This window comes from Silene latifolia, chromosome Y (assembly GCF_048544455.1).
Source record: "Silene latifolia isolate original U9 population chromosome Y, ASM4854445v1, whole genome shotgun sequence".
NCBI lineage: Eukaryota > Viridiplantae > Streptophyta > Magnoliopsida > Caryophyllales > Caryophyllaceae > Silene > Silene latifolia.
This window is the reverse complement of record NC_133538.1, coordinates 137053415-137125089: the sequence shown is the minus strand read 5'-3', so window position 1 is coordinate 137125089 and position 71675 is coordinate 137053415. Positions and strand designations below refer to the sequence as shown.

Here is a 71675-nt window from a genome sequence, read left to right as displayed (position 1 = left end):
AGGAGTTTAAGCTGAAGATTTGGGATGAGGTTTTGGTAAGATACTAATTAATTTTCCCGCTTATTATTAATGACAAATTTTGGACATTCGAAATCACATATGATGTTTTGGCATTTGTAGTCGGTTTTGACATTCCAAAGACAAAGTACCAAAGAAGTTATCAAAATTGCAAATACCACGTGGACAAACTTTAAGTCAAAATTGACTGCAGTGTATGTTTATCGAAAACCCCCTAAAGGTCGAAAGTTGCCTGTTGAGACTGATCCGGTAAAGAAGTATCCTTACATCAAATCTGAAGTATGGAAGGAGTTTAAAGAGTCTCGACTGTCAGAAGAATTTAAAGTAAGTACTTAGATTCAGATTCGTTTATATTTTAGTATCATGCTGGTAGTAATAAATAAGTTCGTATTCTGCTAATAAGTCGTTCTCTTTTATTTTTGCAGGCTATAAGTAAGGTTGCTGCAGAGAGGCAGAGTAAGAACAAGTACCCTCACAGAATGTCTCGTGGAGGATATCGAAAAGCCAAGCAGAAATTGGAAGAAAAATTGAAAGCAAAATTGAAGATCAAAGAACAAGAAAAAGAGAAAGGAACGGGGATAGACGACTCAGCAGAAGAAAGTAGTCAAACCCCAACTATCATAAAACGAGGTGACTTATGGATAGAGGGAAGAGTAGGCAATGACGGAGCATGTATAAATTCGAGACCGAAAAAATAGTTGAAGAGCTGGTGAGTACTCCATTTCTTTATCACTACTCAAGAAAAATCATATATAATACTCCATGCCATGTGCTACAATTTAATGAAAATAATTGCAAACAAGAAGTGTTGAAGGAAAAGGTCAAGAAAGGAGAATTTGTACCTAGCGGAAAAGTTGATGAATTGACAAAAGCGCTTGGAACTGCTGAGCATTATGGTCGTGTTAGAGGTGTTGGGGGTCGAGTCGGGCATAAGCGAAAGACTTTGGCGGATGCAAACGAACTCGAGATGAGAGTACTACTTGTCATTTCACCGAGTTTTTAGAGAAGCTTACAAAGCGAGATCACGAACAAGTGAGGTCGAGGGTTTATAAAGACTTTGAAAAAATGATGGGGGAGAAACAGACAAATGGGAATGTTAGTTATTCCGTTCACAATGAGAAAGACGCAACTGAGGTCGAGATGAATTGCAACAGTGGGAATGTTAGTGATCATATTTCTGATCCATTTGATGCCATACCTGAGAAGGTAATTAAATCTAGCAACAATTGACTATGTTAGTGATCATATATATATTTACGAATTGATAATAAACATTTTACTTATCTTGCTTTGGTTGCTTGCTTGTCCACGCTCCGCAGGATTTAAATGTGAGCTAGCTGTGCAAGATACTGATGACTTCACTAAGGTGGCACTTGGACGAGTATTCAAGACCACAAGTCAGGCATCAGTTTGTCACGGTAAAAAAATTGGAGCAGAAACGTTCAGGGTATGCATTTACGTTCTCATGGAAGGTAAGGATGACACACCATTACCTATACCAACTGAGGAATTTGCTACTGTTGGTGATGCCCTTGGTTCCTTTGTACTTTGGCCGAAAAATGGAATCACTTTACGCTACGTAAAGGTATGAAAGCCATACAGTTAACCATCTTTTTTTAGTTCTTGCCACTGAAAGCAAGCTCTAATAATTATAGGTGTAATTCTTTTTTCCCAAGAATGTCAGAAAAACCTGGAATCAGAGAGAGGGGAGAAGACAGGGGAGAAGATGGGGGAAAAGACTGGGGAAAGATTACGGAAAAGACTGCGACGACACCTAAACCCAAAAGACGGAAGACATCTGGAACTTCTAATTCCCAGAAAGTAGAAAGTGGTAAAAGTAAGATAAGTGGTGGTGGATCAGTGACAAGATCAAACAACCAGTTGAAAGCGCTTTTGGACCAAAATTACGATTGTAGACGATTAGTGGCAAGGGTAGTTAGTGTGATGCGCGATAATCAAGTGACCGATGTTAATTTGATCGAGAATGTCCTAGGATCCAAGAAAAGGTTGCGCCTCGCCAAGGAAGACATAGCTTCATTGTTGAACATGAATAAGATCTCCCTTGGAGTCATTGACACTTTTCTTGGGTATGTATACTACAATTATTGCCTCTCATTATTTAGTTTTGCATTGGTTATTCAATCAGCAACATCTACTGTATTGGTTATTCAAACTGCAACATCTACTGCCACCACGTCGAGTAGGTTTGCGAAGCTACTCGTTACGCTCGTTCCTTTAACTTTTAATCTGCTTCCATGGAAAAGGTTGATTATTTACCGTAAATGTTGGTTATACTTATACGTATATTGTTATAGGTACTTGGATAGCATCTGTGACCAGCAAATGTACGGGTTCTTATGTCCAGAAATTATTTCACAAATAGGCGATGCCTCAGATAAAGCAGTAACCATACTTTCTAAAAGGATGAAAGACTTGAAAAGGAAATTTTACATCGCTCCATATTACGATGAGTAAGTGCTGATCAACCTTGCCTTTTAAATAAACAAAACTGTCACCATTTATTATTGATTATCATGTAAATAAGTTACAAATTATTTACAGTGATCATTGGATGCTCGTTGTGACTGACGTTGCTGATCATAATCAAGTGCGTTGGTTCGACTCACTAGGAAAGTCAGTGCCGTCAAAGTTGAGATCTTTAATTAATGCGTAAGTTCATCTTAATAGTTCATTTATTGATATGCACATAAATAAATGTTCAACTGATTAGAACATTAAAAATGGCAACTATTATTGGCTGACAATCATTTATTTGAAACCATGTTTATATTTAGATCGGTAAGAGTATACGGCTACAATGGTGGGGAAAGAATGCGTTCTCAAGCACCGCAATGGCTGCAACATAATGTAAGTTGTTGCTTATTATGACGACAAATTCAATGTCTGATCATCAATCACTTTTAATTGACAAAGTCATGTTATTGGTTTAATTCTTGTCGAGTTGTTGTTTTAGTGTGCTCGTCAACAAGGTGTTGTAGAATGCGGGTACTACGTCATGAGGTACATGCTTTGAAATCGTCACGCGTTCTAATCCAACAAAAGCTATCAATGAGGTCAGTTTCGACATTATAGCAAAACTCGGTATTTTTTTCAAGTAATTATCCTACTTTGACTGCTTGCCTATACGCATTGTGGGCGAACTGCTTTGCCAATTCAATAAGCTAGCTGCTGCACCCTCTTCCTTTAATTATTAGCTTATATGAAGCTGCCCTTGTGAGGCCATGTCTGACTGCCCCATTGTCATTAATATGCATTACAGGTTTTTCAAGACACCACGCCATATTCACAAGAAGAATTAGATGAGGTTCGGGACTTGTGGGCGAACTATTTTCTCAATATCTAGCCGTAGATAGCTAGCTAGCGTAGTAATGTATTAGGTAGTTGCATTTTGAAAAACTGATTACATGATCTGCAAGACCATATGTTATGTTGGCTGGGATTTGTTATGCCCTTTGTTGTTGTTCGTTAGTTGTTGAATTCGGATGACGGAGACGGTTGCGTTGTATGTTGATTGGGATCGGTTTTTATTAATTGAAATCGATCATTTTGGTTGAATGGCAGTTGGCATGTTTTGTATTAATGTTTTGGCATTCAAATTGGTGTAATGCAATATGAATTGGCCTGCTGTTTTCAAATTTTAAAAAAAAAAAAACAATATAAAGGACAGCGGATTTATAAAAGTTCGATGTAATTCTAGCTTCAAAGGACATGGGCTTTCTATAAAAATCTGATGTACATTACACATATGGACATCGAATTAATGTTAAAATCTGATGTTTATTACTCATATGGACATCGGATATATTTAAAAATCCGATGTGCATATATTAATGGACATCGGTTTAAAGTCCCATGTCCATTACACCCCATATGGACGGGACTGAACTCTACATCGGCCTATAATCCGATGTCCATGTGTCTAGAAGTCTGATGTCCTTCATGATTTCTGTAGTAGTGTGAGCTGGGATTTTTGATTTGTTAAAGAATAAAGATGCTCCTTGCAAATTGAATGTTGCCTTTGGAAACCCTAGAAAATTGGGGCTTTTTGATTTTGTGGGGTAAAAGAGTGATTTGGATTTGCTTGGGAGTCATAAGGAGGTGGGTTTTATAATACAAGTGGAAGGAAGGGTGATGTGTCACTAAATGTGTGGTGGGATGTAATTTAATTAAGAAAAGACGGGTCAAATCACCACGGAAAGACGGGCGGATTCGAGCAGAAAACGCTCGGATTCAAGTTCCACGGGACGGGCGGATTCTGGGTAAGACGCCCGGATTCTGTCACAGCTAATTTTCCAAAAATATGACGCCACAAGGACGAGCGTCCCGAGCATAAGACGCTCGGATTCTTCAATGGCGGGACGGGCGTCTTCTGCTGAAGACGGGCGGATTCCTTTCCAGGGATTTTTCTTGAAATGCACAGGTAGAAAGACGGGCGACTTTCTGCAAAGCCGGCCGGATTCTTCAGGATGAGCGTCTTCCCTTCTGAGACGCTCGGATTCTTCTTCAGTCCCCAAAATCTTCAAATTCTCAGCTTAGCAGGACGGACGAATTCTTCCCATGCCGCCCGGATTCTAGCAAGACGGTCGGATTCCAGGGAACACGCACGTGTTCAAGCTGAGAATTCTTCCTTTGGCTTCCTTTCCTCTCGTAGATGCTTCCCCACACTTGAAAATTGGTTCCTTCCTTCATTCAAAATTCGTTAGTGACCCTTCCTCACTTACTCTCATGAAAAGAGCTTATGTTTATTATTAAAGAAATGCAATAAAATTATAAATACAAGTTAGAGGGTTAGTATATTTACAAGTGGTGGTTTAGGGAGGACTCCACCAAACTCTCCCTTTGATGGTTCTTTCAAGGCTGAGAAGGCCCGAGGTAGGTGACCTCGACCTCTCCAATAAACGCTCCTTCATAGTATGGCTTCAACCTTTGGCCATTGACCTTGAACTTGCTTCCATCTTCCGCTTTTAGTTCAAAATATCCATACTTTCCAACTTCGGTTATCACATAGGGACCCATCCATCTAGAGTTCAACTTTCCCGGAAAAAGTCGGTAGCGGGAATTGAATAGAAGGACTTTGTCCCCTTTGTGCAAGACTTTTCGTCTAATCCTTTTGTCATGGAGCAATTTCGTCTTTTCTTTGTAGATCTTGGCATTCTCATAGGATTGTAGTCGGAATTCCTCCAACTCTTGAATTTGAATCATCCTCTTTTGAACACTTAACTTGAGATCGAGATTAAGAGCTCGGATTACCCAAAAAGCTTTGTACTCCAATTCGATTGGCAAATGACATGCTTTTCCATAGACAAGCTTGTAAGGGGAGGCTCCTATGGGAGTCTTATAGGCCGTCCTATAAGCCCAAAGAGCATCATCAAGCTTTGTGCTCCAATCTTTTCGGGTCTTGTTCACAACTTTCTCAAGGATTTGTTTGATCTCTCTATTTGAAACTTCAACTTGACCGCTTGTTTGAGGATGATACCCCAAGCCGGTTCTATGTTGGACACCATACTTGGTCAAAAGAGATGCAAGTTTCTTTTCATGAAAATGCGTTCCTCTATCACTTATGATTGCTCTAGGAACTCCAAATCTTGGGAAGATTATCTTCTTGAAGAGCTTGGTGACCGTTTTTGCATCATCATTTGGAGTGGCAATTGCCTCTACCCATTTTGAGACATAGTCTACGGCCACAAGGATGTACTTATTTCCATTGGATGTCACAAAGGGCCCTTGGTAGTCGATTCCCCAAACATAGAAGATCTCTACCTCTAGAATGCCCCTTTGTGGCATTTCGTTCCTCCAAGAGATATTCCCCGTTCTTTGACAAGCATCACAATGAATGATGTATTCTCTTGTGTCTTGAAACATTGTGGGCCAATAGAAGCCCGATTGAAGAATTTTTGCAATGGTCCTCCTTGCTCCATGGTTCCCACCGTAGGGTGATGAGTGACATCCTTCCAAGATTCCTTGGACTTCCCATTGAGGGATGCATCTCCGGTAGAGCCCATCACTACACTCCTTGTAAAGGTTTGGGTCATCCCAAAAGTACCTCTTCACTTCGAATAGGAATCTCTTCCTTTGGTTGTGGTTCAAATTTGGAGGGAGTACTCTTCCAACAATATAGTTAGCATAATCGGCAAACCATGGGGTGATGTGCCTTTCAAGTTGTGTTTGAATGGCCATCAAAATATCGTCGGGAAATGAGTCATTGATCGGGGTTTCTCCATTTTCATCATGAAACCGGATCCTTGACAAGTGATCCGCCACTACATTCTCGGCTCCTTTCTTGTCTCTTATTTCCAAGTCAAATTCTTGAAGAAGCAAAATCCATCTTAACAACCTTGGTTTTGCCTCTTTCTTTATCAAGAGATGTCGGAGAGCACGGTGATCCGAAAAGACAATCACTTTGGATCCAAGCAAGTAGGAACGGAATTTGTCCAAAGCATAAACAATGGCAAGAAGCTCTTTCTCGATGGTATCATAGTTCACTTGGGAGGGATCAAGAGTCTTGCTTATATAATAGATGGCATGAAGAGCTCTTCCTACCCGTTGGCCAAGAACCGCTCCAACGGCGTAGTTACTAGCATCACACATAATCTCGAATGGTAGTTCCCAATTTGGAGGTTGAATGATCGGTGCCGAGATTAGTGCTTCCTTGATTCTATTAAAGGCTTCAACACACTCATCAGTGAAAAGGAATTGGGCATCTTTGAGCAAAAGTTGAGTGAGGGGTTTTGCTATTTTTGAAAAATCCTTTATGAAACGGCGATAAAAACCCGCGTGACCGAGAAAACTTCTCACCCCTCTAACATTCACGGGAGGTGGGAGTTTCTCTATCACCTCAACTTTAGCTTTATCGACCTCGATGCCCTTTTCCGAGATTAAATGACCCAAAACAATTCCTTCATTGACCATGAAGTGACACTTTTCCCAATTTAAAACAAGACTAACAGCTTCACATTTTTGCAATATAAGAGAAAGATTATGCAAGCATGAGTCAAAGTCCTTTCCATAAACGCTAAAATCATCCATAAAAACTTCCATTATGGTCTCTAGGTAATCGGAGAAGACACTCATCATGTATCTTTGGAAAGTGGCGGGGGCATTACATAAACCAAAAAGCATCCTCCTATATGCAAAAGTACCATAAGGGCATGTGAAGGTGGTCTTATGTTGGTCATCCGGGTGTATAGGGATTTGGAAGAATCCCGAATACCCGTCAAGGTAACAAAAGAATTTGTTGGAGGATAACCTCTCAAGCATTTGGTCAATGAATGGTAGGGGGAAATGATCCTTTCTTGTTGCGGAATTTAATTTTCGATAGTCAATGCACATACGCCAACCGGTGATCATCCTTGTGGGTATTAGTTCATTTTTTTCATTTGTCACTACCGTGGTACCTCCTTTCTTAGGTACCACTTGGACGGGGCTAACCCACAAAGAATCCGATATGGGATATATGATTCCCGCATCAAGTAATTTCATAACTTATCCTTTGACAACTTCTTGCATGTGGGGGTTCAATCTTCTTTGAGGTTGAATGGTAGGTCTATGGTCTTCCTCTAGATGAATTCTATGCATGCAAAAATTGGGACTTATCCCCTTAAAGTCATCTAGACTATAACCTATAGCCTTCTCATGTTGTTTCAACACATCAAGCAATTTTCCCAATTGATTCTCATCAAGACTATCATTAAGAATCACGGGTTTGGTCTTTGATTCATCAAGGTAAGCATATTTCAAATTTGGGGGAAGGGGTTTTAAAGTAGGAGTTTGTACCTCACTTTCCTCCTTTGGGGTTTCATTGAGAATTTGCTCCATCTCCATTAGACATTCCATTCTCATAGTATATTCAACTTGTTCTTCATTCTCATCAACCTCATCATATTCGAATTCCATGATGGATTCCTCTTACTCTTGAGCTTGTAAGATGTCTTCTAGGATGGATTGCTCATCTTCTATGGGTTGACATGCTTCCACTAGGATGTTGTGCACCAATACGGATTGTGCATGAGTGAGTTCTTTGTTAGCTATAGCGGCCTCAAAAAGATCTACCTCCAATTCCCAATACATATTTTTAGCCTCACTTGCTTCCAAGGCTTCCAATGCTTGCATGGGATCTTTGAAGAAAGGTATATTTAAGTGGTCCTCTACAAAACAATCTATAAGGTCCATCTTGCAAAATATCAAACAACTTGAAAATAATTAGAACAAACCTTGAGGAGTTTTACTTCCTCAAGGCAAAGAAAGACACAACTAATAACAATATAAGAAAATCTAAATCAAGATAACACCGTCCCCGGCAACGGCGCCATTTTTGGTCGGGACTAAATCTTTTCGGTAACTTGTCGTTAGGAGCACCTAGACCAAAACACAATTTATAGCTTCACAAACAACTCTAAAATTAGTAAAGAGGCAAGTAAAGGTCGGATCCCAAGGGACGGAAATTGAGATGAGATTTCTATTGAGACTAGTGGTGTCTTAGGGGTGTCACAATTTGGGTTGATGTAGAAGGTCACTAAACTAAATAGCAATGAAAGTAAATAAGCAAGATGAATTTAAAGGGTTGTAAACAATTGATAAAAAGCACTAGGGTGTCATGGGGTCATAGGGGATTCATGGGAATTGATCATACAAACATGTTCTCAAATTATAAGCAAGCAATTATTGTTGTGATGGATTGAGTTGGGTTATATCTTATAATCCTAGGAAAGTTTGGATCCCGGAGCCGAATCGATTAGATTGTACAACACCTACAAGTCGACTTAGTCTTCCCTACTCAACAACATGCATGGTCTAATGAGACTCGAGTTGGTTTATATCTTACAAGTCTCATTGAAAAGGTAGGTGATGGGTAAAAAATGCAAGGATTCATAGGCTCGCATTTCATCAAACATAACATGTGCATGAGTTGAGATCAAAACAAGCAAGCAAATAAACCATGAAAGCATATTAATTTAAGCATGAATCATTCCCCATGTTGGTTTCCCCTAATCACCCATTAATCCTAGCTATGGAACTACTCACTCATTATCATGTTGAACATGCTAGCAAGGTTGTCTATCATACCAACAAAGTGAAACATGATGAACAAATGAAAGTAATTAGCAATAATTAAAAAGGGATTAAGAGAATTATACCTACTAATGATTCCAATAATAAAGCAAAGAATAATAGAAGTACTTGATGCTTGATTGAGAGGTTGTCAATCTCCCAATAATAACCCAAATAATCTTCAATTACCCAAAATAAAGGATGAACAAAAGAGAGATTAAGGAAATAAAACTTGTATTAAAACTTGATTAATTGTTGATTACAAAACTAAAGAGAGATTTGATTGATATTAACTACTCTAAGAATTGATAAGAAGAACATGCTCTTCCAATTAGACTAATGGGGTATTTATAGTGGAAATTAGGTGGGTGCATTAGGGTTAACTAAGGGCTTAAATGACGATTAAGTCCCTACTTAAGGAAATGCCGGTATTTTCTGAAGGATGGGCATCTTTCTTGAAGCTTGAAGAAACGAATTTGCGCTGTCTTGGAATCCGTGCGTCTTAGGCTCGGGACAGCCGGATTCGTGAGTCTCTGCCCGGGCATCTTTGGGAGAAGACGGGCGTCTTCTGGGTGTTGCTACCCGGGCGTCTTTGATGGAAGACGCACGGATTGTGGTCCTGGGGACGGGCGTCTTCAGGACAATCCGCACGGATTGCTGCTCAGACTTGTTTCTTCTTCTTTTCTTCCCTTTTCTTCATAAAATCCTTGGGGATTTCCTCGGGGATGCAAGGATCTTTCCTCATCATTGCCTAACTACTATAATATGTACAAAGGCCTTCTAATCTTGTCTCTCCTCGATGCTTGGTCATTGAATTCAATCAATTTAGTCTCATTTTGCCATGAAAATGCAAGGTTTGCACTCCTTTCCTACCAAGGACACAAAACCTCAAAGAATATGCAAAACAAAGAGCTAAAGACAATAAATGACCCAAATATGCACTAAAAAGCATGGGAACAAGACTAATTCGGGGACTAAATATGCGCTAATTATGGTCACATCATTAAGCTTTAAGGAGCTTAAATCCACATATTTACTAGCACTAGGATACAAAGTTAAGTTGAAGAGAGGAATGGACCAACAATGAAGTAAAGCATGGACTTGCATGAGCAAATGTGGTGGATTAATGTGAGAAAATGAAAATCAAATGCAAATAAAAGTCAAAGCCCAAATTGAAAAGTCCACAAAAATGTCATAAGATGCTTGTCATAGGATGCTCATGGGATACCAAAAGAGTCTTAATCCGGAGATTAAAGGAGGCGTTAACAACAAACTTTGGATTCCACAAAGACTTTAATCAAGCACTAAATGGAAAATACCCGGGCAATGCTAACCCCGATCGGGGTTGGGTGTCCCCGATCGGGGACGTGTGTTTTTGGCTTGTTTCCGTTACACACTCAAATCCTATAAATAGGGGACTCGTCACAAGGCTTTTGGGGGAGACTATTCACATACACAATTTCTCATAATTCTCTCTAAGTTTAGTAGTTAGATTAGTTTAGTTATTAGCTTAGCTTAGTTTAGATTTACTTTATGTTATAAACATTTCAATACAATTTCCATTCAATTTATATTCCAAAGTTTCATTTCAAGTTATTTTATTAAAAGCATTGTTCTTCCATTTCTAGTTCATTTCCATAATGCAAGGTAATTTCTATTTACATTTCCATTATATTTATCATTTTAATTATCATTAGTGTAGTTTACATTTTAATCATGTTTGAGTAGTTACATTTGTCTAAGGAGTAAGGGAAACCATGCATGACTAAGTAAATTGTAAATGTTAAAATGAGGCTAAGTTAAATTGATAAATTGTTTCTATCACATGTTTGCATCGTCACGTTTAATCTATGTTTAAAGACCTTATTCATTGATTAAGTTTGTTCATTCATTCTAAAAGTCGAGAGGCACGAAATTGAATTAGACAAAGAAATTGAATTAGACAAAGCATATGTAGTAGGACGACCTAGTCATTGACGAGAGTTTCTATAGGACCCGGTGTATGGTTGACACTAATATCGTAAGATAGGTGTCTTTAAGCCTAAACATTTATTGTAAAATCAACTTCCTAACTTGACATGAGCATTTACATAATTAGCATGTGTGACCCAACCTCCCTAGATATTCTTTTTATTGTTGTTTTTAAATTACATCAAATTAATCAACCAAAGCAAACGTTAACCTACCAAGGTAAAATTCAATCCATAAGAACTAATTAATAAATCCCGTCTCTCTGTCGTTCGACCCCTACGTACTATATTCATTTGTTTTGCTAGGGTATAAATATTATCTTTGCATAGGTACACGATAAGCCTATCAGAACGGGTAATATTTCGCAAAGTCATGAGATGCCTCAAACTGGAATCTTGGAGGTGGAGATTTTTGATGTTTTGGGTATTGACTACCAAGGGTCGTTCCCTACATCTCATGGGAATCAGTATATTTTAGTAGTTGTTAATTATGTCTCTAAATGAGTGGTAGTCATTGCCACTCCTACTTGTGATGCTAAAGTAGTTGTGAAGCTGTTTCAGAAGATTATCTTCCCGCGGTTTGGAGTCCCTCGCGCAATCATTAATGATGGGGGGTAAGCACTTTGATGAGCGTCATCTTAATTCTTTTTTGAAGAAATATGCCGTTACACACCATAGAAGACTGGGCCATCATCCACAAACTAGTGGGCAAGTGGGGGTTTCTAATAGAGAGTTGAAGTCAATCTTGGAGAAGGTGATGAGCAAGAACAGAAAATATTGGAGTCGTAAGCTTGATGACACCTTATGGGCTTACCGTACTGCATTTAAAACCCCGATTGGTACATCATCTTACCGTTTTGTCTATGACAAAACTTGCCATCTACCTATGGAGCTCGAGTACAAGGCTATGTGGGCATAAAGGAGTCGAATATGGATCCCTCACTGGCGGATGAGAAAAGATTGATGCAGCTGAACGAGGTTGATGAGTTTCGACTGCAAGCCTATGATAGTGCTCGATTTTATAAGGAGCGAAACAAGAAGTGGCACGACAAGCACATATTGCAACGAGAATTCCATGTGGGTGATAAGGTACTATTATTTAACTCTCGTTTATGCTTGTTTCCAGGTAAGCTAAGGAGTAGATGGCCAGGACCATTCACTATTGTTGAAGTGAACAAATTTGGGTAAGTTACACTGCTGACACGGCTATCGCAACCCTATCAAAGATAAAACCTAACGGTCTCAACTAAAATGTAGTAGAGGCAGTCGAGTATCGAATCCACAGGGAGGTAATGTAATTATAGCTGTCTAATTCTAATCCTACGGTAACAATTGGGGGGTTGTTTGAATTTGGTTCTAAACTACGAAATTTGAAAGGAAGAGAAATAAAGTAAAGAGCAGTAAGGGCAATAAAATATGATTGAACTATCAAGAGGAGAGGGACATGTCAGGATTTCGGTTCACTACGGTAGTCCTGTGACTCAGCTATAAATGATTAAGACGAAATAATGTGAGACGGATGTTGAAAGGTCCTTTCGGTCCACTTCCTATCCTAAAATACCACTAACTTAACTTTCATCCTCATTAGGGTAGTCTACTGTTTATAGCAGGCCTATTTAGTCCAATCTTTCGATCCAGGATTAATTTTAGCCAGATTAAAGGGTGACATAGAAGCGTGCACTCAACTAGGTCGGATAAATACAATTAAATTGCTATAGTGACAGAGTCTCGTAATCAATTCGTCTAATTCATTCATTACATCATCACATTTCTACCGCAGATCCCCTAATCCCAACATGAAGGGGGTTTAGCTACTCATATCGGTGATTAAACTTCAGCAATTAAATTCCCAGCAGAAAACATTATAAATGAACAATAAATTGCAATAAAGAAAATTAGGGCAAAGGAAATAATGACACAAACAAGGGAAATTAAAGTAACCAAATGATTAATTATTATTAAAGGAAGATAAGGAATTACAATCAATGCGAATCCGGCGTAAAGAACACAAAATCCGAGTAAAAGCAATCCCGAAATAAAGTAACAGTAGAGGAAGAAAAGCAACGTAATAATGTTTAACAGTAGAGAGTTTGATCGTATGAAAGATGATCCTAATTAACCTAGTAAAGCATGCTTAAATAGCAAAGCAAAAGAGTTTAGCGAAATAAAACATCACGCGGGCTAATTAAAACCTAAACCCATCAAACCACTCGATCGAGTGGATTAAAACCACTCGATCGACCAATTCTTCAGCCAAAACAGCTCGATCGACTGGAAAGTTACTCGATCGAGCAACAGCTCTTTCTGCAGCATAAGGTCGAGTGAAAAACCCCTCGATCGATCATCAGAGGAAGTAAAAACCACTCGATCGAGTGGTTAACTGCTCGATCGAGTAACTATATCTTCATTTCAGCTCAAGTCCGCGTCTAAGTGCCTCGTATTGCGTGCCATGACGCTTCCAAACACAGTATCTCACTCAGGAAAATCCCGTCTCCTCTAAATGCATGCAAAAAGGATGAAAAAGGGTACGATTCCACTACTTTTGCGTTCATTTCTACAAAATGGACAAAACGAACCAAAGTAGCCAATTCGGGGCAAAATATCATAAAAACAATATGAAAATTCATAGAAATACGTGCTGAAATAGGCTAAAAAGACTATACATTAGGCACGTATCAAATCTCCCCAAACCGAACCTTTACTCGTCCTCGAGTAAACTCAAACTATACACTAATGGAACGGAAATGATAACTTAGAGCTAGTTTAACTTGTCTACTTGAACCAATTTAATGCAACAAAGATTAATAGTTAAAGCTAAAAAGTCAGTACGCAAACGAATTATAAGCTGTTCAGAAATATAGCCAACCTATCGACCTTGCAAGACCAACAAAACTGGACTCTCTCGTGGTCACTCTTGTCTCATGAAGCAAAGGGTGAATGTTATATGTAAAAGAGAGAAGGAAAGACAGTCACTCACCTAACTGCGACCTACATAGCATGCATGCAACAAAAATGAAAGACAATTCAAGTACTAATGCACAAATTCCAACCAATAATGTCCGTCACAGTCGAGGGTTTGCAAATGATTTGGGAATAGTAAGGTTCAGGTGAGAAAAGGCAAAACATGTTATGGAAATGTGGAGGTAAAAGCGTCAAGCTAGTTCCTAACAGGACCATAATGAAACCATCCGAATCTCAACTGACTAAAAGACTAAGTACGGGTCCCTTCATTCGGCACAAAACTCACTAGACTCAAAACACAATCTCCTCAAAAAATATGGGATAGAACGGAGGAGTCAGACGGTCACAAACTTCCCTTTTTTTAAACACCGTCTGAAATAACTAACTGAACCAAAACAACCTTTTTCGATTTTACTTTTTTTTTTTCTTTCTCCTTCCCCTCAACTTTCCAACAACTCCATACAAAAGGGATACGGCCAAACTGCAGACGAAAACTCATGCCACAAAAGAACATACTAAACTAGCTTGACTAGGTAGGCTTAATTTGGAATGTAGCTAATGGGTCAAAAAGGCAAGTTTTGGCTAATTTGGAGCTAAATGGGTGAAAAGTATAAGGAAATGGGAATTTGCAAACACCTCCCTACATGTGACACCAACCACAAACCTGAATATGTGCATTTAACAAGAAATTGAATGTCATGAATGTGCAAAAAGACGAACATGCTATGCAAGGAGTACTACTCAAAATTCCTAATGAACTGGTCATGAATGTCACCAGTTATGGCTCTAAAACTCAGAATTTTTATGTAGTTTGCCAATTTATAGGTCAAGTCTAAACAGTCAGCTTATATTTAAACAGAAATTCGTAGACTATGCGTATGACAAGCTAAAAACTATCAATAAAGTGCAAGGCTCAAGTAAAAAGACAAGTTATAGTGCATTGTCATCATGGGAATCTACCGTTCCGACTCAACCTATATGCAAAAATAAACGTGAATATTTTTTGAATTTTTGTAATTTTCTAATTTTTTGATTTTTTTTTTTATTTTGAACATAAACAACAATGCAAAGCTGAAAAATAAACGTGGATGCAAAAAGACAGATGCAAATGCAGACTCAAAAGGATGCAATATACCCTCCCCAAACCAAAACGGACAACGCCCTCGTTGTCCTCCAGCATACACCAGCAGAAATATGGGAACGGGAGTATACAACCAACAAAATAAAAATAAAAATAAATAAAGGAGACAAAGTAAAAGAGTGAAAGATACATACAAAATACGAACTTCCCCAAACCAGCTAGAAAACTGGGGAAGTGAGTAGACCAGTAGCTACTCGTCGTCGTCGTCGTCTCCATCCACCTTGTTCTCCGGGTCTTTCTCCTCCTCTCTCCTCTTCCGCTCCTCCTCCCGAGCTCTCTCCACTGCCACCTCTGGGTCCTCGTCCTCCTCGTCAGAAACCGGGTACCCCTCAGCTGGGTACTGGAAGAAGGAAGGGTGTGGCTAACCCTTCGGGATCGGTCTGTGTCGCCGCAAGTGGTACTCGTACAGAGGGTGTAAGGCAAGAGCCATGTCCCTCTCCATACGAGCCTGACGCTCTGCAAGCTCGATCAACAAACCGTAAACTGCACCCCCTTGGTCCTGGACCACGGGCGCTACAAAGGGAGGAGGTGGTCTAAAAGTAGCCGGGAAGACCGGCTCAGTCAGTGGGAGGTGGAGCAGGAGTAGGACTGGTAGTAGTAGTGGGAGTAGGGGTCGGATCGGGAGTAGCCGTGGAAGGCTGGGTACTCCCTGAAGGTGTGGACCCCTCTCCAGTCTCAACTCGCCGCTTCTTCGCGGCGGGTGCATCAGGAGATGGTCGAAGTGGAAGGTGAAGTAGAGGCAAAGCAGGCGACGGTGGCCCTTTACCACGGTGGTAAGGGCTCAAGACGGGGAGACTGCGCAAGGTAAGTCAACAGACAAGGAGCCGCCAATCTTCCAAGTCTGGTAGTCTGGGGTTAGCCAATGCTGAGCGAGCATGGCAGCCAGACTCAGTGACCTCTCTCCCTCAAGGTACTGCAAGTCACGTGGCCAGGTGGGAAAAAGGCGATGGGCAAGAATGGTGGTTATGCCACCGCAGGCAATGGTTCCCGCCTCCTTCTTCCCCTGGTCGTGGAGGTACTGGGCGGTGAGGTAGGCAATGTAGAAGGTAAAAGGACCTTCACAGTCGACGTTCAGATAACCGCCCAGGATGGAGAGCTCGGTGTTGGTAGTGTTGTTCGGCTCCTTTCGGCCGAAAATAGAGCTCCCCATCAGCCTAAGAAAACAACGGACGGGGGATGGTGGACCTGGTGGAGCTTTCGCTCCCCGGAAACGGTCAGGCCGAGGCACCGCCAAACCTGACGGTAAACCTTCCTCGAGTCTGATGTCACACCCGAGGAGGTAAGGTCAAGTAACCTACCAAACTCAGCTATAGGCATCGGGAAAGTCCGGTTGAACAACCGGAAGGAGACTGACAAACAGTCGGGATCAGTATCGTATGCTCCTGAGGAGAAGGTAAAATAGCTGAGAAATTCGAGGCTCAGCTCTAAGAAGGTACGGCCCCTCATGGTAATGAGGCCAGGCATCCCCGTGCTCCGTAGTAAAGTACAGACTGACTCGTAAATACCGAGTTTCTCTAATGCCGATGTATCCAAAAATCGGGAAGGCACATGTACACACTTGACCAAGTTAAAGAATTTCGTACGATGGACAAACGTTGACGAATAATACTGTGGGTAGTCTCTGGGTGGGAGTTGAGGGAAGTGTCCCCTGACCGTAATCGTCTCGAAGTAGACGGAGCGGCGGTGAAGTAGAGGCGAGAGCGGCGGTGTGGAAGTGCTAGGAGCGGGAGTAGAGGCAACAGGAGCTGGCGTAGCTCGAGGCTGTCTACGACCCCGGCCTCGGCCTCGGTCTCTGGAACGCAAGGCAGCGGCTCGCTCTTGGATGGTGTAAGGGACCAAGGCAGCTCTGAAGGCGGCTGCGGCTGCTGGTGAGTCCGCCACAGGTGTAGAAGTGGTGGCTGATGTACAGGTTGTGGCTACTGTGGTCATCGCTGAAGAGGAACTAGCAGCAGTGCTAGTTGTGGTGGTGACCGTAGAGGAAGTGGTAGCCTGAACTGAGCTCGCAGCTGAGCTCACTGGATTAAAAACCGTCCCTGCAGCTGAAACAAGGAAAACTGGGGCTGCACTGGTGACTAGGGTAGAGGTAGTGGCAACAGCAGGGGCCACTGACTCGCTCAAGAACGGGCTGGAGGACGAACTAGTGGAGGGTAAAGAACTAGTATCCATCCTGCAATATGGTAAAGGGCATGATAAGAAAATAGCTGCTAACCGTGGCTAAAACAACACGTAAAACCAGCAAGTGACAGCATGTGAATGCCCTATCAGTCGAAAAAATCAACTTTACAGCAGATAAAACCCAACAATCCTCAAAAGTTTCGAATTACAGAATGCAAATGGCGATAGGGAGACGGGGATAGCAATTAACAAAGATAGCGTGTAGCAACAATCAAGTTGATTAAGACAATGCGAAGAAATAAACCGTCGACAATCGAAAAAATCGACTCAAGCAACCCTAATCGTTGTTTCGTGCAAAGGTTCGATGAAACATGGCTAAACATACACGGAGTGCGATTTCGATTAACAATTAGCAAAAAATCGCAACAAGGATGCTAATTAGGCAGATACAAAGAAGAAGACCAAAGTGACAAATCGAAAAATTCACGTCTTGAACCCATATCACAAAAATCATGGAGAATTCGAATTAACATGTAACAAACAGCGAGGAAGGGGAATTAGGATCATCAAGCAAGCTAATTAAGGGCATACAAACACAATCAAGTCGAAAAATTCGACTAAACATGGATTTTCGAAACCCTAATTCAATTTCACCTCATAAAATTCAAAATAATCGAAATTGAAATGCAAGAGGTTATGGAAATCACTTACTTGATGATGATGAACCTACAAATGCAAATAATCCTCAAATAAACAAGCAACAATGGCAGATTTTCAGTCGAAAAACCCGCAAACCCGAAAACCCTTTTAAAACCGCGAAAATGAACACAAATAAGGGTGAATGTAAGGGGCTTTTGAAGATTAATATGCAAACAATGAAATGTAGGAGGCGGATTTGGAGATTGGGCAAGAAAATATGGGATTCGGGGAAGAAATTGATCGCACAAAGGGGTGTTAGACGAAAAATTGGGAAATAAAATGAATTTAGGACAAAAAGAAAGAGTTTAAGGAAAACACTCCCTGCGTCCTATTCATTTCCACTCGATCGAGTGGTTTTAAACCGCTCGATCGAGCACTGTTGATGCTCCTGTTGCTCGCTCGAGTAAATTTTACTCGATCGACTAATTCAGCTTATTGCTTTGCTCGATCGACTGGATTTTCACTCGGTCGACCAGATTTTCACTCGATCGAGTACAAAAAGTACTCGATCAAGGACTTTTCTCGCGTAAGCTTCTTGAATTTCGTCTTTACTTCCTTGAATTGCGTAAAACTTCCCCAAACATGCATAAAAACACAGCCAAAAATTTCCCAAAATACCAAATACGCAAAAGCACAGTCTATAGTCTTACGTTTATGCTAAAAACTGTTTAAAACTAATTGTCCTAATTAAAACGCAATAAAACAAATCCAAAAGAAATTCAAAAATTATCTATTACAAAATGTTACACGGGGCATTTCCCCGTTTAATTCCCATCAAATTTCGGTAGCCCCTTGGTGGGCTTCTCGATCGGAGGACGTCACCTCGGCAAATATTGATCGTCCTCTTCAACTTCCATGAGCATGAGTAATCACTTGAAACGGTAGGAGGGGAGTAGTTCACATCCACATAAGCGTGAACCTTCCTCGTCCTTGCTCCTTTGTCACCACTTTAGCGTCAACATTTCAGTTTGATTGATAATGATTGCACCATGTCCCTTGACTTCCCCTTTGCTTTCATCTGTACCTACAAACAAGGAAAAAGACGAACTTTCCTCCTTTTTGCTCTTAGTCTGAGGCGGAGGGTTAACAATAGCGGCACAATTCTCCAAATTTTCATTTGGAGTGTCAATACTAGGATCAATAGAAGAGAGAGCATTGCAAGGCTGGGCTTGCATGGGAGCTCTCCGGAACATAGACTGATGAAAAATCAGCTCCTCGTCCCCTACCTGAAAGGTCAAAGTCTTTCCCCCGACGTCTATTACTGCACGGGCAGTGGACAAAAATGGTCTCCCTAAAATTATAGGGGTGTGTGCATCTTCGGGGATGTCTAAGACAACAAAATCAACGGGAATAAAGAACTTCCCGATCTGAACAGGTACGTCTTCTACTACACCTAGTGGCCGTGATAAACTACGGTCGGCCATCTGGACAGTCATGTTGGTACAACTCAGCTTTGTCAAACCAAATCTCTTAGCCAGAGACAAAGGTAAGACACTCACGCTAGCGCCTAAATCGCATAGCGCATTATCAATCAAATGCATACCGATATGACACGGAATTGAAAAACTACCCGGGTCTGATTGCTTAGGGGGTAACTTATTTTGAAATAGGGTGACCCCACCTCGCCAAAGATACGGTCTCACTTGTCATTAATAGTCCTCTTACGCGCTAAAATTTCTTTCATAAACTTTAAATAAGAGGGTACCTTAGTCAGCAATTCAGTGAACGGCACGGTGACTTCCAAGCTCTTCAAAATTTCGACAAATTTGCCGAATTGTTGATTAACTTTAGTATTTTGCAGCCGCCTCGGGAAGGGAACCGTAATAGGTATCTCAAGTCCCTTGTTTCTCTCTTCCAAAGTGTCTTCCGGAGCAAGTTCTGTATCCTTTGGACGCTTCTTACCTTTCGAACGAGGTCTTTCCGGTGATATCTCACTTAATCGAGCACTAGCAGGCTCTCGAATAAGCTTCCCGTCATCAATACTACTTGATCGACCAATTTGCTCACTCGATCGAGCAGTTTCTTCATCAATGTCAGTCGATCGAGTACAATTTCCACTCGATCGACCAACTCCACTCTCTGCTTCACTCGATCGAGTAGATAAACTACTCGATCGACCAACCCGTTCTTCTGTTCACTCGATCGAGTGGAAAAACCACTCGATCGAGGGCTTTCATCTTCGGTTCCACTCGATCGAACACCGATTTCAAATCGATCGAGCAAATCGCTTTGTCGTGAGCCCTTTTTTCTCGACGTTAATCTGTTCACCATCAGTATTAGCTTCCCTAGGGTCTGATTTTGACACTTCCGGTCCCTCATAAGAAAGACCGCATCTCAATTCTATCAGATTTACCGTCTCATGTGGATTCTTCTCATTTTGAGTCGAAATGACCCCGCTTTCTCGAGGATTGATTTGCAAAGAAGTTGGGCAACTTGATTCTCAAGTGCCTTAAATGACGCGTCCTTCCTTGATTTTGTTGATCATTCAAATTTGCAAATGCTTTGAAATGGATTGCAACATAGACTTTATCTCTCCTATTTCATTCACCCCACCGGAAGATGATGCACCATGGTTAGGAGGATTGAAAGAAGGAGGCTTCAAAGCCTTGTTGATTCGTGTGTGGAGGAATATACGGTGCTGCCGATTCGGAGGAGCAGTGGGATTGAGCACATTCTGACTACTCCACCTCAAATTGGGATGGACGTTCGGCTCGTAGTAAGTGTTGTTCTTCCTGTAATGTAGAAAGGCAGCACAAGACTCATAGGAGTTGGGACAATGATCTGAGACATGTCCCTCTCCTCCACATCTTCTACGACGAAAGGACCATCGACACAAAGATTCACCGATACATCCCTCCTTTGGAAGCTCCTCCCAACTCATATTTATCAAATCTTACAAGAGAGCTTCAAGTGCGCTACGAGAAGAAGATTCAGCAGCTCTTCTTTGATTACCTCTGGAGTTCCCATATTCAGCCTTATGGGTGGCCAAATCATCAATGATCTTCCACCCTTAGTCTCTCCCATATTCTCGAGAAATCGGCCATTGGGCTGCAGATCCAAAATAGCCCTCCGATCGTCATACAACCCGTTATAGAACTGATTGCATAGACTCCACTTTTCGAACCCATGGTGCGGAATGGTTCGCACCAACTTCTTGAAGCGGACCCATGCCTCGTGAAAGTTCTCGTCAGGCCCTTGTTTAAAGCTCGTGATCCGAGCTCTAATGGCGATAGTCTTCGATGCGAAAAAGTACTTCTTATAGAATGCTAAAGCCAGTGAATTCCGATCGGTTACACCGTGAGCAGGCCAGTCCAAATCCCTATACCACTCCCTTGCAAAGATCGCGGAGTGAGAAGATAAACATGGTTTCTTTTATCGATCCGGTGTCACGCCACCGGTGGGGGTATGGAGCAAACAATAATCGATAAAGGTCTCCATGTGCTTAGTCGCATCTTCATTTGCAGCTCCCGAATCGGTTCCTTTCAACCAAGTTGATATAAGAAGGCTTTGGTTCAAATTTTATTGCCTCCCCTGGTAATACAAACCCCTTATAGAGATTTGCTGCTGTCGGTTCAGAGTGACTGGCGATGGTCGCTTCTTCGGCCATTTCTAGAAAGTCCGGAAAATTGACTGTTTCTGCTGATGAATTGGAAACTGGAGATGAAGGTGGATCTTCCTCGAACAGCTCGTTCTCGTGAAAGCTTGACAGAGTACTCAGCTCTTCCTCTGTCGGTAATACCCTTTGTGATTGTCTCAACTCGCGCAAAGATTTCTCAAGCTCAGGATTATAAGGCAATAATTCACCACCCTGTGACCTGCGCATAAGAAGAAACTACAAATAGGATAAAATAATAGTCTAAGGAACGGATGTCCCTTAAACTGAAAAACAGACTAAAATAAAGACAACCAAAAATTAGAACAATTGCCTCCCCGGCAACGGCGCCAAAATTTGACACGGCTATCGCAACCCTATCAAAGATAAAACCTAACGGTCTCAACTAAAATGTAGTAGAGGCAGTCGAGTATCGAATCCACAGGGAGGTAATGTAATTATAGCTGTCTAATTCTAATCCTACGGTAACAATTGGGGGGTTGTTTGAATTTGGTTCTAAACTACGAAATTTGAAAGGAAGAGAAATAAAGTAAAGAGAAGTAAGGGCAATAAAATATGATTGAACTATCAAGAGGAGAGGGACATGTCAGGATTTCGGTTCACTACGGTAGTCCTGTGACTCAGCTATAAATGATTCAGACGAAATAATGTGAGACGGATGTTGAAAGGTCCTTTCGGTCCACTTCCTATCCTAAAATACCACTAACTTAACTTTCATCCTCATTAGGGTAGTCTCATTTATAGCAGGCCTATTTAGTCCAATCTTTCGATCCAGGATTAATTTTAGCCAGATTAAAGGGTGACATAGAAGCGTGCACTCAACTAGGTCGGATAAATACAATTAAATTGCTATAGTGACAGAGTCTCGTAATCTAATTCATTCATTACATCGTCACATTTCTACCGCAGATCCCCTAATCCCAACATGAAGGGGGTTTAGCTACTCATATCGGTGATTAAACTTCAGCAATTAAATTCCCAGCAGAAAACATTATAAATGAACAATAAATTGCAATAAAGAAAATTAGGGCAAAGGAAATAATGACACAAACAAGGGAAATTAAAGTAACCAAATGATTAATTATTATTAAAGGAAGAGAAGGAATTACAATCAATGTGAATCCTAAAGAACACAAAATCCGAGTAAAAGCAATCCCAAATAAAGTAACAAAGAGAGAAGAAAAGCAACGTAATAATGTTTAACAGTAGAGAGTTTGATCGTATGAAAGATGATCCTAATTAACCTAGTAAAGCATGCTTAAATAGCAAAGCAAAAGAGTTTAGCGAAATAAAACATCACGCGGGCTAATTAAAGCCCAAACCCATCAAAACCACTCGATCGAGTGGATTAAAACCACTCGATCGACCAATTCTTCAGCCAAAACAGCTCGATCGACTGGAAAGTTACTCGATCGAGCAACAGCTCTTTCTGCAGCATAAGGTCGAGTGAAAAATCCCTCGATCGATCATCAGAGGAAGTAAAAACCACTCGATCGAGTGGTTAACTGCTCGATCGAGTAACTATATCTTCATTTCAGCTCAAGTCCGCGTCTAAGTGCCTCGTATTGCGTGCCACGACGCTTCCAAACACAGTGTCTCACTCAGGAAAATCTCGTATCCTCTAAATGCATGCAAAAAGGACGAAAAAGGGTACGATTCCACTACTTTCGCGTTCATTTCTACAAAATGGACAAAACGAACCAAAGTAGCCAATTCAGGGCAAAATATCATAAAAACAATATGAAAATGCATAGAAATACGTGCTGAAATAGGCTAAAAAGACTATACATTAGGCACGTATCAACTGCAAACTGACAAAGGTAAGACTTTTAAGGTGAATGGGCAACTCTTGAAAGTGTATTATGATGGTGCCTATGTTGGAGTGATAGAGGTCGTTGACCTCTTCACCATTGATTCCTCTTACTAATGAGGTAATAAGGTCGTGCGAGATCGCTTAAACTAGCGCTACCGGGAGGCAACCCGGACTTTTACTTGTACTAATTTTGTAATTTTGGAATTTATTCGCATTTAATTTCATTTCAATTGCTATTATCTTGTGTGTTTCGAGTGGAGTGAGGGAGGCAATTTAACGTATTTGGGAAGTATGTTTGCAAAAAAGACGGAATAAATGGCAAAATTTGATGTATTAGGAAAAAGGGACGAAATATTTTGGATACTCGATCGAGTTTGCTGATACTCGATCGAGGAACTTGACTTATTAAATTAAAGATGCAATTGCCGAAAGTTGGATATTCTGGATTTGGATATTCGATCGAGTCCGCGTATACTCGATCGAGTATCTCTTTTGAACCGGGTTTGTCTACTCAAGAATAAGGCAATAAAAGACGAAGGGAGGGGCGCGCTCCCGTCCGTCAACCGGTGGTTGTGAAGTCTTCCATGGAGGAAGTGGAAGGTCTTAAGCCAATTCCCGAGTATCCATTCATTGAGTTTTGGGATAGTGAGCAAAGGGATAACTTCTTGGAGTTGATGGAGCTTCGTCGTATGGCTCCTACTAGGTGTGTTGATCGCTCAATCTTGCATACTTACAATATTAAGACTACCATGGAAGATATATTCTATCAAATTGGTTTGTCCGGTTTATTTGATCTCCATGAACTTTCTTATCATCCGTTGACCCTTGAATTTCTGAGCTCCTTTGTTTATGATAAGCTACGACATAAAATTTGGTTTAGGATGTTCAATGTCGACTGTAGTTTGGCATTTGCTAAAATAGCTGAGTATTTGAATATCGACCCTCATACTAGTGGTGATTTCTTGACTGTACCTAAGGACTTGCATTCTATTAGATACTTCCCTTTGTTTACTGGTTATGCTGATGCGGATGTTAGTGCTATGGCGTTGAGTGATGTTTAGTATGTTTGTTTGAAGTTGTTTATGAGGATGATGAGCTATATTATATATGGACGGTATTACAAGAGTAAGGTACATTCTATGGAGGTTCTCTTACTTGCTAGTTATTTGAACCCTTACCATGAGGCTCCATTCCAATTTAGCCCTCCTGTTGTTATTGCTAGTGCTTTAGAACGTATGACAGGGAAGAATGCAAGTCTGGATTGCGGAGCTATTATTACTAGGTTTGCTCATATAATGCTTAACTTTCAGGGTGAGGCTCCTTATGAGCCAATGATTGATTATGAGCCATTGGTGAATGATGAGTATTTGAGGTATGGTATCCGCTATATCACTACTATTGGTGGTACTGATCATTATTTGCGAGTGAAGTATGATTTGTGGATGAAGCTACCAAATGATAACCTACCACATGTTGATGCTCTTGAAGAGGATGAGTGTGATGTTCATCCTTTTCCCCGCACTTACTTGATTCTCGAGAATCTGCTAATTACTTTGCCTTCTACTAGCACTAGCACCACTACAGGACGTTGTAGACCACGCCAAGCTCCACTTACTCATATTCGTAGATCTTTTCAGTCGCGGTCTGCCGCTTCATATTTTGCACCTCCTATGCATTATGGTTACCGGTTTAATCCTATTGTCGAGAGGGAGGTGAGGATTCATGAGCGGATTAACACTGCCTTAACTAATAGGCGGTTGTGGGAGCAGCTGGAGGCCAGTAGTCTGTCTGAGGAGCGTCAGTACACTAGCACTTCTCCCAGTTACTACTGTACCCCTGGGGATGAGAGTCAGGTTTTTCATCTTAATGGTGTTGCTCCAGCCAAGTTTAGCTAGTTTAGTCGCGACTATGGTGCTCTTAGTCGTCCTTTCTACACTCCTATCTGGCCTGATATGCCTGTTGGTGGCTTTGGGGATCATTTGGGGCTTCTACTTCTCAGGGAGGTCAGTTTGGTGCTGGAACCTCAGGGTAGGGTGGTTAGTTTGGTGCTTCTACTTCTGGGACAGCTGGTGGATTTCGAGGTGGCTGTACTAGAGGTCGTGGTTGATGTGGTGGTCTACGTGGAGGCCGTGGTGGCCGTGTTGCTGATTCAGGGGTTGAGGCTTTGCTAAGGGAAGTTTATGAGTATGATGAGGCCATTCATGGTATTGTCAATGATGATGATGATGATGATGATGATGATGATGATGATGACCAGTAGTGTAGACACCTCAAAATGTCTACCTATCCTTACGGGTACCCGATGATGAGGCTCAAATTTAATGACTAAATGAAAATTGACAATGTTATAATTAACGGCTCTTTACGCTTATTTTCCCATAAATTACTCAAAATGGCATAAAACCACTCAAAGCCCTTTATTCCTATTTAGCCCGCTTTACTATATTAACGACACAAAACCGTAAATAATAAATGACTCAAAGTAATATCAAATTACAAATGGCCCAACACCATATTAAGCGCACCATATCTGTTCATTCGATCAACCCATTTGATTACCTAGTAGCCGATCCTAATGTTACAACTAGTTTTCTTGCCCGTGCGTTGCACGGATATTAAAATAATGTGTGATAAATTTCACAATAAATGGAATATAAACATATAGTACATCGTTCATGTCTAAGATTTTATGTATGCCGCATGACCAATAAATAATTCCCGTTAACATAATATTGACGTAAGAATAAAAGAGTGTTTGATTAATAAAATACTTTTTTTGGAAAATAAAACCAAAATCAAGTTTATATATACGATACTTGGACTGATAGTTTTTAGAATTTGTTCATTAATACCTGTTTGTTTTTCAATTGGTCAAGGAAAACAATAATATCTACTCTGCATAATCAACTCAATGATGCAATGATGCAACAATTCTCCTTCTTTCGAATAACAACCATAATTTAATCATTGCTGAATCAAATTGTAATTAAGTAAAATCATTTAGAGGTAGGTAGAATGTTATATCTCCCGGTCAAACTATACAAGTACGTTTGAATGTGAATCAAATTCCAACACAATATTACACCCCCCCCCCCCTCTTTTCTCTCTATAGCAATAGTCTTGGACCTCATCTTCTCATTTGAAACAAAATTTTCACGCAAACCTCTATTTTTGTTCCCTATTCACACACATGATCTAAAACAATCTCATCCCTTGAAAGATCGATTCTTGTCTCCGAAACTTATCTCAAATTTATCCAACCAAGCGAAAAACTAAACCCCTACTTCTAGAAAAATCCACCATCCAATGGAAACTAACCCTTTCTCTCGACAATGTTTATTTTTTTAGGAAAATAAAACCAATATGAAGTTTATATATATAATACTTGGGACTGAGGAGTTTTTAGATTTTGTTCATTAATACTTATTTGTTTTTTAATTGGTCAAGGAAAACAATAATATCTACTTAATCAACTCAATGATGCAACAAATCTCTTTCTTTAGAAGAACAACCATAATTTAGTCATTGTTGGATCAAATGGTAGTTACGTAAAAACATTTACAGGTAGTTAAATGTTATATCTCCCGGTCAAACTATTGACGTACCTTTGAATGTGAACCAAATTCCAACGCAATACTACATGACTGGGGTTGCTTATGACACCTCACTATAACAATAGTCTTGCCCCCCATCTTCTCATTTGAAACAAAATCTTTCACGCAGACCCTTATTTTCTTCCTTATTCACACACATGATCTAAAACAATCTCATCCCTTGAAAGATGGATCTTTGTCTTCGAAATTTCTCTCAAATTTATCCAACCAAGTGAAAAATTAAACCCTTACTTCTAGAAAAATCTACAATACAATGGAAACTAACACTTGCTCTCGACAATGTTGTTAGAATTAAGATTTTACTTTAATTTGGATTGATGGGGGTCAAGATTAAGTTTATCAGTATGATCTTTTGAGGTTTCTTGTTATTATTCATGTTACCTATATGTTTTAATGCAAGCGATATTTTGCTGATAAATAACCTTATTTATTATCACTATCCTCGTTAAACTCATCACCCTCCACAAATGCACCCTCCCTCCACCCCACTAATTTACTCGCAAAATAAAACAGCAGCCACTGTGATTAGTTCTTAGTACTTGAAACAACCTCCAATCCACTACCATTATCACTACCTTTCTGCCACATTTTACATCTAAGAAGTCATAAATCACATTCAGCTTTATGAAACACCAATCTTTACTCTAGATAATATGGATCCTCGTCTCCCTTATCGAAGACAATTTATTTCTCCTTCAACAAAGAAAAGTTTAAGAAGCAATATTCCCTCTTATCCCTCTTCCTTTCCCTTCCTAATCTTTTTCTCGTCCCTCCCCGACCTCCATTCCAGATACTCAACAAAGTGTTTGGGTACTATGTTTGTAAACTAAATAAGTTTGAATATTTTATATATACACGAACTTTGCTATTTATTTCATTTTGCATAAATAAATCTTACTACCTCCATCTCATTTTTATTGTCAATTTTTTCTTCAAATTTTATTATCTTATAATTATTATCTCCTTTCTAGATCTACTAAGGAAAAACTTTAGTCAATCAACTCACAATCAACCTCATTCCCACTCGAAACAACCTTTAGCCCACTACTTAATCCCCTCGGTTCACACATAAAACGGTCTAAAATGCAAAGCTTTCATCTTTCTCTTGAAAAGTCCATCTAACTAACAGAAAACTATCCGCTACTTTCTGAACTTCATCACATTTACATCCCGTAAAGATCAAGTTGAACATGAGAAAAAAAAATGCAGAAACTCAGGTTTTCTTTGATAACGACAGATTGAACATTTTTTTTAACATTTTGAGAGTTTTTACACTATTTAAATAACAAATGTCCTATTTGAGTGTTGATCATCGACATATTGAAATGGTAAATTGTGGTGTAATTTCCTGTTTTACATTATGACCTTTAATTAGTATATTATAAGAAAATAAAAAATTGAGTTTTTTTTATCTCCGACGAAATTAAAGATCAAACTTTATCTTTATCATACTTATAGTTAATATTCTTCTCTTAAAATATATAAATTTAAGCAAGTTCAAATAAGTTAGCTAAAAGTTATAAATCACAAATTGTACGAAGCAGTAAAATCATTTTTTTCATTAATATGAAATAAATGCCATAAACTTCATGAGAATATTAATGCGGTAGAGAACTATAGAAGAGTTGGCAAGTACGTGACCCCCTTTTAGGTTTAAATTTTTTCATTTATTTTATATTTTTGCCTAAAGGTGGTTAAAACATCGTATTATGCATGACGAATATGTCTCACCCTTCCCCAATTCGTATCTCTTCCTAAATTATAGTGATGGTGTTCTCAATTTACACCCAAAAAAAATTATAGCATCAACAATAATTAGTTTGTTCCATATAATTGAATAGTACCGTTTTTTATGCATGTAAATTTTTCAGAAGAAAAGCTTGAGAGAGACGGTCTTCACTATGTTAGGGAAAGACTACTCTTACCCTTTTATGTGTTTATCATGACGTTTTTTTTAATGTTGATCGTTGCTTGAACTGAATCTTAACCTTATACATATTTCTATAATAAGTGTATCTAATTTACCTTCAAGCCTCATTCAAATCTATTTTATTACTCGTGGTACCATTTTTACTTTAAATTGTAAAACAATCGCACAACAAAGTTTTTCAAAACATTTACTCATTTGTCATAATATGATATTTCGATTCGCATATTAGCAGCAACTTTCTTTATCTTTTAATACTCCTTGAAAAATAGATATCAAACTTTGTACTTATCAATAATATGTGAATATCTTATTTAATTTTTGATTAATATACTTTTATATAATGACAAGTGAATGTAAATAATATAATAATAAAATATATCAATAGAAGTTGAAGTGTATTGTGAGGGAAATAACTTTAAAATTAGTAGGAGAAATACATATGACATTTGAAAAATAAACTTCGTATTATGTATAATTAAATATGACATTAGCAATAACAAAAGATGTAGGGGCATATTTCAGCGTTCATTTTACTCTTTACACGAGTAAATTACATGTAGTACGTATTATGCATGCACATTTGTCACAACCCAGCTCGGCCTAGGGGCTTTTAGCCTCATAATACCTATTTCTAATAGGAAAATTGTAAAATAATTAGTTTATTTCCTATTTCTAATAGGAAAATTCTATTCCTAATTGTAATAGAAAAATTTTAAATAATTAATTTCTCCTAATTCTAATGCTAATAGTATAATTAGGAAAAAAAAGCCTCCTTTAGTTATATTGATTGATTGATTGATTGATTGATTGATTGATTGATCATATAGATAAATGATATGCACTAGTATGATGAAATTAAATTAGTGGACACAATTCTCCATAAACCAAACAGCTAAGCGTGGAAAATGGCGGGAGTGCAATGGAAAGGAGTACTTGGTAGTTTAGAATTGTTGTACTGCCAAAAGACGTAAAGGAACATAATTCCTTGTTATGTCAGAAAGATGATTAGTAAATAACTAGGAGTAATTGTTAGTTGTATGGAGCTGAGCATACTACAAACTCCATCTAAAGGAAAAAGATTAACTTCACCAGGCTGAATATATATCTTTGCTCAATCCTAATTTCCCACGGACTCTAAATAGCCCTTCCCTATAAATACATCATGCAAATCCACGAGGGAGGACGGACAGAGGAAAACACAGAAGACACAAACGAGCCATATACACAAATACCATATCCGAAATTCTATTTTCCTACTCCATCTCAAGTATATTATCCCAGTTTCAAGATCAAATCAAATCATCCACAATAAAATTGTCCCAGTACCATATAAGCGCATAAGAGCCATTAATTTTCGAAAAGTCGAAATTCATTAATAGTCAACATCCACATAGGCCTGAGGGTACCAGATTCAAATAAGTTTTCTTTACTTTCTCCTTTTATTTAATTCTTTTATTTTGTCAATTTTATTATATAAACTAACCTATTTAATTCGTTTTTATAGTTGTTTCATCTTGTCTTGTATAAAATTGTATAACTAACCTTCTTTCGTCTTAATTTCGTCAAATATATAATATTATGAATAAATAGTAGAGGCCGTCAGTTTGATGGGCGATCCGGGTGCCTAACACCTTCCCTGATCGTACATTTACCCCCGAATCCTCAATCTTTGGTTTAGACCGGAGTGACGGATCAGTCCCCATTTCAGGGATCAAAAGGGGAATTTTCCGTTAAAATATTTTTGTATGTTTTTTTATAAAACCTACTTGCGACTCCATCTTATTTATTTATTTTTAAAAAAGGAGATTTTTTCAGGGATCTCATAGTGGCGACTCCGCTGGAGATCGAACCCGGAATCTCTGGTTCCGTAGACTCCGCTGGCGACTTATTAAGTGGGTAAAACTTGAAGTTTATTTGTAATAATATTATTTTTGATGAAATTGACTCTGTCTTTTGTTAAAAGGATTTATCCGTATTTAAGTTTGTTTGTTAAAGATAATTAACAACAAAACAATTTCACGGATCTGAATTAGTCGTGTTGATTACAAAATACTTAACTAAAAATCGGATTAGATGCGTGTGATGTTTATAGGAGTTCCACGTGATATGTTGCATAAGGAATAAGATGCATGCTTAGAGTTTGGTGTCGACATCTCGTGGATTTGCATTGTATTTTGATAATATTGTAAAGCGCATGTCTATATTTACTCTCAGTCTTATTTGTCTTTTTTTACATACATAAAAAAAGGCGTAGGCTCCCCGTTAGCTAATATAACGTCATTTAAGCTACCCTATCCACCCTCGGTAAAGTGCGTTGTATACTTAGAAGGTCCATTCGACCGACTAGGCCTTATACGTATTTTCCACCTCATGACGTCGTGTTTTGGCAACTCGCTTGGTCCATTCGACTGAGTGAGCACAAAAGCGAGAGATACCCTCGGGTATTTTAATGTTGTGAGTACCCAATTGTCAACCATAAACCTAACCATAGCTCCCGTAGAACCTTTGAATAGGATAATTTGTTTCTTGTTTATAATCTTGTATATTTTATATATCTCATGAGTCCTGAGTCATTTAATCGTGTCATAAAATTAACTTGCCTTATCTTAATGCTCGCGTCCAACTAATTTCTCTTTTACATATGGGTCATTTTGTCAATATAGAAGACACAAATTTGCATCCATCTTATTTAGTCACACGTACATGCATGTAATATATACACGTAAATGACGATGCCTATTGATTTGTGTACTCGACCAATAAAAGTAACTACGGAAATAAGTAGCAACTAGCAAGTACAATTTGTCCATCATCTGCGTGATTATACCCACTGCAGTCTGCATATAGTATCCTCGTACATAAACTCTACTCTGCATTTGTGTAAATCGACATAAAAATCACTTTTATAAAAAAAAAAATCTTTTTAAGAAAATAAAAATCAGGGGTCTACTTTTTCAAAAAAAAATTCTTTAAAAAAAAACAAAAAAAAAAAAAATTCTTTTTCTTTCTTTAACAATTTTCTATTCTTTTTATCTCATTTGTGGTCCATGTAGAAACTCGTATAAGTTGTCATCACGCAGCGAGTCTTTCCATCAATTTCTAAACAACTTTCCCATATTTCTTCTTATAAAGTCATGTCAACCGGTTTGAAAAAAAATAGAGTAAGCACAAAGATGTCAATAAAACAAGAGAAAAATAACTATGACAGTCATATAATCCAATAACTCTGTTGCCGACATTAAAAATAACATGTAGATTACACAAGTGTCTAATTAACATAGGACCATTCAAGTCCTTTTGAGTTACATATAAATAAATAAAATGAGCATATATCATTTTTATTAGTCACTTGTTCTACTTTTTACCCTTAACTAGTAGAATAGACTTGAAATACTTTAGGGCGTGTCGCTTTAGTGTAGATCAATCGACCTCTTAGAGTCAGCCTGAACGAGGGCGTGCATTTGACCACCTTTTCCATCTCATGTGGTGTGATAATTCTTTGATCGCCGTGTCTCTAGGTGACCTTTAGGTTTGGAGATTCCATTTTTCTACTAGATTCGTCAACTTCCCATATTTCAAATGACTGCCAAATGAGCACAACTCTCTATTTACCAAATTTGTCAATTTTCCATATCTTAAATGACTACGAGACGAGCACACACTCATATGACCATTTTAACAAATATTATCATTCACTTCCATTGGTACTAGAAAACTAGCTCACAAATATTCAAATCAGATTCCTAGTACACCCATGTCCAAAATTACCAAATAAGACACGAGAGCGCACACTCCATGCTATTAAAACATATGAGGTGGCCATTAGTCCCTTAGAATGAACTTAGTGAGTCCAAATACCAATTCAAGCTCAAAAATACTCAGTCAAAGTTGCAATCAACTCTAGTGACAAAAGTCTCAAAAGCAAAGCCCAAAATGATCTCAAATAGATTCAAATTCAATGTCAAAAAGTCTCAACAAGTCAAAGACAAAAAAACTATGATCTCAAATGGATACAACTCCAGTGTCAAAAATCTCAAAAATTCACAAGACAAAAAAAAAAGTCCTAGTCAAATTTGCAATTCAAATTCCAGAATAGTCATTTTCCCTTTCTCAGACGAATCAATCCACAGTTACATTGTCTCCATTCCTTTTGGGACGATCCTTTCATTCATTTAGGTGAGTGAGAGAGGCACACAGGTCTCCAGTGTCTTCTAACATCATAGAACCTTCTACTCCATTCCAATTATCACCCTCGTTCAGCATCTAAGAATTTGAGGGATGTACACTAAATTTATACGGTAACAAAAGTATTTTGTTTCTATGGTATTAGTTTTGCTTAATTAGTAGAGCTTGTTACTTTAAAGAGGCAAGAACTCGTCAAAGTATATCTCAAATTAACAAGTCAAATAAAAATGAAACACATTCTCCACATCAGAGAATTTGTTAGAAGTTACTTCTAGAGTAACAGTGTCCAGTCTATGTCCAGTCCTTCTACTTGGATCACATTTGGGTCAGACCCCATCTTTTTCAAAAAATCTTTAAAAAAAAATAAATAATAAAAAATATTTTAACTGTTTTCGAAAGTACTCCATTTTTGCATTCATTAGTGCATCATATCTACGTGTCTAGGACATGCATTTGCATTTTAGGTGTCATATATTTGTCACTAACTGCTCCAGTCGACTACTTTGTCATTCCTCTTCCAGATTCGTCCAAAGTGGGGGCTTCTCATAAAGTCTCATTTTTCTCGTAATAAAATTTTGCCAGTTTCAAAATCAATCAATTCTCCAGCTCTTTTCGTGAAATAAAATTTTACGATCCTCAAATCAGCTTCTTTTTCAAAATAAAATTTTGAAATCCTTTGGTCGGCAGGCCCTGACATGCATTTTGAGTTCTTAAAATAAAATTTTCTGAACTTATCCTTTTTGCGAAATAAAATTTTGCAATTTTCAAATCCTTGGTCGGCAGGCCCTGACATGCATTTGAGTTCTTAAAATATAATTTTCTAAACTTGTCTGTTTTGCGAAATAAAATTTTGCAATTTCTAAATCAATCGATCGGCGGGCCCTGACACGCATCTAAGTTTGTAAAATAAAATTTTCGGTCTTATCCATCCTTTTTCAAAATAAAATTTTGAAATTCTTTGGTCGGCAGGCCCTGACATGCATTTGAGTTCTTAAAATAAAATTTTCTGAACTTTGCCCGTTTTGCGAAATAAAATTTTGCAATTTTCAAACTTATCGGTCGGCGGGCCCTGACACGCATCTAAGTTTGTAAAATAAAATTTTACGATCTTACCCATCCTTTTTCAAAATAAAATTTTGAAATCCTTTGGTCGGCAAGCCCTGACATGCATTTTGAGTTCTTAAAATAAAATTTTCTGAACTTGCTCTTTTTGCGAAATAAAATTTTGCAAATCCTAGTTTGTAAAATCAAATTTTACATTCTAATCCCTTTTCAAAATGAAATTTTGAATCCTCAGTCGGCGGGCCCTGACACGCATTCGAGCTTGTGAAATCAAATTTTGCAGGTTCACTCTTAAGTGAAACAAAGTTATGCTTAACCAGTTTCCAGACCAGCTAAACAAAGTTTGGCTATACCAGATTCTGCACAAATAAAACAAAGTTTCGCTCTACCGATCCGCACCACTAAACAAAGTTTGGCTATTCCAGATTCCAGACCAGCAAAACAAAGTTTTGCTTTACCAGATTCTAGACCGGCGAAACAAAGTTTGCCATACCAGTTTCCAGTTCCAGACCAGTGAAACAGAGTTTCACTATGCCAGTTTCGGACCAACGAAACAAAGTTTCGTTGCACCAGTTCCAGCTTCATTCCTAATTAGTAAAACAAAGTTTTGCTAAGCTAGTCCTGCATTCCAAATACTCCGGCCCGGGTAAATAAGAGGCCCCCGAGTGCGTTTCTTATCCTGTATCTGTCCCGACCGGACAACTTTGACCTTCGTCTTACTCAGACTCGGTCAAAGTGGGGGCTTCTGTAGACACCTCAAAATGTATACCTAGCCTTACGGGTAACTGATGATGAGGCTCAAATTTAATGACTAAATGAAAATTGACAATGTTATAATTAACGGCTTTTTACGCTTATTTTCCCATAAATTACTCAAAATGGCATAAAAGCACCCAAAGCCCTTTATTCCTATTTAGCCCGCTTTACTATATTAACGACACAAAACCGTAAATAATAAACGACTCAAAGTAATATCGAATTGCAAATGGCCCAACACCATATTAAGCGCACCATATCTGTTCATTCGATCAACCCATTTGATTACCTAGTAGCCGATCCTAATATTACAATTATATAGATAAATGATATGCACTAGTATGATGAAATTAAATTAGTGGACACAATTCTCCATAAACCAAACAGCTAAGCGTGGAAAATGGCGGGAGTGCAATGGAAAGGAGTACTTGGTAGTTTAGAATTGTTGTACTGCCAAAAGACGTAAAGGAACATAATTCCTTGTTATGTTAGAAAGTTGATTAGTAAATAACTAGGAGTAATTGTTAGTTGTATGGAGCTGAGCATACTACAAACTCCATCTAAAGGGAAAAGATTAACTTCACCAGGCTGAATATCTATCTTTGCTCAATCCTAATTTCCCACGGACTCTAAATAGCCCTTCCCTATAAATACATCATGCAAATCCACGAGGGAGGACGGACAGAGGAAAACACAGAAGACACAAACGAGCCATATACACAAATACCATATCCGAAATTCTATTTTCCTACTCCATCTCAAGTATATTATCCCAGTTTCAAGATCAAATCAAATCATCCACAATAAAATTGTCCCAGTACCATATAAGCGCATAAGAGCCATTAATTTTTTTAAAGTCGAAATTCATTAATAGTCAACATCCACATAGGCCTGAGGGTACCAGATTCAAATAAGTTTTCTTTACTTTCTCCTTTTATTTAATTCTTTTCTTTTGTCTATTTTATTATATAAACTAACCTATTTAATTCGTTTTTATAGTTGTTTCATCTTGTCTTGTATAAAATTGTGTAACTAACCTTCTTTCGTATTAATTTCGTCAAATATATAATATTATGAATAAATAGTAGAGCCCGTCAGTTTGATGGGCGATCCGGGTGCCTAACACCTTCCCTGATCGTACCTTTACCCCCGAATCCGCAATCTTTGGTTTAGGCCGGAGTGACGGATCAGTCCCCATTCCAGGGATCAAAAGGGGCATTTTCCGTTAAAATATTTTTGTATGTTTTTTTATAAAACCTACTGGCGACTCCATCTTATTTATTTATTTTAAAAAAAGGAGATTTTTTCAGGGATCTCACAAGTAATGACAGCTGGTCACTACTGTAACACCCCCATATTACCAAAGTGCCTCACCAAGGACCACCCTAACGTATAAGGGTGCTACCATCTCGATTGTCCAAGGTAGTACGCATCATAGAAACAATAAAGAAACAACTTAGTCAAAAGAATGCGATAAAGTTTACAAGTTTCCAAAACAACTCCAAAGGACAACTAAAACGAATGTCATAAAAGATCTAATGTCGGCTAAACAACATGACGACTCAGGTGATCACAACGCCTATCTATGCCCCGCGAGCTATCCCATCGACCATCAAAAATCATCACCTGCTAAGCCAACTGCTCACCATCCTCGAATGGATCACCACAGTTTTGAAAACATAAAACGGGGTCAGTCAACTGTATAACCAAATCAATATACGCAGCAGAAATAATATAACAATACAAACAGCCGATCTCCAACTCCAACAGTCGGCAATCACTTACTACGCACTAAAGTGTATAGACCTGCCAGTTTACCCATCGCAAAAGGTAACCCACACCGCTAGTGGGGGACTGCAGCCTTGCCTACCAAATCCCCGCTCATCGCAATGAGCGATCCCAGCTCCTTAATGTGCATATCCCCTTGTGACGGGAGTCACAAGGGGCGAACATGGGTATGGAACCATCTCCCAACATAGTTCCACAACAATCATCCAACCAACCAATCTCCATCAATTCCAACAACTACTACATGCCAACAAACAATTATAAACAATCAATTAAATTGTAAAGCCGACTGAGTAGGAAAACCCTAACTTATTCGTAATCCAACAATCATAGCAACAAAATCAGAAAGGCTCCTCTATAAACTCGTCACCTATACATACATCATATAATCAAAATCTACCCTAAACCCCCAATAAAACTGATTAGGGTTTAACAATAATAACACTATGACCATAAGGACAAAAGTATGATGCTTACCGATGAATCGACGCGAAAGAAAGATGTAAAAATCCCTTGAATCCAGCTTAGCAGTGATTAGAATTATTAGAGAAGTTATACGTAGTTTAGGTTTTTAAAAGAAAGCTTAAGAAATGAATAAAAACCGATGAAGCGTCTTTATATACTTCTCTAGTTATTATAATCAAAACCGCGGATTAAACCTCCGTCAGACCGGCAACTCGACTGAGTACAAAATGTACTCGACCGAGTAAGCCCAACTCGACCGAGTAACAACATACTCAATCGAGTTCTGACGTTCTAGAACCCAACCATAACACACCCGACAGCCAACTCGGCCGAGTAAGCCCTACTCGGTCGAGTTACCTCTGATCAGAAACCTGTGGTATTATAGTCTTCCCTCCTTAAAAAAGAACTTCGTCCTTGAAATTCACCCAAGTCCAACACAAAATCAAAACCACAAGACCAAACCTCTTAGGAAAAAAAAAATGACCCACAACTAACTCGAAAACTTAATAACAACTATTAACATCCCAAAACTGTCCCAAAACACATGCAGGTATCTGCTACCCCCCTTAATGAAACCGGACCCCGTAAATAACCATACCTGATCGAAAAGATGAGGATAACACTCTTTCATAGCCTCCTCTGCTTCCCATGTAGCATTTTCAACCTTATGATTAGACCACGACACCTTAAGTAACACAGTTTCTCCCTTCCTTGTCTTGCGCACTTTTTGATCCAAGATCTCTTTTGGTGTTTCGACATAAGTAAGTTCTTCATCTAATTCAATATGTTCAACCTCAAGTACGTGAGTTGGATCAGTCACATACCTCCGAAGTTGAGACACATGAAAAACATTATGCACCCGATCAAGCGTCGGTTGCAAGGCCAATTGATAACCCACCTCGCCTACATAATCTAGAATCTCATACGGTCCAATGTACTTCTGACTCAGATTTCCTTTCTTGACGAATCGCATGACACCCTTCATAGGTGACACTTTTAAAAGGACCTTGTCACCCACCTGAAACTCCACCGCTCGGCGATGTAAATCTGCATAACTCTTTTGTCAATCCTGGGCCGCGTTCATCTTTTGCCGAATCAACTTTACTTGTTCAACCATCTCATATACCATTTCTGGTCCTAGAACCACGATCTCCGCACTGTCATCCCAACAAATGGGACTCCTACACTTTCGTCCATATAAGGCCTCCAAAGGTGTCATTCCAATACTAGTATGATAGCTGTTATTATATGAGAACTCGATCAAATCCAGCCTATCTTCCTAGCTACCACCAAATTCCATCACACAAGCCCTCAACATGTCCTCCAAGGTCTTTATAGTTCGCTATGTTTGTCCGCCCGTCGCAGGATGGAATGCTGTACTCATCTTCAAAGTAGTACCCATAAATTCTTGCAATTCCTACCAGAACCGTGATATGAACCTTGCATCCATATCTGACACTATGTCTTTTGGTACCCCATGCAACCATACCACATGCTTTCAGTAACAATTAGCCAGTTGCAACTTGTTCCAAGTATCTTTCATTGGAATGAAGTGAGTTGACTTGGTCGGTCGATCCACAATCACCCAAATCATGTTATTGCCCTACTGAATCCTCGGTAGCCCCGCAATGAAATCCATTTAAATGAATTCTCACTTCCACTCTGGTACCTCAAGCGACTGAACCATAACTTGCGGTCTTCGTTGTTCACCCTTGACCCTCTGACAAGTCAAACATCTAGCTACAAACTCCGCGACATCTTTCTTCATTCCGGGCCACCAAAAGGTCTTTTTCAAGTCTTTGTACAGTTTGTCGCCACCCGGATGCACTAAAGAAGGAGTAAAATGAGCCTCAGTCATGATTGCCTTTCTCATCTCCGCATCCTCAGAAACACACCATCTACCATCATACCGAACACTCTCATCCTCGTGAAGCGAGAATTTCGACATATTGTTGTTGCCTATTCTTTCTCTCTATTCTTGAATCTTAGGATCAACCAATTGTGTCTGTCTCAAGTTATCATAAAATTCTGGTTCCACTATCAAATCGCCGATGGTGTCCTCTTTGCGAATCATATGTATACCCATCTTAGTCACTTCATCTTTCAGCTGCATTAATGACAAAGCATTGCATAAGAAATGCACACTCTTCCACCTCAACACGTCAGCTACAACATTAGCTTTTCCCTCATGGTAGATTATCTCCATATTATAGTCCCCCTATCAGCTCCATCCATTTCCTCAATCGTATATTCAGCTCTTTTTGAGTGAAAATGTACTTCAAACTCTTATGATCTGAAAACACTTTAAAAGTTGCCTCGTAGAGGTAGTGTCTCCAAATCTTTAGAGCAAACACAACGGCTACCAACTCCAAGTCATGATGAGTAGGGTAGTTCTCCACATAAGTTTGCAGCTGCCTCGATGCATAAGCGATGACCTTCCCATTCTGCATTAAAACACAACCCAGACCATTCTTCAAAGCATCAGTATAAACCTCAAAGTTCTCACTTTTCTCAGGTAGTGCTAAGACAGGAGCTGTAGTTAAACGCTCTTTTAAAGTTTGGAACGCTTTTTCACAAATATCATCGCAACGAAAATGGTTCTCTTTTCTCATCAAAGCTGTCATCGGCCTAGCAATGGTAGAAAAGTCTTTCACAAACCTCTTGTAGTAACCAACCAAGCCTAAGAAACTCCGAATTTCAGCCACATTTTTCGGTACTTCCCAGTTTGACACTGCTGCAATCTTGCTAGGATCCACATACACCCCATCTTTCGAAATCACTTGGCCCAGAAAAGCTACCTTTTCCAACCAAAACTCATACTTGGACAACTTAGCATACAACTGGTTATCGCATAGTTTCTACAATACCAATCGTAGATGCTTCACAGACTCCTCTTTAGTCTTGGTATAGACTAGAATGTCGTGAATGAAGACCACCACAAACTGGTCCAAGAAAGGACTGAAGATCTGATTCATCAAATCCATGAATGCAGCTTGTGCATTAGTCAACCCAAAAGGCATCATCACGTACTCATAGTGACATACCGCGATCTAAAAGCTGTCTTAGGAACATCCTCATCCCGAATTCTCAACTGATGGTACCCCGACCTCAGATCGATCTTGGAAAACACCCCATCTCCACTTAACTGATCGACTAAGTCATCAATTCGCGATAACGGATACCTGTTCTTCACCATGACATGGTTCAACTCCTTGTAGTTGATGCATAGCCTCAAACTACCATCCTTCTTCTTTACAAACAACACCGGTGCTCCCCATGGCGATACACTAGGTCGAATGTACCCCATTCTCCAGCAAACATCTAGCTGTATCTTCAACTCTTCCAATTTTTTCGGTGCCATCCGGTACGGAGCCTTAGATATAGGTCCCATTCCTGGCTTCAACTCCACACTAAAATCGACGTCCCTCTTTGGCGGTAACCCTGGAATCTCATCCTGGAAAAACATCCACGAACTCATCCACAACGGGTATCTTTGTTATTGTTGGTTCCTCCGATCGACTATCTCGAATGTGACAAAGAAACATAGGACACCTTTTCCTCATGTAAGATTTCAAGATTATAGCTGCGATAGCCTTGACCTTTGGCTTGACCACAAACCCCCGGTAAGATACTTTAGTTCCCTTAGGGCCCCACAAAGTCACCTTTTTCCGATGGCAATCTATACTAGCTTTGTACTCACCCAACCAATCCATCCCGACGATGACCTCAAACCCTCCTATAGGAAACTCAAACAAATTAACCGGAAGGTTAACTTCCTCAATAACTATAGACACTTCTTTATACGACCTCCCACAAGTCACCGACTCTCCCGACGGTATGATAACATTATCTTTTACAAACTCATACTCCCCCAAACCCATAGTCAAAGCATGTCCCCTAGATACAAAAGAATGTGTGGCCCCTGAATCAAATAAAACAAAGGTCGGCGTATTATTAACGAGAAAAGTACCAGTGACGACCTACGCATCCTCCTCAGTGGCCTGTTTGTCCATCACGAAAAGCTTGCCACTATTCTTTTGAACTCCACCCTGCAGCATGCTTGTTCACACTGTAGACTTAGCAGCCGAATTCTGATTAGCATTACCTCCCCGTCGTTGGTAATCCCCTCCATTGTTACGGTTGAAGTAACTGTTGTTGTGGCTTTGACCACCCTGATTAGGCCACGATCCCGTTGGTTTATTACTGGCCATACTCTGACTCGGCCCCTGAGAGAATTTCCCCTGATATTGTCTCTGAAAACCCAGTCCCCCCTAGCTAGTGCACTCATACCTCTTGTGAACAATACCGCCACAGTTGTAACACGTCAACCCGGAGCTGCCACAGCTGGTAGGACCACCGCGACCACCAAAGGACGACCCTCCACTGAAATGGACCCTCTAGAGTAAACCTTAGCTTGATTGTAGTTACCATGCTTGAACCTAGATTGCCCGTTGTTCTCATTGTCAGATTTCCTCTTCTCACCCAGCTTCTATCTAGCTTCCTTAGCTATATCGACTAACCTTTCCGCATTCCCAGCTCGTTCGTACACATCTTTCAGGTCCTTAAGAACCCCAGCAGTTAACCTCTTCAAAATTTTCACTAACAACCCTTGCTCAAAAAGAAGAGACAAGGTCAATGGGCTCAGCTCCAAATAATCTACGTAGCGTGCTAGCTCGTTGAACCTCTTATAATACTCTGCCCCAATCATGCTCTCAGTCATACGGAAAGTGCTGAACTCAGCCCTCATCTTATTGCTAATGTGCTCAGGAACGAGCTGAACCCTCATAGCCTTTTTGAATTCTGCCCAAGGAATATCAGGTTCATCCCGACTCTTATAGTACTCACAAGCCCCTCCTTCTCCCTATTCCACTACACTCCAGCCTCATACCTTAGGTAAACGCAGCTTGTTCCACCTTCATCTCCTCCGGACAGTTCACCACCTCAAGAAAACTCTCCATATCACGATGTCGGTTATTAAGCAAGTGAGGCGCTTCTGTGCCCTCATAGGTAGAGGGATTAAAGCGAGAGATTGTGGCACTTATTTTAGTGGCGTCAATGACCACTTCATTCGCTTTGCTCACATTATTAAGAGCCTTAATAAGAGCGTCTCGTTGCTCGAACAACCAAAAAATTTCATCTAGGGTCATCTTCGAAGCTTGTAGGTACGCAGGTGACTCTTTGGCGGCATTTTTGAGCTGATATATAAAAGGTAAACGTAAGCATATAGCCTAAGGCTCAAAACAAAAGCACAACCGCCCGCAGCAGTACTCGATCGAGTACATGGACATACTCGGTCGAGTTGAGGCTACTCGATCGAGTACCTAGACCTTTAGGTCGAGTACCCAACTTCCAGAAGCTGATCAGAATCCCACGTAAAGCATACTCGGTCGAGTACACGTTGTACTCGGTCGAGTAAGCCCCACTCGGTCGAGCTCCCTTCATACTCGGTCGAGTGGTCATATATTAGAAGTTACTGCTTACGACAGACACACCCACACTCGGTCGAGTGACTGGTACTCGGTCGAGTTCCCCTTACTCGATCGAGTACCTACCCGACTCGGCCGAATCATGCTGACACAAGTCCCCACATACATAATTAACCAAGCATGGTGACAAAACACCGACAATCATCCTATTCACATGTTACTATCACAAATAAAACAAACTTACGTACAAATCATGCCATACTTATTACTTCAACCACTTCACGACACATCAACCGAATTATACGATCTCGTCTCAATCTCAACATGCACATTACTTTATAAAACACAAATACGACATAAACAGATACCGATCCCACAACACGCCCCGTAGTGACCGGTTCGAACTTGTAAGGGCCATAGTGCGGTCTTAGGACGTCTCTTAAACCTTTGCGGTAGCTCCAAACAATTTCTACCTGGGTTCATTTTATTAGACGCCCTATGTTCATTTTGTTCATTTGTTTTAGGTTCCAAAATTATCGCTCTTATACCACTTTGTAATACCCCCATATACCAAAGGGCCTTACCAAGGACCACCCTAACATATAAGGGTGCTACAATCTCGGTTGCCCGAGGTAGTACGCATCGTAGAAATAATAAAGAAACAACTTAATTAAAAAAAGGTGATAAAGTTTACAAGTTTCCAAAACAACTCCAAAGGACGACAAAAACAAATGTCATAAAAGATCTAATGTCGGCTCAGGTGATCACAACGCCTATCTATGCCCCGCGAGCTATCCCATCGACCATCAACAATCATCACCTGCTAAGTCAACTGTTCACCATCCCCGAATAAATCACCACAGTTTTGAAAACATAAAACGGGGTCAGTCAACTGTACAACCAAATCAATATAGCAGCGGAAATAATACAACAATACAAACAGCCAATCTCCAACTCCAACAGTCATCAATCACTGACTACATACTAAAGTGTGTAACCCTTCCAGGTTACCCATCGCAATAGGTAACCCACACCGCCATTGGGGGACTGTAGCCTTGCGCACCAAATCCTCGCTCATCGGAACGAGCGATCCCAACTCCTTAATGTGCACATCCCCTTTCTGACGGGAGCCACAAGGGGTGAACATGGGTATGGAACCATCTCCCTACATAGTTCCACAACAATCATCCAACCAACCAATCTCCATCAATTCCAACAACAACTACATGCCAACAAACAATCATAAACAATCAATTAAATTATAAAGCCGACTGAGTAGGGAAACCTTACCTTATTCGCAATCCAATAACCACAGCAACAAAATCAGAAAGTCTCCTCTACGAACTTGTCACCTATACATACATCATATAATCAAAATATACCCTAAACCCTCAATAAAACTGATTAAGGTTTAACAATAATAACACTATGACCACAAGGACAAAAGTACGATGCTTACCGATGAATCGACGTGAAAAAAAGATGTAAAAACCCCTTGAATCCGGCTTAACAGTGATTAGAATGATTAGAGAAGTTATACATAGTTTAGGTCTTTATAAGAAAGCTTAAGAAATGATTAAAAACTGATGAAGAGTCTTTATATACTTCTTTAATTATTATAATCAAAACCGCGGATTAAACCTCCGTCAGACCGGTAACTCGACCGAGTACACAATGTACTCGACCGAGTAAGCCTAACTCGACCGAGTAGCAACATAGTCGATCGAGTTATGACGTTCCAGAACCCAACCATAACATACCCGACAGCCAACTCGGCCGAGTAAGCCCTACTTGGTCGAGTTATCCCTGATCAAAAACCTGTGGTATTAGAACTACATCCCCCACTTTGCAATTGGTTTGGGGGAGCTTCTACTTTACAGCTTGTACTATTTTTCTTTGTACATTCCTTTGCTGTATTATCTTTAAGATGTTAGTTATTTCCCTATTCCCTTTGTTAGTTGTGTCCTCTACGTTGCTGCTTCTGTTGGTATATTGTGATGTTGTGATGTTAGGGTCACAACGATGAGACTAGGACATTTAGGTTTAGGGGAGTATTTATTTATGTTGTGTGCCTTTAATTATTGTTGTGTGTATTTAAAAAAATCCAAAAAAAATCCAAAATTCAAAAACATGTTTTTCTTTATTTTAGGTCGAGTCTTGGTGAATTGAGTAGCCATGATTATAATTTGCATTGTTTTTGCATTTGAATCCCGATACAGTTATCCATGTACATTGTTTGACCCGTTCTTTTTTAAAACAAATCTCATAATTCAAGTCTTGACCATAATAATATGCCTTATGCTAAGTAAATTTGACAAAATGATGTTGGTAAACCACTTAAATTTCTAAGGTCTATAGAACTTCCTTGTTCATGAACATCAATAAACTGGTCTCATTTATATGACTAAGTACATGAGGAAAAGCGGTTCTTTCCGTTCAAATAAGCCTTTCATTGCCTTTTGATTATCCTGTTTGAACCCTTGTAGCCGTTTTATATTCCATCTAATAGCTACAATCTAAGAATTTGCCTACCTTATCGGGACAGTCGCAGTTGCCTGAGTTTCATGTCTATTTTTCCTACTTTAGTTGGGAATGAGACTTTTATTGTCAAGTGTGGGAATGAGACTTTTATTGTCAAGTGGGTACTAGTTTAAATTTTTGTAGCAATGTGTTATATCTCTTATTTTAAGGAAAACACCCACAAGGGTATTACTTTAATAACGATAAATCATAAATTACAGCACTGTTCGCAATAGAGGTAAACCATCCGACCAAAACGAGCTATCAACTACACGAGGACTAATATGAGCTAAAGCGTGCGCAACACAATTATTGATTCTAGACGTATGAGACCACAACACAAAATTGAACTCATTACATAACTCAAATATATCATCCATAATTTGCGAAAAAATGCTCCGCCCTTGTCTTCATTCTTTCAGTGTGTCAATGACCTGTAAGCAGTCGCTCTCCACCACCAGTCGTTGATGCCCTCGATCCCGTGCCGCTTGAAGACCATCGAACACTGCTACTGCTTCTGCAAAGTACGGTTTCCACATTTGTTCCCGTACAATAGCACCAGCCCACAGCACGTCTCCTTTCCCATCCCTACACACAAACCCCGAACACCCCCTCCCCCTCCTTCACCCCCGCATCAACATTAACCTTCACGTAACCCTCCGGCGGTACTGTCCACCCACCTCCATCCCTCTCGCCCCTATTCCGTCCATCCACAGTCCACCTCTCACGACCAGTCCCTAGGTCCCCCACACCCTCACTGACAACATCACACACCCGCCTCACAATTCTGTCCGGTTCAACCTCCACTTCATCGAACACTACCTTATTGCAATGCTCCCATATCGCCCAGCAGCCAATCATAAATTTTCCACACTCCCATTCACCTAACTCCTTCCACCTAGCCTCCACCCACTGCGGAACATCACTCTCCCCCTCTTCTTCCCATTCGAACCCCAGCTCCTCTCAGATCCATCGTGCCACTTGACAGTCTCGAAACAAGTGAAGACTCGACTCATTAAAAAGACTAAAAAAAGGACAAGAAGAAGACTCACCTCCAACTCGAGTGATGATGTTTGCTTTCGTTGCCAGGGCCTCTTTGCACAGCTGCCAGAATAAGAGCTTGACATGGGGCCAGACCGAAACCTTCCAGAGCTTATTCCACAACCATCTCCCCCTATCCCCATTTGACTGCTCCGCCATATTCATCCCCTCCACCGCTAACATTTTATACGCCGTTTTAACCGAATATAGCCCATCATTTTCCAATCCCCAACACCATAAGTCAGGGCCACGAGAATAACTAAGTCGAACATTTAGAACCCGCTCCCTCTCAAACGACAGAAATAGCTGTGCCACCTTCCCCTCATCCCATCCCGTCCCCTCGCCATTCAAGAGAGCCGCAACCACCATCTCCTCATTCCCACTAGCACAAGGGAAAATAACCTTTCCCGTTTGCGTTCCTGGAATCCAAGCATGCTTCCACACTAACGTGTCCTGACCGTCTCCAACCCGCCTTCTCATCCCCTTTTCCAGCACCCCTCGGACCTCCATAATACCACGGATTGTATAGCTCGGGTTATACCCAATCCCCGCATCCATAAACTCCCCCTAGGGGTAGTACCCCTAGCCTTCATGATCCTCGCCCACAACCCATCCGGACAGATTATTAGTCGCCAGGCCTGTTTACCAATTAAGGCGAGGTTAAGCAGGTGGAAATCGCGAAACCCAAGACCCCCTTCCCCCTTCGGTGTGCAGATCTTTCGCCAAGCCACCCATGATATTCCTCGTTGCCCTTCCTCATACCCCCACCAGAAGCGCGATACCATCGATCTAAGCTCATCACAGAAGTGCGAAGGAATTTTGAACACACTCATCACATAGGTAGGAAGTGAATTGGCCACTGCCTTTATAAGAACTTCCTTACCAGCCCTCGACAATATTTTCCACACCACCCTTGAAGTTTTCTGCTCAACTTATCCCGGATAATATCAGTGATAAACTTTTTAGACCGCCCAATAACAGTCGGCAAACCCAAGTATCGCTTCTGCTCATCCACCACAGCTACACCAAGTCTCTCGGCCACCGTATCCCGCTACCCTCTCGGAACCCCCTTGCTAAACGAGACAGTCATTTTATCAAGGCTCACTAGCTAGCCAGAAGCTGCTTCATACCGTCGCAAAATATCATTAATCACATCTGCTTCCCCCAGAGTGGCCCGGACAAAGAAAATGCTATCATCTGCAAATAAGAGATGAGAAACAGCTGGCACGCTACTAGCCACCCGAAGTCCATGAAGAGCGCTCCTCTCCACCGCCCTACACATCAAATTAGACAAAGCTTCCGCACAAATAATGAACAAGTAAGGTGAGAGCGGGTCCCCTTGTCTAAGGCCTCTAGCTGGACAAAATTCCTCCGTGGGTGACCCATTAATCAGCACAGCAAAAGTAACCGTTGTCACGCAATCTATGACTCTTCGTATCCAATTCCCATCGAACCCCATCGTCACCAACACCCTTCTCAAAAACTCCCATTCCACTCTGTCATACGCCTTAGCCATGTCCAATTTCATCGCCATATGCCCCTCATTAGACCTGGAACTCTTCATATAATAAAACATTTCAAAGGCAATTAAAATATTATCCGTGATTAGTCTTCCTGGCGTAAAAGCACTCTGGTTTTCTAACACTATTTCCCCCAAAAAAACTTTCAGCCGATTAGCGAGCACCTTCGAAACTAGTTTATAGACCACATTGCATAAGCTAATTGGTCTAAAATCACGCATTTTGTCCGATGCCTTTTTCTTAGGAATTAAGACAATATTAGTCTTATTAAACTCAACTGCCGATGATTACCCACACAGGATGCTAAGAACAGAGCTCACAACATTTGGGCCAATAAGATGCCAGTAGGACTGGTAAAACAGCCCGTTCATTCCATCTGGTCCCGGAGTTTTAAGCGGATGCATTTGATTAAGAGCGTCAATCACCTCATCCTCTCAATAATCAGCCTGTAGTATCAAATTCATACGGTCCAACACTCTCCCCTCCAACCCCTGAAGCACATCATCAAAATCAGACGGTCTCGACGTAGCAAACAACTCGCGGAAGTAGTTCGTAGCCACTCTTCCAATAACCTCATCCCCAATCCGTCTCACCCCAGTTTCATCAACAAGACACCCAATAAAATTCTTGCTTCTCCTCTCCCCAGCTCTAGTATGAAAGAACTTTGTATTGCGGTCACCATCCCGGAGCCATAAAGCACGTGATCGTTGCCGCCAATATTGTTCTTCTTGTCGAACCAGTTCCGCAATTTCCGCCACTAATTTCCGTCGTTGCCGCACTTCCCCTTCAATTCTAGCCCCTTCATCCAACCGTGCCAATTGTTTTCGTTTTTTCATAATTGTCCACCTTATCTTTCCAATACTAATCTTTTTCCAAGCCTGGAGCTCCCTCGCACATTCCCGTAACACACCCCCCAGGTTTCCATTCCCCTTCTCCACACCCCTAATCACAGCTTCCTCGCACCCCTCTTCCCCCACCCATATTTGCTCAAAACGAAAAGCCCGCCTATGCACGCTAGTCTCCTCTGCTCGATCAAGGACAAGGCGAATTGGCGCATGGTCAGACCATTCACGAACCAAATGGAACAGCTTCGCATATAGAAACAACTCGAACCAGGAATTCGTGCCCATTGCTCGGTCTAAAACACACTGCCAATTAGCATCCCCACTTTGGCCATTGTCAAAAGTAAACTGGTACCCTTCCCAAGACACGTCCCTCAGACCGCACTCATCCACAGCTGCATGGAAATTATTCATCTGCCACTGAGGTCGACTCCCTCCTTTCATTTCAGTAGAATATAAAATCTCGTTAAAGTCCCCAATGCAAAGCCAAGGAAGAGACGACTTTGTATTGAGCAACCGAAGCAGCTCCCAAGACAAATGGCGATCAGAAACAGCTGGCCATCCATAGAAACCCGTCACACGCCACACCCTACTCTCCTCTTGGACCGTGAAGTCCATATGATGTACCGAAGCTGACATAAATTTACACTGTATATCTCTTCGCCACAGAAATGCGAGACCCCCCGAATGACCCATGCTATCCACTTCATATCATGACCACACAACTTCGACTCGCAAAGAAATAGTATGGCGGGGGCTTCCCTTCGCAACAAATCACGAAGGGCACGAACCGTGTCGGGGTTGCCCAATCCCCGACAGTTGAGGCTTAAGATATTCATTTTTCCTGGTGGGGTTGAGCTCCCTCAACCTCCACCTCAGGTATTAAGATGCCCCCATCTGTCAATAGTTTCGATTTCTTCCCACCCTCCGTACAGTCATCCTCCCCTCTCCCGCGTTTCCCTCCACTTATCACCACGACTTCCCTAGCCTCAATCGCCCCCTCTCGTTCCACTCTCCTCCATGTCTTCCCCATTATACCGCTACTCCTCCCCCCTCCTCTTTCACCTCCCTCCTGCCCTCCTCGATCACACCCACGACAATCTTCCCCCAACACCACTCCCATCACACTGAACCCACTGTCACCAGCACACACCCCTATACTTCCTCCCTCCACCATAATCCTAGCCTCCTGTCCCTGATTGCCAGTCCTCGACCCACCCACATCCCTTATTACCGTCTGCCTTGTACGAAGCTCCAGCCCCTCCCTTTGCTTCTCAACTCCTACGTTGTATACACCCACATCCCCCTCGACCTCATATGTCGAAGCCATCTGCTTATCTCCATCACCATTCCTTCCTTTCTTACATTTGAGGTTAAGTGCAATCGATTGGAGCTTCTATATCATTTTATTAATGTCAGATTCCGCTTCAGCTTTTCCCACCTTATTTAACTCCGCATTCAAGTCCCTCATAGCCTTCCCTGATCCCTCATTAACAGTCTTCATAACTTTCGAGGGCGAAGCCCAGAGCCACTCCCCGAACCTAATTTCGCCATCATCATAAGGACCGTTTTCGCAGTCCTTCTCCCCATGCCCTATGACCCCACATCCATAGCAGAAAATATGAATTCTCTCATATTTCACTGTAAAATCCACTACTTTCCCCTCCTTAATCTTAATCGGGATTGAGTCTTTCAATGGTTGCCTCACATCCTGGAGTATGCGGATGCGTATAGCTCTATCAATATCAGGATTTGGTCCAAACTCAGCATCAATAAATGTACCAAGGCACATACCAATTTTCCTTGCATTCGTCACACTAGTCCGTCCTCCAATAGGTAAATCATACACATGAGTCCAAATAGGAAAACGAAAAAGAGGGACATCCGTGAGTTTACCTTGATCGTTAGGTTCGTTGAAACACCATACAAATTTATCGAAGTGCCATGGTTGGCCCTCCAAAACCCTAGCTTTATCCTTTTCAGCGCCAAACTTGAACACAAACAATTTCTCCTTTGCATCGACTACATTCCCCAGTATAGGCTTAGTTGGATTCTAAAGACGAGTCATGGTATCAATCGCTGCTTTCACATTGATGGATTTCAAAGCCCAGATTTTGCCCACGAGAAACAACCTACTCCTCTCCTCCACCGCTTCAGTTTCATCATCCCATTCTATCGCTTGACTTCCCCCCTCACCCATAAGCTCTTTCCCATTCCGTGGCCGACCCGGTGAAACACTCCTCCTCTGACCCTGCATAAAGAAACAAACAGACAACAAAAACAAGCAAAAGAAATCAAGTCTCACGATCAGGATCGTGAGAGGAGACCTCGAGAAGAAGGAAGACTCTAAGAGGAAAATAGACGGAAACCCTAGGAATTTTCGAGGAAACCCTAGACTTTTTTCTATAATATTATGTTTTTTTGTGTTATATCTCTTATTTTGGAAAAAAGAAAAATATGAAGCAAAAGAAGAAAAGAAAAAAAAAAGACCGAAAAAAAAAGATTTCAAAAAAAAAGGAGATTGCTTCATTTGGTTTTGTTAAGAGATTATAATGTGGTTTGATAGAGTCTAATGCATTTTTGGATAGTGATTCATAGTCTCTCATGTGTTGTCAAAGTTGAGATAATTTCTCTAGTTGGGTTAATTTATGCTTATTATCATACATTTAGTCTTGGTTTTAGCGCTGCGACTACCGTCTTAGCATCACATTTCCATACGTGCTTTGGCACAAACCACTGTTATACCATTTGCCCATTTGCCGCCATGTTGTTCCTGATACATGTACTTTTGTCTATATTGTGGATGCGCAATAATAGGAGAAATTTCTATCACATTAGATTTCATGCATGTTTTATAAGTTGAGTGAGTGTCTTAATTCTTTCTATCTTACATATAACGGACCCTTTATGAGTACATGAGTGAATCCGCGAGAATCCGGCTAATTGTTTTTTGGTAAAAGGTAAGTATATTAATATTAACAAAAGTACATCATCCAGCGGGTATTACATACAATGTGAACATAAACGGAAAACAAAAAGATTACAGACTTAAAGATGCTATCTTATCAAGCCAACACTTATCTCTACTCTGAACTATATGCTGATTTATGGCCCAAAATCTGATGGACATATCTCGCAAAAATTGCTTGACTAGCAGCTCTGGATGAATAACCTGGTCAAAAAGCCGAGCTCTATTTCTGGCCAGCCAAATAGAATGGACCAGCTTAATGTGACAACTGGTAACAAACTTCCTGACCAGCAGACTAAGTCTTCTTCCACATCTATACCACTGAGTAAGCTTCCTGGGATCAAAGTGAATACCAAGATATGACTGCAAAAGGTAAACACAACTGGTGCTAAAAGGGCAATCAAAGAAAAGGTGAAGATGGCTTTCATCAGCTCCTGCACAGATGTAACAACTCAGACCCTGATGACACCCCATTCTATTCATTCTATCATGGGTAAACAGCCTATTTTGAATCATTGCCCAGTAAATGAAGGAAGTTCTAGGAATTTTCAGATTATTCCAACAAACCCTCCACCATTGAACTTGAGGAAGGGAAGGCCTGAGCCACCTATACCCCTCTTGCACACTGTAATCTTTTATGGTACCATTCCACTTGTCATTAACATAAGCTGACCTGAAAATACCCATGAGGTGAGCAATTTTCTTCCAAGTCCAGCTGCAATCAGTTGGGGGTGTGTAAATAGTCCAATGAATCCGGCTAATTTGTCTTGCAAGATTGAAACGTATTTGGCTGAATTATGGTATCATGTTACATCTTGAGATGAGCTGCGTTTTCTATTACCCGTGCCTTTGAATTTATTTTATTGGCACAATTTGGTCGCTACTTTGTTATAGATATGGATGGCTTAGGATTTGTATGTGCATCAACGTTAACTCTGAGTTATTCATTCACCATTTGTATGATTGCTATTTTGTATTGTGTGTTTGCTTTGCTTAGGGACAAGCAAAGAGTTGATTTGGGGAAGTTTGATGAATTATATTTATATATACATTTATGACTCCGTTTAAGTTGTTTTTGATATGGTTTTCGTGTTAATTACGTTATTTATATGCCTTTTACATTAGAATGTCGCTACTGCCGCTACTTGGTGTTTAAATGCAGGAATGACGTATTTATGAAGTAAAATAAGTAAAGTGGAGCGCCGCGGAATTGCCATGACGGAATACACGAAGCATGGCACAGAAATCTAGAAGCGTGAAAGATAATAAGTGAAGATTGCACGAAAGAAAGCTGAGAAGAGTGAGTGCATACTCGATCGAGTTGACCTGTACTCGATCGAGTGAACGTGTACCCGATCAAGTATGTTGTACTCGATCGAGTAACCTAAATTACTGAAGACTTTTACGATATTTCCTAAAAATCGTCTAAATTGTAATATATATACTAAGCTCGTATTATGTTATGAGGTTACGCTTTATTTACCTTTAGGACTCCTAAAACTCCTAAGTTTAGTCGGCTATTGTTATTTTGAATCTACAATTCATTCCACATTCATTTGCTATGGTACTTTAATCATTCTTCAATTATTATTCAATCAAGTTAATCTATTTGTTTAATTGTTCTTCTTTCATGCTTTTAATTATATCTCCTATTATTATTATTATTATTGTTGTTGTTGTTAGTTCTAGTATCATGAGTAGCTAATTCCTTTATCTAGGGTAAAGGGGATCTAGGTTGATTAGAACGGGGTTAATGATTTAATTGTTAGTGACATCACATGAATTATCGTTTGATTATTGTTCTTATTCTAATTACTTGATTTAGGCTTGAATTTATAATTAGTCTAGCGAATTAATATTATCTCCGACCGGGTTAGAATTAATATAGGCAGTGATAATCAGATAGGTTAAGTTTAATGATAGCGATTGCATGTTAAACTAAATCTAAAGGGCATAATTGAATCGACTGATCTTGTGACCTTAGGTAATTCGATTGACCTTACAATTGATTAAAATACACCCCCGGATGGTTGGCCTAGTGAACCCGCTCCCTAGACCTTTTAATATTTTTGTTTACATCGTTTATTTTATTGTAGTTAGTCTTTAGAAATCAACTAAACCAAACTTTCAAGAAAACGGTTACTTCAAGAAACTTTAAATATTGACAAACTGAATATTACCGTCTCTCCGTGGATTCGATACCTGTCTTGCTACTAGCTATTTGTTAGTAGTATTATAAGATTATTTTAATTTAGATGACACGACTTTAGCCTTATCAACCAAGCATGGTATGTTTTTTTCCCAATCGAAATATGCCTAGGAAATAATAGAGCGTGCAGGCATGTCATCGTGCAAAGATGCAGCTACACCGGTTGATACTAAACCAAAACTCGGTGTCGAGTAATCCTCAGCTCCTTACTCGGATGTTACGCTCTATAAGAGTCTTGTCGGGGCTCTCCAATACCTTACGTTCACAAGACCCGATATCTCTTATGCCGTTCAACAAGTATGCTTGTTTATGCATAACCCAATGGATGAACACATGAGTGCCTTAAAACGCATTATACGTTATCTTGGTGGTACAGCAGCCAGCGGGTTATGGCTTCGCAAGTCTGCTCCTACCCAGCTCACAACCTATAGGGGCGCGGATTGGGGGTTGGGGGGGGGGGGGGGGGGGGGGTGGGGGTTGTCCTGACACAAGACGATCTACTTCAGGTTATTGTGTTTTTCTCGGTGATAAATCGTATTTCTTGGGCTTCTAAACGACAACCTACTTTGTCACGGTCTAGTGCAGAAGCCGAGTATCGTGGGGTGGCCAATGTGGTCTCGGAATCTTGTTGGCTACGTAATCTTCTGGTTGAGCTACACGTCCCCCATGACAAAAGCAACTCTCGTTTACTGTGATAACGTGAGTGCTATTTACTTATCGGGTAATCCGGTTCAACATCATTGCACTAAACACATTGAAATGGACATACAATTTGTGCATGAGAAGTTGAACGAGGTGAAGTTTGGGTCCGTCATATCTCTTCTCGCTATCAAATTGTCGACATCTTCACAAAGGGACTTCTATTAATTCTTTTTGATGATTTTCGGAACAGTCTCAACGTTCGTTCTCTTCCCGATTCGATCACAAGTGGGGGGGGAGAATGGGATAGAATCATAGTACATGTGTAAATTATTTGCCTATTATTTGTTACCTAGTCTATTGTAATTTGTTACCTCTTTTGTAGAAATTAGTTCCTAGTTTGTAGGCTAGCATATTGTATTTATACTGATCATAATTCTAATGGGAAATCAACCATTAATCTCCTTTACTCTTCTCTTTTATGATGATGGAGATGATTACAACGATGATGAAGGTGAAGCATGTTAGTGAATATATATGGGTGATGAAAGTCAAACATGATGTTTTGGATAACTTATAATGTTGTTGTTTATTAATAATGTTGTTGGGTGATGATGATGTTGATCAAAAGATGTAGGGAGGAATATGTTGGGGTTGAAAATGGCAAAAAATGGTGGATAAGATGACTATGGTGATAAGTGACCAAGGTATGATGATGATAAAGAGAGGTAAAAGAACGGTTCTTTTTTTCTTGAGTTCTATTAAGTTCTAGGTTAGTCGTTGTGTGACATAGTGACTAGTCTCAATTATAAAAAAAAACAAAAAAAATAAGTCACAAATTATCGTTACATAAGACAACGATTTACCTCTTTTATAGCTTCTCTAGCTCTATATTTTTCGCGTGAATATTAACTAGACCACTTTTTTACGGATTTGTCACTCAAACCCTATTTTATACTCGTATTCGATATCATTTTTGATATTTTCAACATAAAAAAAGGTTTTTTTGTCAGAAACTACCTTTTATTTAGGGTCATTTGTGAACAAATACCTTTCATTTTATTTTTGGCTTTCAACTACCTTTCATTTCTTATTTTTGCAAAAGACTACCAGAATTCCACTTCCGACGAAAAAAAGTCAACTCTCTGACGCCGAGTCGTCATTTTCATTTTAAATTTAATTTTTTACTTCTTAAACCAAATAATTGACGATAAATATTGATTAAACCCAATATTAATCACCTCAATTTGTCCATCTCTTACCCGAATCAAAATCCTAATTCATCAAACAAACCACCATGAAAATTTATCAGAATATGGTAAATACTTCTTCAACAATAATGATCTGTTATGGGCAAACAAAGCCGCCTAATGTTAACTATTCGAAAATAATTATGGATTCATTCTTAGGATTACTTGTCTATTATCTAATTAGTTTTGTTATACCCACCATCTTTGCCATGAAGAGAAAAATAGGGTACTTTAATATGTCTGAGATGAACTACTCATGGATATTAGGTTGATGAATCGTGAGTTATAAGCTAAGGTTGTCGAAATGTAAAGACATAATTGAAGGTGGCAGTAAAGGTGATTTTACGACGGAGATGGGAAGGGAGATTGAGATGAAAGATAATTTTGATAAGGTGTTGGGCATGGAGATGAGCTTTTTCACATTTTGTAGGGTGAACAAATGGAGAAATCTAGGTTATATTTGTGGAAAGGAGAGAAAAGAGCAAGTTAACATCGGAAAGTTGATTTTTTTCACCGGAAGTAGAATTCTGGTATTCTTTTGCAAATGAAGAAATGAAAGGTAGTTAAAAGCCAAAAATAAAATAAAAAGTAGTTGTTTACAAATGACCCTAAATAAAAGGTGACGAAAAAAACCCTAAAAAAAAAATCACAAATTCTCACCTGTGACGGACACTATCCGTCACAAGTGAGTGACAGGTCACTTCCCTCTTACACAAATGCAAGTGGGGCGATGGTGATCCGTCACTCACTTGTGACGGATAGTGTCCGTCACAAGTGAGACTAGCTGAAAAAAAAATTCATTCTATATTACTGGTCGGCCTTGGTGGGTTCACTATTTGAGTTGACTTTTTGCAAAACCCCTAACTAAACCCTAAAACCCTCAATCTCTCACACCTAAAAAAATCCGGGAAGTAGCAAATAAGCCCCAAACGTTTACCACTACGTGCAAATTAGCCCCATAACTTTCTACGAGTGCAAATTAACCCCATTAGTTATACCCGATGTGCAATTAAACCCAATTAGAGATACTCGGGTAAATTTCTCATGGAAAAAATTAACATTACACCTAAAGATGACTAGGATGGATTAACTTAAATTAAAAAAAAAAAAAAAAAAAAAAAAAAAAAAAACATGAAAATATTACTACTTAATGCTGCCAGTCTATCACTTACCTCGTTTCTTCCCCATTGTGTCTCATTTTCTCATATTTTGAGCTCATTCATCACATCTATCCATTTTTTTCATTTTTCATCTCATTTTTGTTTGATATAGTCTACAATGCTCATTCACACTAATCGTTCACCATTTTGTAATTGAAAGTTTACCCAATTACCACCAAAAACTGTAAAAAATGAATTTTGGGGAAATTTGAACTTATGCACACTCCAATTACATACCGCCATTTTACGCGATCAGAGCTTGAAAATTAAACCAAGCTTCGCAACAATGGCGATGGTGTTCGACAAATTCGGAAGTCCATTCGTTATATTACGTGAACAAGAATCGAAGCTAGAGTTCGCCGAATCGAAGCTCGGCAACAATTGAAATTAAACAAGGATTTGAGAGAACCAACATCGAAGATAAACGACTGTCAAATTTAAAATCGTTTTTTTTTTTTTTTTTTTTTTTTTTTTTTTTATTTAAGTTAATCCATCCTATTCATCTCTCCGGTGCCATGTCATTTTTTTCCGGCGAGAAATTTACCCGAATATCTCCATTGGGTTTAATTGCACATCGGGTAAAACTAACGGGGTTAATTTGCACTAGTAAAAAGTTATGGGGCTAATTTGCACGTAGTGGCAAACGTTTGGGGCTTATTTGCCACTTCCCCGTAAAAAAATCAATGGCGATGAAAGCGGCGGTGATGGCAGCTATGTCGGCGACGAAGCCACGAGGGCTAAACCGTCTCTGTACAACATTAGCCTTCAATTTCACGCCTCCTCAACCTTCATCCCAACAACCCGCTGCTCCCGTCGCCGATCCTTCCCCTAACCTTTACGTTTGCGGTAATTTTATTATTTCGATTAATTGTATTTTTATTTTTATTTTTTGATGAAGAAATGTTGTGATTTGAGCTAAACCCTAGGTGTTCAAGTTTAGATTTTCAGGTTTGTCTAGTGTTAACGAATTTTGTGATGAGCAATTGAACGAGTATCGTTTTTGTTAATGAAATGATGTTGGAATGAGGGCGTAGTGGGTTTGGCTGCCTCGTTGATTCGTCACCGTTTGGTAGGGAAAATTTGTAAGGATGTTACTTTAGTGGCTGGAAATATTGTATTGATGATGGTTATTTAGAGTTCTATTGTATGTTTCACTACAGATATGTAAGGCCTCGGTTTGGTTGCTATACGGGAATTAATTTTCCATGATTTTACAAAATACATGAATTTCCCAAAACTCGTTTGGCTGACATCCAGGGGAGTTAAATTGACACAAGAGTTTCCAATTACCTAGGGGGCTAGGTAATCGTACTCCATTATGGAGAAGTTGGCAATTCATGGAAGAAAGAAAATCCCATGATTTGGGGCAACCAAACATCTCCCATTTTTCCAAATCATGGAATTTTTCAATTCAACCATTTTTATGGGGGCAACCAAACGAGCCTAGACATTAGAGTGTTCAGTGGTGGTTAATGAAATGAGGATGATGGATTTTGTATTAATTCGAGCTTGGCGTGACGAGTAGGAAAACAAAAAGAATTCACATTTGAGTTTTGACATAGGTTACACACCTTTTTTTTATTAGCTAGGGATGACAAGTGAGACCAATTTTCTTTTGTTTTCCTGTATTTCTATATATTTTTTTTAATATGATAAGTTGAAGTTTAATTGTGTTAATGTTTTTTGTGGGTATATTAGTAGCTTTATTCTGCATTATTCATGGAATTCCTTGGTTTGTCAAAGTCAAAAGTCTAGTGGGAGCATTATCATGTTACTTCGATTCGTTTAAAACTAAACCGACATGGGATCTTGTTCAAGTCGGATACTTGATGAAAAAATAGTCGCTTTATTTCACTTGATTCGTTACATTTTCAATTCCTCTTACATTTTGACAGGTATAAAAAGCCTAACAAAATGAAGGAAGTAATTTTTTTGGCTTTACAATGAAATATCCATGTATTATACTCATATGCGAGTGTTGGAAACGGTTGCTCAAGTTAACCTAACGAGTTGGAGTAACATAGATCTTACAAGCGTTAAAATTTCCATTTATACCAATATGCCAGTCACCCGAGTTACTTGGGCTAGAATAAAATTTGTTAGACTGTATACCCCTTACTCGCTTGAGCATTGACCTGTGTATGTTTTGTCAAGTGCCTTAGTGTGTATGTAGCAGTGAGATAGGGTTACATAACATACCCAAGTGTCAGGTTTAAGCAAGTTAGTGTTAATATGTCTGTGCTCATAATGAACCATACAATTGGATTGACACCGGTTTAAGTTCTGGTAGATATATTAATATCTGCTTGCAAGCATGGATTTATTGTGGCTGAGGGTATTCTGGGTGTTTGGGGAAGTCCAAAATAGCGTTATATGTTCCTAATCAGTTTTGTAGAGGGATAATTGAATGGTGTATTGGTCTACTATAACTGGCTCCATGAAAAAAATTCATCAACTTGATTGTATTACAGTTTTTATTTATTTATTTTTTTTCAACTCCTGCCTCATAAGTTGGAGGGAGGTATATTTTTAGATCACTAAAACATTAAGTATTTGTTGTGATATGGTCACATAATTTAACCAATTTGTGAGGATTTGTTTATCTACTACATGGAGTAAATTTTGGTATGGATTCTCCCCTACCACCTGTTTGGCTGAGGGTCTCTAGTTTATTTCATCTTTTGACATCGAAACTGTATTGAAGTTAGTAAGGTCTGCCTTCTGAGGTATTAATAGTCATCTACTGCATTATGCTTCTGGAGTGGGGCAATAGATCTTTCCGAGTTGGACGGCACTATCGTTTCTTTTAAATTTTTTCTTCAAGTCCTAGGGTCGTCCATAGGGATTGCAGTAGGTGGGATATGGATGGGGTGGAGTGGAGTCATATCCATATCCATTTAATTTTTGGTCATCCATATCCCGCTCATCCATTTAATATTTTCTCATCCATCCACATCCATATCCATATCCACCGGGTGGAGTGTTGGATATTTTCACGCTTATAAAATTTAAAGGCAATACATCTTAAAAAAAATTAAGACGATAAAATTAGAAGGCGCACATCACCAAACAAATCATCTTACATATTGGAGTACACCAATTTTAGAGAGATGATAAAATTATGTGAATGGGATACCGTATAGAGAAGGGACGATTTATGATTTGGGCCAAAAATTGAGATTGGAAATCGGTGTATCAGTAATTAGTAACGTTAGTAAGTAGTGGAGTGGTGGTGTTAGACTCTTAGTGGGCTACGGATTACTTTGGCAATAAAAGTCAAATAGAGTTTTAAAAAGAAATTTTCATGTATTATTTTTTTAATCAAAATAATTATTAATTTTTAAAAAAACTAATTATAAACATTAATTTAGGATATCCTCCGGGTGGTTAAGCGGGTGATAGACTATGATCTATCCCAGCATAGATTTACCCATATCCATATCCCATCCTAAATTCAAAAAAAAAAAAATGTAATCCATATCCCACCCATTTAATTTCGGGTGGATGGGATATCCACAGCCACCACAGGGGTCCTGCCGTCCCTAGTTGTCCTTCTATTGAACAGTCTCTGTGTATTTAACACGTGGTAAAATTACATTTGTGTCTAAACTTTTATTCTTCGAGCTTCTATAAGTTGAAGCATTGGCCATTCTCATGCATTCACATACACATTGGCTTGTTGTCATTGTTATTACATCTTCCTTTTCTGTTTAAATTTCTTTTTACAATGATTCTGAGTAGGTCTTCTTGTGAACTCAAAGGTGCCCTATAACTTAAGAAATACTCCGTAGTTAAATAGTTGAGGTGCCCTATGTACAATTCTATTGTCATTTTCCATTTCTAGTGAAGCTAAGACTTACTACTAACTTTTGTCCTTAAAATATGATAGAATAAAGCAATATGGATCACTAAACTGTTTGTGGTTCATTTGCTAAGGAGCAGCCGTGTATAATCACAAATATTGACCTAATAATAGGGTAAGATTGCATAGATATGACCCCTTGCTTTGGGTTATAGGTTGGACTATTGGAGCTGAGGCATTGGAATTATGTTGTCATTGTTGTTGCTAGGGTGTTTGGCCGAGATGGTCGCTAAATCTAATTAATTAGATAACTAATGTATTTATTGTGTATAAGCAGCCGAGCTATGTTTACAATGACAATTGCATTTCACTAATGTAGTGTAAAATGTTTTACCATTTTGCAAAGTAAAAGTGAATCTGTCATTTGCCTTGTTATAATGTTTTGAGCAACCACCAACTTGCTGTTGAAGTGCTTATTGAGTGGTCATTTGACAAAGCTGAACTTTGGGACTTGTTATTTTGGAAGAGGTTTGAGGTTTGGAATATCTTAGCGATTGAAAATGAGCTGTAAGACACTAATTTATTTGGTTGTCTTGATTGTCAGATTCCCCTTGGGAGCACAATTGAATAATTGATTGCTTTAGCAGTCTATCAAATTATTACTTGCTGAGAAGTTCCTTATATTTTGATACTTCAGTGATAAAATACCTTTCTTTTTTGGAGAATCCTATTTTTACAGTTGTTATATACACACGCATTTTTTTAACATTCATTATACACTCTATTTGGCATTTGCCTATGGTCCCTACAGGAAATTACCCCTCCAAGTTAGAAATATTTCCAATCTTGCATTTCATTTCCCCCTACCTTCTTTTTTCCTTTATCACTGCATACTTGTTCCTATCGTCTTTGTCATAATGCTCCATTCCTTAATCTCGGCTTTAGTTACAGGCTTACAGCCCATCACAACACCAACTTTTGGCACTAAAACATCAAATTCATTCTTTGTCTTGCATAAATGCAGCTCTCTACTGCTCTCTCGTGCATTTAGTGCCCTCATATGGGTGCTCTTAATGTTGAATTCCTTTGAAAATGACACAGGTTCCGTGCTTTGTGAATTGTGATGAACACAACTTATTATTTCTTGTGAATTTTAGGCTATTCTTTTGTGGATGATTGGATCATTTGTTGGTGCTTTACTTATATGGGGAAGTAAGGGTTTGTCAGTGTGTTTGAGAGCAGGGGGAGTTAGTTAGTGGTGCAGGTGTAAGGTATATACTTTGGTGGATGTATCGTGTGTATTATGCTGCTATTATATACTTGGGGATGTGGTGGGAAAGCCAAACTAAATCCATAGACGGTAAATTATTTCCTCAATGCACATAATTGGGAGCAAACGATATTCATGCACAGTGGGAAATCAGGCTATAAGAAAATTTTTATGATAAGATATTTGGTCAAATTAAAATCCATGCCATTTGGTAGACATTGTTCATCCTAATGTATTCAGTCATTTTCTTTGAGCCTGGCTGCCTTGTTCATTGTTTCTCAATTGTTCGTTCTTTTGGCTTTCTGATGTTCAAAAGACTTTATTTTTTTTATTTTTTTTTCTTTGATATTTTTGAATGTAGGCCTCAACAAACGCACAACTACAGATGGATTACATGAAGCGTTTTCGAAGTTTGGCGAAGTGGTTCATGGTATGCTTATTACAGATATTGTAGATGTCAGAATTATGATTCATTGTGTCATTGTTATATGCAGCAAAAGTCGTGACTGATCACGTCTCAGGCTTTTCAAAAGGTTTCGGCTTTGTGAAATATGCTACTACAGAAGAGGCGAAATCTGGAATAGAAGGCATGAATGGCGCTGTAAGTGAACTGTATGAAACCATATTATTTCTTATGTACGCTGTCTTACCCCTGTGTTAGAACACAGATACTGTTTCAGAATGACCCAAGATGAAAATTGTATCGAGAACGGTATCAAATGACCCTTACTTAACAATAGAAAGAAGGGTTACTGACTTACTGTACCTTCAATTGTTTTGGGAATCCATCTGTCCTTGCACATTTGAAACTTAAATTAATATCATAGATGCTCAATTATCCTCGGGAGTTACTTTTCTGTAATGGGGTTTTGAGATTGTCTACTGTCCTTTTGTCAATAGTTTTTGTGATGGTCTGCATGAATCTTGAGAAACAAATGACCTTGTCTTTCCCTTTTCTTTGTAGTTTTTGGACGGTTGGGTAATTTTCGCAGAGTTTGCAAAACCACGGCCAGCGCCTGCATATCAGCAGCAAAATGGAAGCCCTCCCTTTGGGAAAAGGGGATATTGATGAATTTGGAGGTTGTCCCATTTATTTGGATCACAAAATTATATGAGACGGTTTCGTATGTGAGACAAACCTATTAGCCTATAATTAGACGAGTAATACACAAGTATTTAGGTTTGTATTACACGGGACACCGTCTCATACAAGACTCTATGTTGGGGTTGAAATAGCTGTATTTTTTAAAGGTCGGGTGCTCATTGATTATACATTCCTACATGACTATGGGAATTTGCCCTATTATTCATGCTTGTAATATGACTTTGTAAGCTAAATCAATAAAGATTGATGCGGCTGAAATTCAAGGTGATATTAAAGTTTCTTCAAATAATATAGGTTTGTGCCAAGTCGGCATTAAGTTCATTTCATTTGATTGTCTCATTAGCTAATGTTGTAATGATAATCTAAGCTCGACAGACTATTAGTGTCCCTATACAATCGACAAAGCTTAAAACTTCTGCCATTGCTCCTATCATTTTCGGCACAAAGTCTCATTGAAGACGGACACTATTCGTCACAAGCTGAAAACGGATAGTGCTCCTCTCACAATATGCAAGTGGCACTATCCATGAGGTGCTTCATTTCCCTCCACTTACCCTCTCACTTGCCTTATTGTGAGAGGGGCACTATCCGTCTTCAGTTTGTGGCGGATAGCGCCCGTCACAAGCAAGGCCAACTACATTTTCAGATAGAATTGTTGAGCTGCTGTTGTAATTTGTGGCATCGTTAGAAATGATTTCATTATGTTTGCGGCAATTCTTGACAACAACGCTGGCCTAATGTTTATAATTCCGTTTAAGAATGTTTTTTTTGGATGCAGAACAATTACGTCCATATTCATGGCATTTGTTTTACTTGATAGCAGTGTTATGACTTGTTCTTTTGGACTAAAACTATTTGAATTGAACTGAACTGAACTGAATTTATTAAAGCCGAACAAAACTGAACTTAATGAAACTAAACTGAATTGAAGTAAGAGTTAATTTGTAAAGAGAAAAGAAGAGGAGTTAAACTGAACTGAAGAGAACTGAACTGAAATGAGCTGAAATTAAGTCTAAAAGAACAAGACCTTAGTGTTACAGTAGATAGTATATCCAAAACTGCCTCTTTTGGTGGAATTGTTGTGCCGTATACCTTATTATTATGCGAGTATACGCTGTAGGTTGTACATCTATATGCATGGCCGGCCCCGAGGCCTGTTTAGTGGATTTTTTGACAAGGGCCCAAGTCTAATAGGGGCCCAATTACGAAACTAGAAAGCCACTATGTAAGTTATATCCCGATGCTTTTTGTCAATTAGAATTATTACATGTGGAATTAACAATTAGGAAAGTAGTCTAGTGGTAACCATCTTACCAAATTGTAGGTGGTCTTGTGTTCTATCCTTCATGGCTACTTTTCATCATTTTTTTAAAATACAATACATTCAATGGACTCATCTAATAGAGGTAATATCTATATTTGAAATAATTTCGATCTTTGGCGATTTTCTTACGTTACAAGAATTGAATTATAAGAACTTTACTGAATAACTAAAATGGAGTAATAATATATAGTAGAATTTTCCTATGGTACACATATGTAGATTTTAAGTTTTAACCGTCTTGTAAGGGACACCAGTTGAATATAAAAAAGTATTGGTGCGACACACACATTTTTTTAATCAATGTCGCTAAAGATTGAGGGGGTGTTTGGTTGGGAGTGTTGGAATGGAGAATGGATTTGAGTGATTCTAGTGTTTGGTTGGGGCATTTTGAAATGGAGTTAGAATCCTGATGGATTTTAATTCCACCCCAACCCCTTGGAATCCCATACCCACTTTCTCACTCAGGTTTCTAACTCCATTCCCCTCCATATAATTTTTGATTGAACCAAACAATAAATAATAGGTATAAGGTTCTAAATCCATCTCCTCATGGTATCTCATTCCATTTCAATCCATTCCGACCTTTTGAACCAAACGGCCCCTGAATTTATTGGAAAATGACCCTTGAATTACTAGAACAAAATTTTTAAAGGAGCCCTATTTTACAATTTGCCCAAAGCCTCACAATGTACAAGACTGGCCCTGTCTATATGGGCTATATGACTATCATACCATATGTGAGAAGAGTTCGTTCATTTGAATTAGTTAGATTTTTTTTTTTGCAGCCGTAAAATTATAAATCTTATAAACCCATTGCGGTTATAGCCAGGTTATGGGCAACCTTATTGAGATTACGGGGAATAAAACTGAAACTAAGACAATGGAAAGATGGTAGGAGAGCGATATCATTAACAACGCTTTTGGTTAAGTGATGAGGAGTCACAACACCAAGTGATGAGGAGTCACAACACCTGCAATTTGTAAAAGGATCTGGAGACAGTCAGAAGAAACCTCGAAATGCAGAAGGGTGGAGTGCACCGCCCACCTCAGGAGATTACGAATACCTACGGCTTCGGTTTGTAGAGCCGATTCCGCTTTTGAGGCGACAACAAACATGTTAAGGCAAGACCCAACAGAGTTATAGACAACCCATCCGTAGGATGCCGCGAGGGTTTCAGACCAGCTTGCATCAACTTTAGCTCTAGCATAAGGACAATCGTTGTTCTCACCCATCAAATTAAAAGGAACGTTGTTCTTGATATTATCAATTATGACAAAATTCAAGTCTGGCTCCTTCTTAAGGAGTGTGGCTCTGCTATTATCAGAGAAGGTCAGAGCGGAGATTGCAGTTTGAGCCGCCTTCGAATGAAGATGAAAAAAGTGATCAACTGAGAAATCGAGGCCTCTAAAGATGGTATTATTCCTAACACACCAAATACTCCATAAAACAGAAAAGAAAATAGTGGTAGGAGTAGAAGAGTCGTCCATATTAGAGAAAAGAGAAATCCAATTGAAGATCCAATTAGATAAGGGCATATTTTCTGCATGATTCGAATTAATACCAAGTGGAGATGAAGCCCGGAGCCTTTTGACCACAGTGCAATCCCTAAAAAGATGATCAATAGATTCCGTCGACGTTGGGTCATTGCAGAGGAGAGTAACAAATAACCATCAAGTTCTTCTTTTGGAACTCGGCTCTGACAGAAAGTGAATTAGTGATAATTCTCCAAATGAGAATCTTCCATACTTGGGGCCCTGGTAAGTGCCAAAGCTTACTTTTGCAGAATTGTTTAACGTTGCTACTAGCTCTAGTGCTATCTTTAGTCGAACCAAACTTATCAAGGTGAAGCCTGAGTGAAATGGCATATCCGCTCTTAACTGAATAAAGGCCGGTAGGGGAGGGAATCTAGAAAACAGTATCACTCTCAACAGACGGGCAGATGGGAATAACACATATTCTAATGGCCCACTCGGGATCAAAGAGTTCATGAATAAGCTCATAAATCCAGGACATAGACGGGAGAATAAGATCCTTGATAGTCAAACCAAGCATGAAAGAAGGGGGTTCAAAGCCATAGCTAGTAACCTGTGATGAGGTGTCCGTCCATCAATCCATTTTGAAGACCAAATATTCAAGTTAGAGTTTAAACCAAATTTCCATCCAATATTAGGAAGGACAAGATTCATCCCATAAATAATACGTCGACAACCCCACGATATGTTGGAGCCATGTTTAACAGAACCTAGGAGAAGCAGCAAATCGTTGCATAAAACCTTTGAAAAGAAAACACGGCTAAGGAGTGAGTCCCTCTAAGAGATAATCCTCCAGCCTAACTTCCCCAATAACGCCCGATTCATACAATTTAGATTACGGATGCCAAGGCCACCTTGAGACTTAGGTAAACTTAGAAAGTTCTTACTATACCAGTGAATAAGGTAACTCAATTTCGTGCCAGCCCACCAGAAATGTGATAACAAGGAGTTAATCTTATTAGTCACATTTACCGGTATTTTAAATACCGATAGGACATAATTAGAGAGGGTGGAAAGGATTGAAGAAATAAGAGTTAACCTACCAGATGGTGAGAGAAAAATACCATTCCAAGAAGACAATCGTTGATGCGTGCATTTTATATAGACTTATTGTATCATATTTGCACGCATCTCTATGCATATTTAGTAGTGTTTAGCTACAAATGTCCCCCGAATTATCTACTTTGGTTTCTCTTGTCTTATTTGCAGGTATGAACTAGATAGGAGAATAATCAAGCCTAAAACATGTCCCTATGCATGCATTTAGGAGATTAGTTGAGTCGGAGCTTGGAGACTACTATTTTGAGATGCGCATAGAAGTAAAGAAGCTAGGTGAGCATAGGAAGAGCTTCAAATTACTAGTGCCTACTTGAAAAGCCATATCTCGAGTTCTACAACTTATTTTCAAGTTATTCCAATTGGGGATGAAAGCGGGTCCTCTTAGCTTTCCAACTCCACCGGAAACGCTAAGTTTGCCCAAGTAACGAAGAAATGGCGGCCGTTTGAAGTTCAGTGCGCTAAGCAGAAATTGTGCGCTGGAAAGTACTCGATCGAGTACTATCTTGTTCGATCGAGTACCTAAAGTCCTCGATCGAGAGGTTTTTGCTAGGAGTTACTCGATCGAGGAGTTATAAAGTCCTCGATCGAGTACTTTTCTATCTGACGCAAGATTTTCGTATCTTGTTATGTATCTTAGGTCAGATAATTATCTTTCCTATAAATAGGAAGGACGTCATTAGGTTTAAACTCTCTATTTGACTCTCTTTGGATCTCCATTTTCTCTCTCTTTTCTCTCTCCTTTTGGACCCTCTTTCAGATGATTGTTCTGCTCTCCTTTTCCGGATCTTAATTTATAATTCTCTCTTTACTCTTTTCCATCTGCGATGCTTATTATTTCTTCATCTTTTGTTCTTTTTATGTTTATGCATAGCTAATCCTCTAATGCTAGGATTAGGGGAGTCATGGTAATATAGCAATAATGCGATAGTTGGTTTAAGAGATTTAATGTGAGAATTGTTTCAATAACAATTTAAATATAATCGCTTAGTTGAATGCATGCAACTAAATTAGTTAATCTGGTTAAGTTCAGACCTAGATTGGAAGATTGGAATGAATAGACCTGTTATGAGCAATAGACTACACTAGTGAGGGTGGAAGCTAAGCTAGTTGTATTTTAGGGCGGATAGCGGACCGGAAGGACCTTTCCTTTACTCTTCTCACATCAGACCGACTGACCTACCTTTAGCTGATTTGTGTAATACCATGATAACCCGACATCCTGGCATCTCTCTCTTTATTTTGTCTCTACCCTTGCTTTTATTAGTTTAGTTCAAATACTCAAACCCCCATCTTGTGACCTTAGACAGACTGACTTAACGAGTAGATAGTGACCGCCTCCCTGTGGATATGATACCTGACTTACCTCTGCTGCATTAGTAGAGCCAGTTGGTTTTATTTTTGATAGGGTTGCGACAGCCGTGTCAAATTTTGGCGCCATTGCCGGGGAGGCAACTATTTTATTTACTTGTTTCTTTTTGTCTGTCTTTAGCTTCAAGGAATTTATTCCTTGAGGCAGTTCTTATCTTTTCTTCTAGTGCTGTTTTGATAGGTCCTACCTAGATAGATCTAGGTAAAAGACCATCAAAGGGAAGGCTTGAGTACCTTTGATTTTCCACCTATGTTCCATCCCATGGTGCAACAGGTGGTCCACTGTGAGAGATGTGGTGCTGCTGGGCACAATGCTGTTATTTGTTTAGCGGAGAAAGACGAAGTCTATGCGTTTAGGCAGCGTAGACAAGCTAGTCAATCCTTTGCATATGTGCCGCCACATTCGCTTCAGAAACGAGGCTGTCAAAAGCCTCCATTCGTTTGGCCATCGCAACAATAAGCTCCTCCTCTTGATAAACAGAAAGAAGAGATTACTGAATTGACGTCTTTGGTGAAGGCACTTGCACTTCAACTGCAAGAAGATGATAGACTTGCAGATGCTCAAATAAATGAGCTTGAGTCTCAAATAGCTCAGTTAGCTGCTGAGACGAACCTTAGGCACGCAGAGAAGATATACGCTACCTACACCGAGAGTGGTCTTTCCTATGAAGGATATGAGTTGCCTATCGACAATAATGATTTGTATGACTCGAAGTACGAAAATATATCTGAAAACGAAGCATCATACGAAGACTTCTGCACCGTACAACAAAAAACACTCGATCAAACTAATTACAGTGTTCGATTGAGTGTATTATATGAGGAAGCGATCGATCGAATAGATTACACTGCTCGATCGAACAACTATTATGAGGAAGACCTCGATCGAGCAGATATGTTTGTTCGATCGAGTAATACTCGGGAGGAGGGTATTCGATCGAGTTCCTTTTTCGCTCGATCGAACACTTGGGAAACGGAGAGCAATGATATGTCATCTGGGTTCCTTTCAGATGACGATTTTGAAGAAGACAATGGATATGGTGAATCCCCCATTTGGAAAGACGAGCTGGACGCTCTAGAGGCTGCAATATACGGGGCAGAACCCATAAAGGAGGGGAACGAGAAGGTAGCTGAGTCAGGGAACGCTCCTAGCACGGTAGAGGTAATATACTCTTTTGCCAATAATTCCGACGTTAGGAGCGACCGACCTGAGGCAGTTAATGATAATTTCATTACTTTTTTTATGGTTGACAGTAAACTACCTCGTTTGACTTATGCTTTCTGTTTTGATGTTCCACTATCTCCTGGTTGGACAAATAAGTTAATAATGCTTCACCATGTTTGTTATCGGAAATTTGTCAGGTTGAGACGATACTTAGTTTGCTTTCATATGATCCCTCTATTTTGGTGCCACTTATGCTCTTGTGTAGCACACGCGCAGATTTATGATCTAATGCTAAGGGCCTTGAGTTGCTTTGATCGTGACTAACTGGAGCAGCCGGATGAAGAAGAGAAGGTCGAGCTGGGACCTGTCTGAAACTAGCGCTGTCCGAGAGGCAACCCAAAGTTTTAGTTTTTAGTTTATTTTCAAACATTTCAGTTTTCGTTGTGTGTGTAATAAATGGTTTTCAAACCATAGACTTTGAATAATTTAGGCTTGGTTTTTGGTCGTATTTGTGGTTGCTATTCGCGTCTTTTGCAGGTGTTTTACTGATGCCTAGGAGTTCGCACAATATGGAGCTCTCGATCAAGCACTAGTCTAGTAGATCGAGTGCCTGACTCCCTCGATCGAACGCTTGGCTTCCTCGATCGAGCACTCACAGAAACCGACCTTTCGATCGAGTAATCATGTTTCCTCAATCGACCAATTTTGCAGCCTAATGTACTCGATCGAGTACTATATCCTTTCGATCGAGTTCGCTTGTTTTGATTCGCTTCCAATGATGCTGTCATGGAGCTGTTAGCGACTTCCCATGTTGTTGGCTGGTTTGGGGAGGTCCCTACTTCGCGTATTTTTGTGAGTTTTCCGCAGCTTCACTCTCTCCTTTTTAGTTTGCATTTCCCTTCCCTATTTTTGCTTACAATAAGGGCATTGTACGGTTTGGTTTGGGGAGGTTATGCATCCATATCTGTGTCTGCATTTATGTTTTTATTGCATTTCTGTTATCACGTTTAATTTCTGTATGCTTTGTTATTTATTTTTATAAAATTCAAAAATCTCATAAAAATTAGAAAAAATTTATAAAAAAAAAAAATTTTACGTTTATTTTAGCATATACGTTAAGTCGGAACGGTGTATTTCGATGATGAAATTGCACTATAATTTGTCCTTTTGCTTAAGCCTTGCATAAATTAATATCTTTAGCTTTGTCTTCTGCATATCTACGAGTTAATGTTAAAATTTAGCTGAACAAGTAGACTTGACCTGAAATTTTGGCAAACTACTTATAATTTCTAAGATTTAGAGCCTTAACACGACTTATCTCTTTGACGGCATATCTTTAAGCTATAAAAGGGATAAAAACGTAAGCACATAGCCTACGACTCAAAGGAAATATGACCCGCACAAAGACAAACTCGATCGAGTACCCACACATACTCGATCGAGTAGGAGTCACTCGATCGAGTAGGAGTCACTTGATCGAGTAACTTACACACTCGATCGAGTACCCCAACTCCAGAAGCTGTCCAGAACTGACATAAAACATACTCAATCGATTCACTAATGTACCCGGTCGCGTACAGGACACTCGATCGAGTACTCCTCTTACTCGATCGAGTAACTCGACTCCAGTAGCTACTGCCAAACACGTAAAATACCCACCCGATCGAGCCACGTCTACTCGATCGAGTTACCCCTACTCGATCGAGTCATGCTCACGAATTATACTACCCGTATGCTTTTATTCTATAACTTTACGTAAAAACAATAACATAATTATATAGCATCAAATCCCCTATTCACATGTTACTAATACAACAAACATTATAAAATCAACCTTCCATCACATAAACATGTTCTTAACATTGAATTTTTCATATTCTCATGCAATCACTTACTTCATCTTTTCCAACCAATTCATCCATTTCAATACTCATTTCATCCAACATATGCATATGAAACAATAATAACAAATAACGATCCTATGACACCTCTTAGTGACTGGTTCAAAGTTTCAAGGGCAAGTTTGCGACTTTAGGACGTCTCCCAAGCCTTTGCATTAGATCCTAACAACTCCTACCCGAGTTCATTTTAATTTAACTCTCTACATTCATTAAATTCATTGGTTACAGGTTCCAAAATCGTCGCTCTGATACCACTTTTTAACACCCTCGTACACCAAGGCGCCTTACCAAGACCACCGTAGCATATGGAGATGCTACCATCTCGGTTACCCAAGGTATAGTAATCAAAGGAGACCATAAAGAAACGTACTTTA

The 71675-nt window shown here is 39.5% G+C and overlaps 7 protein-coding genes across 8 annotated transcripts; 2 read left to right on the top strand and 5 right to left on the bottom strand.

Annotated features, from left to right (window-relative positions):
* Window positions 1–1695: 1695 nt before the first annotated feature.
* Window positions 1696–3616, top strand: LOC141629013 (uncharacterized). Its single transcript, XM_074442087.1, has 6 exons — window positions 1696–2105; window positions 2334–2489; window positions 2581–2688; window positions 2814–2886; window positions 2993–3092; window positions 3299–3616. Exons 1-5 carry the CDS (start codon window positions 1696–1698, stop codon window positions 3050–3052), a joined length of 807 nt encoding a protein of 268 aa, XP_074298188.1. The 3' UTR covers window positions 3053–3092; window positions 3299–3616.
* A 34073-nt stretch (window positions 3617–37689) lies between these two features.
* On the bottom strand, window positions 37690–38184 carry LOC141629012 (uncharacterized). Its single transcript, XM_074442086.1, has one exon. The coding sequence runs from the start codon at window positions 38182–38184 to the stop codon at window positions 37690–37692; it is 495 nt and encodes a 164-aa protein (XP_074298187.1).
* Window positions 38185–42088: 3904 nt separating this feature from the next.
* Window positions 42089–46696, bottom strand: LOC141629010 (uncharacterized). The gene is made up of 3 exons (XM_074442085.1): window positions 46198–46696; window positions 45746–46107; window positions 42089–42394 (listed from the first exon to the last, which is right to left on the bottom strand). The coding sequence occupies exons 1-3, from the start codon at window positions 46694–46696 to the stop codon at window positions 42089–42091; spliced, it is 1167 nt and encodes a 388-aa protein (XP_074298186.1).
* A 598-nt stretch (window positions 46697–47294) lies between these two features.
* Window positions 47295–47720, bottom strand: LOC141629009 (secreted RxLR effector protein 78-like). Its single transcript, XM_074442084.1, has one exon. The coding sequence runs from the start codon at window positions 47718–47720 to the stop codon at window positions 47295–47297; it is 426 nt and encodes a 141-aa protein (XP_074298185.1).
* Window positions 47721–48140: 420 nt separating this feature from the next.
* Window positions 48141–49244, bottom strand: LOC141629008 (uncharacterized). Its single transcript, XM_074442083.1, has one exon. The coding sequence runs from the start codon at window positions 49242–49244 to the stop codon at window positions 48141–48143; it is 1104 nt and encodes a 367-aa protein (XP_074298184.1).
* Window positions 49245–51588: 2344 nt separating this feature from the next.
* On the bottom strand, window positions 51589–52203 carry LOC141629007 (uncharacterized). Its single transcript, XM_074442082.1, has one exon. The coding sequence runs from the start codon at window positions 52201–52203 to the stop codon at window positions 51589–51591; it is 615 nt and encodes a 204-aa protein (XP_074298183.1).
* Window positions 52204–56467: 4264 nt separating this feature from the next.
* LOC141626507 (organelle RRM domain-containing protein 2, mitochondrial-like) lies at window positions 56468–63237 on the top strand. Of its 2 annotated transcripts, XM_074440276.1 has the most exons (5): window positions 56468–56519; window positions 57457–57620; window positions 62208–62276; window positions 62341–62447; window positions 62811–63237. In XM_074440276.1, exons 2-5 carry the CDS (start codon window positions 57458–57460, stop codon window positions 62913–62915), a joined length of 444 nt encoding a protein of 147 aa, XP_074296377.1. In that variant the 5' UTR covers window positions 56468–56519; window position 57457; the 3' UTR covers window positions 62916–63237. The 2 variants fall into 2 exon arrangements, with proteins under 2 accessions (XP_074296377.1, XP_074296376.1); XM_074440275.1 differs by lacking the exons at window positions 56468–56519; window positions 57457–57620 and adding an exon at window positions 61392–61677.
* Window positions 63238–71675: the final 8438 nt, after the last annotated feature.

What these genes read in the sequence shown, in the direction of transcription:
- LOC141629007 (XM_074442082.1), bottom strand. Translation starts at nt 52,203, where the DNA reads ATGGGTATTTTCAGGTCAGCTTATGTTAATGACAAGTGGAATGGTACC.
- LOC141629009 (XM_074442084.1), bottom strand. Translation starts at nt 47,720, where the DNA reads ATGGCGATGAAATTGGACATGGCTAAGGCGTATGACAGAGTGGAATGG.
- LOC141626507 (XM_074440275.1), top strand. Translation starts at nt 61,494, where the DNA reads ATGCTCCATTCCTTAATCTCGGCTTTAGTTACAGGCTTACAGCCCATC. An exon ending in TTCCTTTGAAAATGACACAG is followed by an intron (nt 61,678 to 62,207) that starts GTTCCGTGCTTT and finishes TTTTGAATGTAG; the next exon opens with GCCTCAACAAACGCACAACT. An exon ending in TAGAAGGCATGAATGGCGCT is followed by an intron (nt 62,448 to 62,810) that starts GTAAGTGAACTG and finishes TTTTCTTTGTAG; the next exon opens with TTTTTGGACGGTTGGGTAAT.
- LOC141629013 (XM_074442087.1), top strand. Translation starts at nt 1,696, where the DNA reads ATGTCAGAAAAACCTGGAATCAGAGAGAGGGGAGAAGACAGGGGAGAA. An exon ending in GTCATTGACACTTTTCTTGG is followed by an intron (nt 2,106 to 2,333) that starts GTATGTATACTA and finishes ATATTGTTATAG; the next exon opens with GTACTTGGATAGCATCTGTG. An exon ending in ATCGCTCCATATTACGATGA is followed by an intron (nt 2,490 to 2,580) that starts GTAAGTGCTGAT and finishes AATTATTTACAG; the next exon opens with TGATCATTGGATGCTCGTTG.
- LOC141629008 (XM_074442083.1), bottom strand. Translation starts at nt 49,244, where the DNA reads ATGGGTCATTCGGGGGGTCTCGCATTTCTGTGGCGAAGAGATATACAG.
- LOC141629012 (XM_074442086.1), bottom strand. Translation starts at nt 38,184, where the DNA reads ATGAAGGGTGTCATGCGATTCGTCAAGAAAGGAAATCTGAGTCAGAAG.
- LOC141629010 (XM_074442085.1), bottom strand. Translation starts at nt 46,696, where the DNA reads ATGGAGGTCCGAGGGGTGCTGGAAAAGGGGATGAGAAGGCGGGTTGGA. An exon ending in CATCATCACTCGAGTTGGAG is followed by an intron (nt 46,108 to 46,197) that starts GTGAGTCTTCTT and finishes GATGGATCTGAG; the next exon opens with AGGAGCTGGGGTTCGAATGG. An exon ending in AGGGGGAGGGGGTGTTCGGG is followed by an intron (nt 42,395 to 45,745) that starts GTTTGTGTGTAG and finishes TTTATATATCAG; the next exon opens with CTCAAAAATGCCGCCAAAGA.